The sequence below is a fragment of the Harpia harpyja genome, chromosome 4 (assembly GCF_026419915.1).
Source record: "Harpia harpyja isolate bHarHar1 chromosome 4, bHarHar1 primary haplotype, whole genome shotgun sequence".
Classification (NCBI taxonomy): Eukaryota; Metazoa; Chordata; class Aves; order Accipitriformes; family Accipitridae; genus Harpia; species Harpia harpyja.
Genome location: NC_068943.1, coordinates 63,762,505 through 63,834,593, shown reverse-complemented (window position 1 = coordinate 63,834,593; position 72,089 = coordinate 63,762,505). Strand labels below are relative to the sequence as shown.

General features: G+C 41.5%; 2 long non-coding RNA genes across 2 annotated transcripts; one reads left to right on the top strand and one right to left on the bottom strand.

Moving 5' to 3' along the window:
• Positions 1-21,729: 21,729 nt before the first annotated feature.
• On the bottom strand, positions 21,730-45,711 carry LOC128140521 (uncharacterized). Its single transcript, XR_008234764.1, has 3 exons — positions 45,421-45,711; positions 35,109-35,292; positions 21,730-21,951 (listed from the first exon to the last, which is right to left on the bottom strand). It is a non-coding gene; the product is annotated as an uncharacterized LOC128140521 (long non-coding RNA).
• Positions 31,360-39,457, top strand: LOC128140522 (uncharacterized). The gene is made up of 3 exons (XR_008234765.1): positions 31,360-31,490; positions 31,581-31,667; positions 39,351-39,457. It is a non-coding gene; the product is annotated as an uncharacterized LOC128140522 (long non-coding RNA).
• Positions 45,712-72,089: the final 26,378 nt, after the last annotated feature.

The following is a 72,089-nucleotide window of genomic DNA, read 5'->3' as shown; positions in this document are numbered from 1 at the left end:
TCCATGGCAACTGTAAATGGGTCAAGCACCAGTGCAGCCTGGCACACAGCAACTATGGGAAGGCAGCTGCAGGAGTCTGCCCATGCAGTGCCCTATGTTATCCTCACCTGGAGCTCCCACGGCTGATGCTTCCTAGGACAGCACTGAGTGCTGCAGCCAAGAGGTATCATAGAAAATTTTTTTGGTGGTGTCCTGGTTTCAGCTGGGATAGAGTCAATTTTCTTCCTAGGAGCTGGTATAGTGTTGCATTTTGGATTTAGTATGAGAACAATGTTGGTAACACACTGATGTTTTTAGTTGTTGCTAAGTAGTTCTTATCCTAAGTTAAGGATTTTTCAGTTTCCCGTGCTCTGTACAAGAAGCTGGGAGGGAGCGTGGCCAGGACAGCTGACCTGAACTAGCCAAAGGGATATTCCATACCACAGAACGTCATGCTCAGTATATAAACTGGGGGAGTTGGCCAGGAGGGGTGGATCGCTGCTTGGGGACTGGCTGAGCATCAGTCAGCAGGTGGTGAGCAATTGCATTGTGCATCATTTGCCTTTCTTGGGTTTTATTTTGCTCTCTTTTTGTTATCTTCCTTTTCATTACTATTATTATTATATTTTATTTTTTATTTCAATTATTAAACTGTTCTTATCTCAACTTGGAAGTTTTACTTGTTTTTGATTCTCCTCCCCATCCCACCAGAGGGTGATGGGGGAGGAGTGAGCGAGCAGCTGCGTGGTGCTAGTTGCTGGCTGGGCTTAAACCATGACAGGTGGTCACTAAACTTTGAGCATCCCCTGGTTCTGCTATAGGTTCTATTAGAGGTTATGTGTTCAGACATCTGATGCTGCACAGACCCATGCTTCAGGTCCCTGTGATTATTGCAGGTACGTTATGGTGCTTTCTCATACCAGTACAGAACTTGTTTCAAGCCGTGTTCCAGACTCACGACGAAGAGAGCCTGGGCTAAGGCAGTCTGAGGGAAGTGCTTGGGAGAAAGAGAGGATGGTGGTGAGACTGTCATGTTGTATGCAAGAGAGGAAGGAGAGCTACAGGTACAATGAATGCAGGCTCTGCTCAGTTGCAAAGTAAACTAATTTTCAGCACATTGGGATACAGGGAGAACTCACTGAGGATAGAGACATGCAGAGAAGCAGCAGCAGGGAGGGGTGTCCTGGTACCTTGGTGCAGGAGTACCTTGGCATTAGGCAACCCCGTTTGGATCCCACATTGTATGGCTTGTGAGGCTACTTACCTTCCATGTGGATAAGCAATTACATGGTCTGAAGTTAACATGATTCAGCGCTGCAACTGAAATGGACAAGATGAAACAAGAGTCGGAAATGACCCGACTTCACAATATTGCAAGAGTTAATTCTAGACTGACTGTTGAGGGAGAAAACCCAGACGTGTTTAGCCATAAAATTATAGTAGTGCTAGACAGATGAAATGGAGGCATGCATTAGGGTTTTGTAATAGGGACATTGAGGGCTATTCCCAAGGCCAAAATGCAATTTACATTTCCGAACATCTGCCTGTGGAAACTGGGGTGGGGAACTCTAAACCTAATCTCTGGTGCCTGTAAGTCTTGTTACAGGATCTTTTCATTCCCACAGCAGTCTTGATCATTCAGTGGTGGGAATCTTTCTACTCTGCTGATCTGTGACCTGATGCATTTTATCTTCTGAAGAGTATCTATTGTGCAATAGGATCATAAAATGCAAATAAATTCTTCTGAACAACCATTTCACTTGATGGAGTAAGAAGCAGCCTTGTCATGATGCTGTCTGTTAGTACTGGTGTCTGCTAGGGAAACTGATGTCCAGTCAATAGTCCACATTATTGAACCTTGGTCAGGTATACAACTGCTAGGAGGAAGAGACACTGATTATCACTTTGTTGAGGTACAAGTGAGTTTCTATTCACCACTGGGAAAAAAACCCCAAACCAATGGCAATCACAGACCTGATGGAGCTATTAACACACAACCTCCACCTGGAGAAATAATGTTTTTGTCTCTGTGGCCATTTTTACATAAGTAAGTAATTCTGTGCAAAAGGAGCAGATCAGTAGACTGGGGCAGATGGATCACCATCTAATATATCAAAATTGTTAATGGTTTGGATATTTGACTCTGGACTAGATTTAATCTGGTCCCCTGATATTCCCATCCCACATGTGATTTGAGGCTGTCTGAAGGTCAAGTCACTGATTTAGCCACTTATCGTCTCCATTATAGACTGGGGTGTGTTTGGTGCATAGGTGGATGGACGAGAGGTTTTGGATGAATTTCCTCCTCAGAGAATCTAGTTTGAATGTGCTAAAACCACTCTGAAAACCCGACTGGCAGGTGGTAAATTGGGACAGTCAGAGTTTCACTTCAACGCTGAACCAGAAGGGCAGTATGGGCACAACCTGGTGAACACAGCAAGAGTGGGTTGTTGGGGTCAAACGCTTCTGGTGTCTAAGTGGAGACTGTTTTGTTCTCAAGTCATTAAAAACTCAGCAGGGAACTAGTTCCTTTGTCTGCAATATTGTCTAAATGATCACTTAGCTCACCATGGCAGTTAATCTTTTTTTCTTTCTAAAATGCATGTCATGACACAATTGTTAGATCATTTGCCCTCAGGATGTTCTTCACACTGTTTTTCTAACCTGTTAGCACAAAACCCCTTCTCTTTTGAGTCTCTAAACACATAGGTGAACTTATCTGAGTCATACAGGCTCTCTTGTTCTTCATCATCGTGCAGTGATTAGAGTTATTCTTTAATTTAAGGACAGCTAATGACCATTATTTCAAATGCTTACATTCCCTTTGGGTGCAGAACCCAAGATACATGGAAGCTGATTTTGGAGGGTGTGGAGCAGTAGCAAAGCTATTCAAATCCCTGGGGCTGTACTGCTTTAGCCCTTCTGAATATTATTGACTACTCTAAATTGAGCATCTTTATTTTTTAAAAATTTAGATCTACAAATGAAGAAATGTCTCTTGATTTTATTCAGCAAATCTCATGATCACACACTCTGTGGCTGCCTGAGTTTAATTAAATTAACTTGTGTCATTGTTAGTGGTGGAAAAGGAGAAAAAAAATGAACAGCTGGTAAAGAGATCAACGTTAGTATTTTCAGTTCAGAGTGGTCACCCTAGCCCAAGAGCTTCTCAGATCACTCCCTCTCCACATACACAGCTATATATAGTTGAGAGTTGCCTTGAGATAGCAATTACTTCACTGCTTCCCCTTAACTAGCATGGCCTCTCCCAGTGTAGGACCAAACAACCTGGAACATGGTGACTTTTATCCTTTATATACTTAGTCTTGTCTCCAGTGTAATTCAGAGCATCTCAGAGGTGGCCCCTGTGCTGTAGTCCAGGACAGCATGTGAAGTAGAGACCTGACACAGACCACCATGTTGTAATTGTTTTCACAGACTGCTCAGCCTTCAGCTTAAGCCCAGCTAAATTTTTTCTCCTTAATTTCTGCTGAGTTATTTGAATTTTCCAGGACATCACTGGTCTGTTGGTTAGATATCTTCTGTTTTCCAGATTCAATTTATTCAAAGCCCTTTGTTCTTTGGCAACACAATTCATTAGTTTAATTTTTTTTTTTTCCCCTAGCCTTTATTTTGCTAGGCTAAAATAAACCTAAGTTCTCATTGTGTCCTTCCATGAAGAAGGTTTTTCCATTCACCCGATTAATTTAGTGCCCCCCCCCCCCCAATCCCTTTTGAAGCAGAGTGGATTTTCTTGAACATAGGCTGCTGGAATTGTATACAGCACTGTAGTATCTTGTGCAGTGGCAATAATATTAGTACATCTCTAGCTTTTGGGGGGCAAATATCTTTATTTATGTTACTCAGGAGTTCTTGGTTTTGGCATAGGTTTTATGGTTACCCTGAGGGTAAATGAAACATATAGGTCTTTTATTTTGTCAGTTGTTTCCAAATGTTGCTTCCCCACTGTGATAGCAAGACTGTGATTATTTTATTAGTTTCTACGTATTTGTTCTATTACTTACCCAATTTCTCTCTCTCCAATCTTCAAGAGCTTTCAATCTCTCTCTGATGATATTCTGGTCATTTCCCCCATTAGCAGTGATCCGCTGGTTTGTCAGCAGTGCTTCCCAGCTTTGTCAGCTGTGAATTTCATTACACCATTCCTATTTCTTGGTATCAAAATCAGTGATAAAAATAGTAAGGAAAGATTTGTTCAAAGACCATGGGCTGAGTTAGTAACTTTCCTCTGACTTAGCACATCTCATCTGTGCTGTCTATTGGCACATGCAAGTTCCTTATCAATGTATTAATTCTCCTCTTCTCCAGTTGAACCACTAGTCTCCTGTTCAGTACTGTATCAAATGCTTTGCTAAATTAGATCCAATGCACTTCCACAGAATTAGAGAGTTTCTGAGGTGGGAAGCACCTCTGAAGATTGTCTAGTCCAACCCCCTGCTCAGAGCAGGGTGCTCAGGGACTTGTCCTGTTTGGTTTTGTATATCTCCAAGGAGGGAGACTCCACAAGCTCTCCGGGCAACATCTTCCAGTCTTCAAACACCCCTGTGAAAAAAACCCGAAAAAAGCTTCTTATGTTTAAATGGGATTTCCTGTGTTCCAGTTTGTGCCCTTTGCCTCTTGTCCTGTCACTGGGCAGCACTGAAAGGACCCTGGTTCCTTCTTATTTACTTTCCCCATCAAGTATTCATACACACTGATACGATCCCCCCGAGCCTTCTCTTCTCCAGGCTGAACAGTCCCAGCTCTCCCAGGCTCTCCTCGTATGAAGAACACTCCAGTCCCTTAATTATCATTGTGGCCCTCCACTGGACTTGCTCCAGTATGGCCATGTCTCGTACTGGGGAGCCCAGTGCTGGACCCAGCACTCCAGGTGTGTCTCACCAGAGCTGAGTGGAGGGGAAGGATCACCTCCCTCAGCCTGCTGGTGACACTTCCTAAGGCAAGTTTGCTGCAAGGGCACGCTGCTGGCTCATGATCGACATACCATCACCCCTTTGTGTGCCCTTCCCTTTCTTTTTTCTTTTCTGCCAAGCTGCTTGCCAGCCAGCTCTTTGTTGGCCCATTTCTCCAGCCTGTTGAGGTCCCTCTGAATGATAGCATGACTCTCTGGCATATCAGCCGCTCTTCCCAGTTTGGTGTCATCAGCAAACTTGCTAGGAGTGCACTCAGTCCCATCATCCAGGTCATTAATGAAGATGTTAAACAGTGTTGGCCCTGGGATGGAACCCTGCGGTGCACCTCTAGTGAACAGCCTCCAGCTAGACTTTGTACTGCTTATTGCCACCCTTAATTACAATAACTTTTTTAGATAGTCAGAGAAAGCGATCAGGTTAGTCTAGTTTGATGTGTGCTTGCCAAATGCACGTTGCACTTCCTCCAGGTTTGGTTTCCCCTCTCCATCTTTAAGAGGTTTCCAACTGGAAACGGATTCTGGGACATGTACCTTGAAAAGACAAATGTGGTGAGGTTCATAGGTGTGCTAGAGGAAGAGATCTGTACTTGTGGGTAGGAGGGAACTCTAGGATGCTACTGTTACATCAGATCTGTGGCATATGGCTCAGCTGATAATCTGTAGGGCCTTTCTGGAAATTTTTTTTGGCCAATATTATCAGCAATAATAAAATTTCAAATAAAAATATTTTCTCAGCCTGCAGCTTAGCCTGCTAATCCTTACCTTTTGGAACTGGGATTGCTTCTGAGAAGAAGAGTGTAGTTTTCATTTAGAAGGAATCTGCAGTGTAGAATATATATATAGTTGGAGTGCACGAGGATACAAAACCTTCCTCTAGCTTTTCTACACTTATTTTCATTCCACATAAAAGGCTTTGCAGTAGATACCAAACAAACATAATATTGCTTGTCTGCTTGGGGGATTTAACATAAAAGCATCTGTAAGAAGGAAATTACATAAAAATGAGATGATAGAAGTAATGGAGATTTAGATGAGGAGAAATCAGTTCTCATTATGAGGTAATAAGATTGCTATCTGGCTGTGTATTAGAATAGAGTTCATCAATGAGATTTCTGTTGGGGAAGCTAAATAATGGAATGAACATAATTTTCTTGCCTTTGGAGCTGGTAATTTCTATCCTTAGTGAGTGTATTGCTTATGTGTTTCCAAACATTATGCGTATCACAAATAATACACGTACGGAATTCAGCAAAGCAAGCATGATTGATGTGAATATAAAGAAAATGAAAGTCCCTTCAGTTTAATGAATCACATATTGACCAAAAAAGAAAGCAGATGATCAGGACAACTGAGGATCAGAAAAGCAAATCTTCATCAATAGTTTGTGGCAGCTATATATTTTGAGGTGCAGGAGTTACCAGCTAAATAGATTGGACATACTGCAGTACAGTCTTAAATATGATTCTCTGGCAGTATTGTGAACTGTATTGGAAAAAGCTAACTATGGGGACACAGTCTCTGATCCTGCAGATGCTTATGGATGAGTTTTGCTTCAAGCATTGATTCCTACTGAAGTCAGGGCTAAGAGCTGCCTGCTTAACTAGGCCAAAATACACCTAAGTATTTGTGGGATGGGGGGCCAGCTTTTCTTCAGTATTTGTTTGAGGATAACAAACCCTCATATTGTCCATTAGTGGTCAATGGAAAAAAAAAATATATATTTTTGATGACTGCTGTTCGCTGGCATCATTTCCAGTATACACCTTTGTTGTTCTTTTAATTTCATTTTTACTGCAAATGACAGCTCTGCATTTATAGACCTGGAAGCTACCCCACCGTACTCTCTTGGCAGTCCAGTCTCAATGTAAAAGCATCATGTCAGTAAACAACATACCTGAGCGGGAGCATGGGATGGATACCCTGTTCTTGGAGCTGCTCTGGCTCCCACTGTTCCCACGGGTGCACTTTAGGGTGTTGGTTCTGACACTATATGGGTTGGGAGCGGAGCTACATTTCCAAAGCTGAGCCCTTCTCTTGATTCCTCTTCCCACAAAAGAAAAGGGAGGGGAGAGTGGGCAGGGAGTTGTCTGCCATAATCCCTTTGTTCTGAAATTCACTTTCTACTCTGTTTGACCCAGGCTGAACTTGATGGAAATGGGGTTTCCAGGCTTGGTTGTTGGGAAACCACTACTCACGGCAGCAGCAGCTGCTAGCTTTCAGGGCAGGTTGCACGTCTCTGCTTGCTTCCCAAACCAGGACTCCACTCCCACCCATCTTCCCTTCCCAACTTAAGCTCCTTGCTTCCTTCTACACACTCTTAAGCAACATTTCACTCCCTGGCTCCTCTTTCCTCGCCTTCCTTTCCTATCTGCCAAAATTAGGACTCTAATCCTACTCCTCTTCCTTCTTAATTGCTCTTCTCCTTTCACCTCAGGGCTAAACATGATCTAGCCTTTCTTCCATCCTAATCCAATGCTCTCTACCTCATTCTGCCAAGTTCCTGCTGTTTGCATTGGAATTACAGGCATGGTTGTGCTGGGTGTTAATTGTACCAACTCCTGATTGCCCTCTGGGAACTACGAGGGAATTATCCAGCAGCTCCTGTGGAAACCTCCATGCAGTCATTGTCAAGAGTTGCAGCTGCCACCTGCCCCACACATTCACCTGGAAGAATTTTCCATACCCCTCATGGCATGCAGACCATGGATTGGGAACCTTAGATCTTGACATCTGTTATGTGGGGCTGCCAAGAAAGCTGAAGGACTGGGGTTTTGGTGTGACAGGTATATGTTGTGGAGTGTCTGCATATGCTCAGAAAGAATATACACTTGGCTAGAGAGAAGGGAGGGAGGGTTTGTACATAAGTTGCAGGAATGTGAACTGAGCATTCATAGTATTTTAGTTTTGTCACATAATTTCCAACATTATATCTGTTTTATCCATGAAGCACTAACTTCCACTTAAAACTAACTGCCTGGAGCACAAAAGAACTTGTCACTAAAGCCAATTTAATCTTTTACAGGTGTATGAACCAGTAGCTTGAAGTTATCACTTTCTGTCAGCATCAACCTTTACAATAGCTACTCTCCAATTTTCACAATACAGGTTTTTTTTTCCTTTCTGAAACAGTTGAAGAAGAATGGTTTTTTAAAGATACCAAGTATCTGGCTTCTAATTTCAGTGGCGATTTCGCATCTAACTAACTTCAACTGGTTTGAGAAAGTCAACCCCATTGAATTAAAAAAACCCCAAGAATAAAGTGTCTAGATGTTCAGTATAGTCTCATCCACATTTGAAAAACTCAACATGCTTTGTTTTTAGGCTATGCTTAGAATGGGTCAATTAAACAACCAGTGGACATTTAAATAAGCAGTTAATTGATTGTGAGATCCCTATTGATTCTCTTATGTTAGTATGCTCCTTATAGCTATTGCCTATGCCCACATGTAAAGCTTACTGCTCGTGTGCTTCCAGTGCTCAGGAGGCACACTTCTCTGATCAGTCAATCTTTTATAGAGAAAGCAGTGTGTGTCATGCAGAAAACTGGCTGAAACCTGTGGCCTGTTGTGGCATAAGATTTAATGCAAAAGCTTTCAGATGCACTAGTAAAGCATGCCCAAATATCAGGGAAACATGATTTTTCAGATCAATCTTTGTAAAAGCTCCATCAGTATGTGTTCACAGAACTATTCATAAAGAGGATGAGTCTGTGCCTTGAATGCTTATTTATAGCCATATTTTAGGGGTAAGCAGCATCAGTTTAAACAGCTTTGAAAGAAAGAAGGTTTGGGAGAGGGTCTCTAAGGGTTCAAGCTGGGTGATCCAGGCACCTGGGGTCATGTACAAGGCATTGAACTGGGAGCAAGTTACCTGAAGCTCATCTCTTCTCTGTGCCATTGTCCTCCCTAAAGATGGGAGAGACATCTCTTCCTGCTCTTGGCTTTCCTTTTTTATCTTCATTAGCTTTGCCTATTTACACTGTAGCATCTTGGGACAGAGAGGTTCAGATCTAATCCATCAGTATTACCAAAGGTCTCAGGTGACTTTCAGAAGGGCAGGTCTTCTTTTCATCAGTTGTATCTTTCTAGACTGAATATAAAGGGAATCTAACTTAGGTGACAGTCAATAACAGTCAATATTCAAATTTGCTTGAACTGGATAGTTGGTTGCTATGTGTGGACTACACTGCAGCTGGACTCTCCAAGGACATCTGTAACGTAAAGTGATCACTATGCCTAGAAGTGTCACTATTTTACCTCCTAGGATATATGCTGGTTTTACTTTGTTTTAGATATTACTGCTGATTAAAGGTCTTAGACAATATAAATATATTTATTCAAAAGCCATCTGGATGCAGTCTTGGGCAACCGGCTCTAGATGACCCTTCTTGAGCAGGGTGTTTGGACAAGATAACCTCCAGAGTTCCCATCAAACCTCAACCATCCTGGTGAATAAAACAGGAAATTAGAGAAGAGCATGCAGAAGGGGAAAAGAAAACCTGTAATAGCATGGTAGGATAGATAGAAGCACTTGCTGCTTGCTCATGAAGATGTATGCTTCAATGTGAATGCAAAAGCCTTTGGGGTTTGTGCAGACTGAGCTGTGATGTAGCTCTGTGAAATGTGGTGAAGTGGCAATGGGGCTGAACGCAGTCCCTTTTGCCTTAGGGTGCAAAAGATGTGTGCAGCAGCTTGGGCCTTTAATAATTGAGTATATTGGTCCAGAAGTGGAATCCTTCCCTCCCTCTCTGCCATACACTTGCCCTTTATTTATGCTCTTTGTGAGCATGACACTGAAACACAGACAACGTTATCTTACTCTAGTGACACATGCCTTAATAGTAGCTGTAGGTGAAAACAGGGCTTTTTGCAATTTTTAATCTCTATTTTAGTCTAGTATAAAAATCGATGATACTTAACCACCATATGGGACTATTTCCAATCCTTTGCATTAACCTAACCAGTTAATTTCCTTACTCAATTTTTATGCCTTCCAAATTATTTAATGCTTACAGCCACCTCCCATTTTAGAAGTTGTTTGGCCAAGCTAAACACATTTAATGATTTTAATCTTTCTGCAGAAATCAGACTCTCATACTGTATGCTCTGTGGTTATATCAGTTGGAGGAGGTGAAGGAAGCTAATGTCATGGATTAACATTCCCACCCCATGTGTACATGCTCACCTTGTTGCCAGATGGTTGAGAGAAGAGATTTTGAATATATTCCTGCATAAAACAGTCCTGGTTGGCCAGGACAGGAATGCTTCTTATCTCCTTTCAAAAATCTATATGGCCCAGCAGTGAGGATAGTCCAGGAGCTGGAACACAAGAATTTATGAGCAAATTCAGGAATGCCTGAATTTATGTCCCTGCTTCAGCTTCACCCACCTTTTTCCTATTACTGTCGGCAAACAGCTCAGGGCCGGACCCTCAGAGGTGCTTGCACTCAGGTTTTCCCCTCAGCACTCCAAGACCTGACTCCTTCATGGCCACTCCAAGCACTGAATTGAACGTGCATGTTTCCTATGCTGTGTGCAGGGAGAAGCAGCCACCTGCGGAGAGGCAACCATGAGCAAAATGCACAGGAAAGTTTTAGACACCAGCTTAACGGGCCTCATCAGAGGTGGATACTTACTTTACAGGATTCCTATCTGTCGACACTTTTTCCTGAAGTGGGTTAATTGCTCAAACGCACAGGTGCAGTATTGAACCATGTGCATGAGTAACTGCTGAGATGCACTGAAAATGTCCAGGATGACTAAGAGAGGAATTCAGTTCTTTCCTTTGCTTAATTGGGAGCAAAGACTCAAGGTCTTCCTCATCCTAGGCAGGTACTGCAGCCATGGATAATGTCTCCCTGCCCCTTTGCTGGGAGGATATCACTCTGCCCTTGGACTTGTCGCTGCTCAGGACTTAGCTCTGGTGTAATTGCCGGGAACTGCCATGGCAAGAATTGTGCCTTAGGAGCGTCCCCAGAAACCCAAAGCCTCAGCGGTTTGGTGAAAGCTTGAGTGAGTGCCAGTGATACCTGGGGCCCATACAGGGTTAGGTGGCTGCTGAGCAGCAATCTCCAGCCTTTCCCTGTTGCCTGTGCTGGGGGGCTCGGGTGCACAACTCAGCAAAGGGCGCGAGCGGGCGAGGGACTGGCTTCCCTGCATCACCTGGCAGATGGGGATAACAGTGCTTTGCTGTCTCCCAGGGGTGCTGTAAGGATAAATAGATTAAAAGATTGTGTGGTGCTTGGAGGGGTGCGGTGAGGGCTTTAGAAGAAGTTAAGATCAATAAACTGGCAGCAGTACAACAAAAGGTGTCCTCCAGTTTAAGAACTGCAATATTAATGCTGTCTTGAAAATAGCATCTACCTCTTTCTAATGGAAATTATCAAAATAATTTTCATTTTGCAGTTTTTGGAAAGGAAGCCTTTCTGTCTAGCTAAACCTGCTTATAATTTTTTTTATTTTTTATTTTCAATAGTGATCTTGTGTTCAAATGCTGGGATTTTAAAACCTTAATTTCCCTCTTTTCTGGGGGGGGTGGGCAAGGAGGACAACACAAAGAGAAGTCAGAATTGGCCAGTTTTTGAAAAAAATTCCAATGTGGATTTTTTTCCACACTGATATTGCTTTATAATATGAGAAATTCATGAGAAGTGTTCATTGTTTATTTGATGCCACATGACAAATCAGTAGGAGTCGGCTTAAGAGCTTTGGTTTGTGTCTTTCAGCTTCACATCTTAACAACTAATGTGAGGAGAACTGCTACAATCCTCAAGACTTACCAAGAGGCTTGTGGTCACTCTGTTCTATATAGTGATGCTGTTATTAAGCAAATGATTTTTATTGTGTCATAGTTGTATGTGTAGTAAAGTGTAGTAACAAATAAAATCCTTTCTTGATTCCAGAATGGTAACTTTTATTTCCTATTCTTCTCTTTCAGTTTTATATCAACACCTGAGAACAAGAATTAAAGTAGTAGTAATAATAACAACAACAACAATAATAATAATAGTGCAAAGTGTGTAGTTGGGTAAAGTTGCCAACTTTTGATTAAGTTCAAAATCTGGACTTCTCTTTTTCCCTGGTGTAATCTAAAAGCAATTAAGAATGCTGAAGCCCTCCTTGTTTTTCCCTTTGTGACATTTATTTTTTCTAATTCTCAGGGCCTCAAAGACTTGTGTTTGTTCTCTGTCACTCATTAGCATGTGTGGGATTGGAATCTGTGGGATTTCTCTGTTTAAAACCACAATGTTTTCTTCTCCAAAGATGTCAAGCTCATGAAAGTGTTGATTTATTTTAATGGCATACATTGAAGTAGATGAATGATGAACATTACTCCTTTCTTTTCAGATTAATGATCAATTACATGGATGTCATTTATGTGCTGTACGTTTGCTCTGTTTCTCTTGTGGTGCCCAAGCATAGTACAGCTTTCATTTACTGGCACTCTGCTGGTAGGGCACTAGGTAGTGTACTTTTCATGGCACAAGTCAAATTCAATTTAACTTATTCTTTTTAACCCTGAGGGGATGTCTTCAAACACTTCTAATTCTCATTCCGGTCCTTTCAACAGCATGTCTAACAAACAGATCTCGTTTGCCTTAAGAGTGCATAACATGACTGTGCGGTTTTATTTTGCCCAGCATATTGCCCATTGCATTTTAATTTTCATCTAGAGAAGCAGAAATTGTCTCCTCAGATATTTGCAACAAAGATTACACTGGCGTAAGGCAAAATGAGAAGCTTGCTCATTTTTTGTCCTGTGCTGTCTTGGGAGGTAACTTGCTCCCAAGTAGAAAGCTTCTTGCTTTATACATATTGTAATGTCTCTGTTATTTTTAGCAACACAAGTTGTTCTTAAAACTAAAATGCAGACCTGAAAAAGTGAAATGTAATGTAAAATAAGTTGAGCTGATCATCTGGGCTACCTTTGTATAGGACTGTATGAGGAAAATGGACAGAGAAGGGAAAAAATGATAGAGAACTGGTAGCTGAGGCTCTCCCTTAGGCTCCAAAATCAATGGCAAGGGGCCTGAAAGCTTGAGACCTGGTGGGTGAGTTAGTGCTGGTTATGGCAAAATGCCCCAGAAGCTGAGATGCTTGAATCGTTGATACCTTTAGATGCCCCAAAGGAAAAGTGGCAGGACAAATTCCGGACAAACTCCTGTCTTTCAGTACAATTTGGCCAAAACTTCTTGGTTTTGACCAGTCAATAGTTTCCAATAAAAATCTGTTTTGTTGGGAAATTCCCCAGCAAGTGTAATAAGTTCCAGATTGAATTGTTGACATGATTAACATATGAATGAGTAATAGCTCATTGCTCAAGTGGATAAAAGTACTGAGAAAATCTAGAAAAGGCTACACTGAACTCTGCCATTCATTTGATGTACGGCCTGAAGAATGCCAATGTTGTTATTAAAGACTTGCTGACTCCATCAAATGCAGTTCTGTTGAATGATTCTGCCCAAATGTCTTCACAGTCCTTCCTGTTGCTTTTTGTTTGTTTTTAATTACACAGACTTTTACATGAAGACAGAATGGATATTGCGAATGAGTTCATCTGCTTCTCCGTTTGGTTGCTGGCTGAACTCCTAGTCCCCGGTGACCTCATTGTATTCTTCTTTTCGGCTGCCACCCACCAGCATCAGAGCGTCTTTTATTTGTCCTTTCTGGATCGGACAGGTGGAAGAGTGCTACAGTCCCCCTGCAGAGCCTGCTTTCTAACTGAAGTGGCATCCTCTCTCATGCCCAGCTCTGGAGCCCCTGGAAATAAATGCCAGCTGGGGTGCCAGTCACAGCAGTAGCTGTAATCGCTGGCGATTCATAACCCATCAATTAATAAGACGAGGGGCTAAACAAGTTTCATCTGTCTTTGCATAAATATCCTTCACAAAATAATGGGCTGGGTGAAGAGAAACTACACAATAGGCAGGCAGGATTAACTCTGAAACAAATGTCCTGAAAATTAGGGCAGTGGGAGCGTAAAGCCAATGAGGGCTCCTCAGGAACAGGAATGAAAGGACAGGATATGCTTTTTCTCACAAAGCTGAAACTAATTTCATGTACATGAAATGACCTTGACTTCCATACCCCTACATATATATATATATGTATATTATGTATATAATATGGGTATGTACGTAGTAGAGGTTCACATTCAAATATTACAGGTACTGTTAGTAGAGTCTAACTGTTAAAAAGAAGGAGATTCAAAGGATTTAATAATCAGATTATTTCTTTTGAGTTTCCTCCTTCCCTGACCAGGCAGGAAGTAAGAAGTGTCAGTTTAAGGAATATTAAAAAGATTATATAAGCCATCTTTCTCATAATATCTTAATTTTCGTAGTGAAGCACCTGGGACTTGCAGAGTCCTGTAAGACACGCTAAGAAGCTCCTTAGTTCCTGTGTAGCAGAGCCATGGAACTGCCTAAGGAACTCTCCAGTAAGCTGCTTGTGTAAAAAACTCAGAGAAGAATCTAATACAGGATTAAGTTGGCTTATTGCAGCCCTTTATTTTTTTTTTTTCTTTTTCTTCTGGTGACTCCCCTGGGTGCATAAGAGATTGAGAAAGAAGCATGAACTTAAGCCTTGACTAGATCTGTATCTTTCCAAGGAGTAGATGGCCACAGCTTTGCCTCCTCTTTCCTCTGCACCAAATGGAGTTTGGGACCTGGGCAATGTTTGAGGATGCTGCAGTTTAGAGCACAACACTGTTATTTCAGACCTGTAATGTGATTTTCAGTTGTGTAACTGAAAGAGGAGAGATTTTAGGGTATCACAGATGTCAAATGAAATTTCCAAGACACAGATAACAAGGCAGGAGCTGTGTTACCACAACTACAGAACAACTGCTGACTTGAAAGTCACTGGTATGAAAGAACCTGGAGGTTTTAAAACTCACCTCTTGAGTCACACAACATATGGTGCTCAGAAGAGCTTACGAGGCTAAGAGCTGCCCAAATAAAATATTCACTGTCCAGTAGCCCTGGAGCTCATTACCCATAAATACTACAGGGTTTATAGATATGCCAAGGAGGCAAAGGAGATGAAATGTACTTCTACCTTCAGAAGGGGAATTAATGTAATAGCATTCATTCCTTTTATAGATAATACTGCTATTTAGGAAGTCCTGAAGTACATGATGTCTTTGCTGATTAAATTTCCTGTGTAAGCAAAAGGTTCATAAAGTTACATAACTGCATTTTTCTTCCTACCTCATTGCTGGCAGCTGCAGTACAGGCTTCTGGAGCACTGCAAGCCTTGCTTCGCCTCCATTTCTAGGTGACCTAATAGTGAGGAGAAAAGAGTGGAGGGAGAGCAGGGGAACTGAGAGAGAAAGAGTGATGCTGTTGCAATAAATCCTTCATTCAGTCTGTATAACTCATATGCACCTCCTGCCTTCCTCTTGCATCCCTCAACAAAACTAGGCTCCCTGTGGCCTGATGTTTCCCACCTGAGGTCATTAATGCAATCCTGATGCAACGAAGTGGCTGAAGTAATTTCCCTTTTTATCCCTGGTGAACTGAGTTGAGACCACTTCTCCCACTGGGCTCGAGGCTGCTAGACAGCTCTTTCCCTCCCACTTATGCCACTGTCTCTTTTCCCATACTGTGGGGCCACTTTCCCACAATGTGACTTTTAGTAGATTGGTGAATAAAAAGTGTCAAGTTGCAAGACAGACGTTTGGCCAGAGGATGTCAGACAGGCATCCTCTGCATCATCTTCTGCAAGCAGTTTAACAGAAACAATTGTGGTGGGGAGCGTTTTGGGCATGTCCTCTAAGGGAAAAATTATAGGGGGTAATTTTGCTGCCTCTGGACTGGCTTATCTGACTTTTGTATCCCTTTGTGGTAGAGCAGGCCCTTGCCCTGTTTTTTTAGTCAATTTAAAGAGTGAGTCAGGGCAAGAGGAGTCTATTTCAAAGTTTCCATATTAATTACTATGAGTCAAAGTAAAAATGAATATCAGATTAGCTGTTTTGCTTAAGTAGCACTGTCCAATCTGATTAATAAGTACCCTTCTACTGACCTCAAAATATGTTGTAAAACTTCTTCAAGATAAGGACCAAAAAATGTACCAAGACACTTCTGCTGCTCTTGTATTTGTTTATTGTACTTCTGCTCCAGTTTCTTTTGCTGCCAAGAGCTCTTAAATACAAATGAGCAAACTGTGGGCCAAATTAAAGAAAAAAGATTTTTAAAGAAAAAGGTGGGAGATCAGCAGTGGAGTGTATATGAAATCAAAGTTTTATTGTGTACAGTTTTGTAATACCGAGATTCCCTCTCAACAGATGGATCGTTGCCCTGCTGTGCATAGAAAGGTGATGTCCTCATGGCTGAACCCCTTAAGGGATCTAGTGCACTTAGATGGGAGAGCTTAAAACATCCTGTGCAGAGTTTAAAAAGTCAAGCCCAAAAGCTGTTAGCACCAGGGAACATTCAATCTGGAAATTAAGAAAGGGAAAAGAAGATACATGAGGAGAGGAGACACTTCTTAAAAAGACTCTAAAACTACCTTTGGTTTCATCAGTATTCTGTTAACTATTTTATTGCATTTTTGAGTTGCTTAACATGGGGTGATGTGAATCTGCTGCATGGCTCTGGGATCAGGAAGCAGCACGCTCTGGCCGTTCACTCTGAGTGAAAGGTAGAAATACAAGCTGTGCTGCAAGCCCTTTGCCCCAAGAATCAAGAAAAGCTGCTTTTTTGTCCTGTTCTGCTGCTTCTGGAATCAGCAGCAGCCCTCTTTCAGATGATGTATGATGGAAGGGTCAATCTCCTCCTCTTCAGTCTAAACCTTTCTCTGTAGTGCCGTTTGTCTCATTTTTGGCAGCGATCAGCAGTTTTGCTCAGTGTACGTGGGACACTTGCTGCAGACAATTTACAAACATCAGGAGAAAGAAGGGAGTTGGTGGTGTTTTTTAATTCCTATCAATTCTTCTTTTTTTGTTGTTTCTAATGAGTAGATGAAAAACAAAACAGGTGTTTTATTTCCTGATGAGCACAAATATTTGTCCAAAATAACTTAAATTGTTTATTAACGTGACTCTGAAATTTGAACATTTCTTTTTTAGGCACCATGTGAAAGGTCTTATTTTTTCCATGATGGATATTTATCATCAGCTCATGTGAATGTTTTGGCGAACCAAAGGATGGATTGTTCTGTTTTGCTTGCTTGGATTGTGAAATAGGAATACCCATAACATGACAGGGCATGAAAGAGCCTGAAATGAATTAAAGCTGTACTTTAATGAATGGGCTTTTCATTTAGCGGATTCTTTATAAACAACTGTGGTAAATCCACTTTCGGTAAATCCAAAGGATGGTTGACACATACATTTCATATGGGTGGGTACTGGCAGAGTAGAACTGATGATACATCATTCCAGATGGACCATTTTTCGGCAGATGAGTGTTCTAGCTATCGTATTTCAGCTGGAAGAACTGCTCTGTTGTAGAGCCAATACAATATGTACTATGTTTAATCTGATTATCTCAGCTCAAAACCTGGACTGATGAGAACATTTGCAGGCTGGATACTCCAGGAATCATCCAACCAATGTGGATCTCTGAGCCTTCACTGTAAAGGGGGCAGGTTTCTACCTGGTGAATTATTTGCTAAGTTGGGCTGAAGGTAGCTGAGCCAATGGATATTCCATTGAGCAGGCATGTACAAGTAAAACATGTGATAATGCCTAGTACTTCATTCAAAGCTGTGTATTTATTCAGATGCGGAGTCCCTCTAGGCAAATGTTGCACCTGACTGTTTTTCAAGTTTTAAACCATAAACAAAGATAACACCTACAATCCATCCTTAAGAGAAAATTAAAGAGATTTGTATCCAAATGTGACTATGATGGAAAATGTTGTGACTGTGCATCTGTTGTATTTGAAAACACTGAATTTTGCCAAGACAACTGTGCCAAAAAATGTAGGTCATTAGAAAGCAAGATCTGTAAGGAAGCACAGGCAATAAGTTGGATCATTTTGCTTTGCTGATCTTTTCAGGAAGTACAGCAGTTGAGGGTAAACGTACTATTTGTTCCTTAAGGGCTTACTAACCCACTTGAAGCAGAACCTGATGTACATCTAGCCATCTAATTTCTCATGATGATGTAGGCTTATGCCACTTTTGGCTTTCAGATGCATCTCAAAGAGTATCACCAGTGTCCATATGCCAATTTGCATGGGAAGAGTTCAAGGCGACTGATGCTGTGTGCTCCTGTTCACATCAGAGAATACTGGAGCTGAGCCCTATAATCACAACCCCAAATAAACATCTGGGATTCCTGATCGTCAACAGGTTCCTCAGAAAGTCACGTACGTCCAGTACTAGTTTGGAGAAATGTTTTTGTGGGATATGTGGCAAGAACACTCCTAATGATATCTGCGCCCTTTGGCTGTGGCCCCTTTTTATTGTTGAAAGTACTAGTGTGATTTTCAGTCCTTGGTGACCTCTTTGTGTTAGATTTTGTATTAACCTGCTGTTAGGCATCTAGTTCCAGCTACAGACACTGACTCACACCATAGAAACACCTCCTACTGCTCAGTGAGGCAATGGACTGTGAACAAACTTACTGTCATCAATCAAAATGATTTCACAAATTTGTTCCTGACCTTTGTTGACCCTACGTTTTCAGAACTGAGAATGCAAAACACAAGCTCTGTAGCTCAGGGCTGAAAGTTTGGATCAGATAAGAGATACTGCTCCTTTGCACTCAAGTATAAGAGTATAATTACAACCAGATTGCTGGTGTGACTACTGAGAGAGGGAAAATGTAAAATCCTTGCATGTGTAAGCATAAACTCCATCTTTGCAGATCTTTTAACCTAATTAAAGAGGTGGTTGAATGTTTCCAGGAAGAGTGCATGAGAAGATGTGAACACAGCAGAAGACTACTTCTCTTGTCTTTTTTAAAAGCTGCTCAGATTTGTCACCCTAGCATTTGCACAGTTCTTGCTGGGCAAAATAGCAGATATACCTGATGTGACTCTAGGTTTATCATGCATTAAAAGACACCATTCAGTAAGTACATTATATACATTAGAGTCCGTTAGTGCATCAGTGACCCAATTAGTGTGCAGTAGACAGATGCATACCCTGGAAACATTCCCATCTCCCTAACTATGTTAAGTCTGACTCTTTCCATATTTAATAACAAGTCATTACGATAGATAAGTGATGGATACAGAACTCAGTCAAATGAGTATTTAAGGCATCATTTAACTATGGTAAGCAAGGGGTTAACATGGAAATTAGATGCCAGAGTAGACCTGATAAAGCAATTTATCAAATTTAGCAAGACTGTCCATTCTAGTCTGACCATGATGTAGACTGGCACTGAACTGAAGGTTATTGACCTGACCTGGTTTGCATGTGACGGTGCTGATTTTGAGAGCAAATGAGTTCTGGTGCCTACAAGTTCACAGAGCTTCCAGTTTCTCAGCAGATAAGCATTGGCTGGCCTTCTCTTTCAGATTGGCTTGTGCAAACAGCCCCCTAATGATTCCCACAGGCCACGTAACTGGAGTGAAATGGGCTGCTGGAAGGAGCAGTTACTGAAATCTGGCACTGGTCCCCTCTGATTGAGCTGTACACGATGAGTACTTGTATGTGCATTAGTTACGCACATGCCTGCTCCCAACCAGCCTATGAGAGAGGAAGGTTCACGCAGCAGTGCTGTATGGCACAGGGCGTTAAAAGGCTAGTGCACACACCTGACTCCCTCTGACTTTAAATTTTAGATGCCTAGATATTACCAAGGAGTCTTTCTCCTTAAGCAGCGTCCTGTACGGATGCTAAGAGCCATGTAAAGTCAATCCATTCTGTAATACCCTGTGTGGCACTTCCAGTTTTTCTCCTGCCGTGTTGCTGGGGCTGCTGCAGCCAGCAGCGGGCGAGGAGGATGAAAACATGGCTCCTTTCCACAGCCACTGTTGACCCATTGTGTTCTGAGCTGAGCTGCCCTGCACAGCTGAATGGCAACTATCTCAAAATATAGGATTTCTGCTTAGGAACAGAGCCAACCGAGCTTTGGTTTTTCTAAGACCTTGGTCTGCTTTACACCTGATGTAATCAGGGTAACCTGATATAACCAAGGTAACATTGACTGTAATTGGAAGACAACCAATCACGTTGAAAATGGCCTCTTGTAATGTTGCAATAATCTGTGGTGGTTTACTTGGGGTCGCTATGGACTAGCTGCTTTGCCTGAACTGACACGTGATCCTAACTGAAACCAAAACTTTCTGAAGTACTATAATTCTTCATAGTCTATGCATATTTTTTCTGTAAATGGAATTGAAAACATGTCTTCATAGCATTTCAGCTAAATTTTTACAAATATTTAGCTGATTTAAAATTATTTTTGAGAGTATTTCCAAAATATTCAGAAGAAAAACTAGCCCTTTGTTTAAACCAATATTCTGAATTTTCTAAGGTTTCCAGTGCATCTTAAGTAATGGAGGTAAAAATATTCTGCATAATAAGAGTTTTGAGACAAACTTGTATGTATGATGCTGCAAGAATTTTTTTTTTTTTTTTAATTAAAGTAGAGATTAATCTCAGCTATGTATCATTCACACTGGCTTCTTGTGTGGGTTGTGAACTGGAAATAAATCTGCAGGAATAAAGGGCATGCTCTTCTGCTCCATTTGGTCTTGTGAAGGATGTGCTTGATGACTATTGTCTCGGGCCCCTGCTCTTGCTGCGCCAGTATCAGTCACAAGGACAGGCAGACAGATGAGTAAAACTGTTCTTGAAAGGCACAGAGCTGCATCAGTAACAAAATGATCCATTGTGCCCAGAGAGTACCACACCCAATCACCTGGGCAGTCAGAAGACTGAGACCACCTTTGCTGGTGGAAAGCTTCTTTCTGATTGTTTCTATGGACCTGAGAACTGGGTTGGCCTTTTGCTTACCTCTGTCTCCTCTAACCCTAATGAGCTTCTGTCCTTGTGCTGTTTAGTACTTTTCAGGAACCCAAGGTGGTGGGTTACTACAGTGTCTCTAAACAGCATTTTCAAGACACAGTTAAAAAAATTGTTTTGGAATGATTTATTTGCAACCAGATGGCTGCCCACAGAGGTGCAGGTCAGTATGTTGTCCATGATCTTTCTCAATGGTTAGCATAATGGCTTAGGGTTTTGCATGGTGTAAAGCAGGGTGTAAATTATGTGTCTGTCAGCTTACTCACATTCAGGCCCTGCCTGATATACACCAGAGCAAATATAGTTGGATCTTCTTGGGCTATCCCATTTTGGGGCACCTACTGAGGTCTTGGAACATCCTTTGGTTCCATATAGAAACAAAACCAAGCTCTTTCAAACATGTTCACCAGACCGAGTTGTGTCAAAATGTCACTTTTCATCAAAATCTGAACCGTTTGGGAAATGTTACATATGTCTGTTCTCATGTGCTTTGTCCTCCTCTTTTCTTTACTTTTTTCCCTACCCCACCCTCTTCCCTCCTTCCTGTCAAAACAGCGACAGCTTATGTTTTGCAAAATGGGCAAGTTTTGATTTTAGCAAAATTTAATATAGTAAAAAATTTTGGCTATCTCTAAATGTGTGCTTTCCTGTGCTGCGTAGCTCAGGGGTAAAAAGTACCCCTGCCTCGCCTCCCCCCCCCCCCCCCCCCCAAGCAATTAATACAAGACAATATAATACAAGATGATATATTCCTGTTAATTGAAACACCTCTTTATTTTTTAGACGTACAATCAGTGTCCTTTCCTCGCCCTCCGGCCTGCCCTGTACCAAAACAAAGCAAAGGCCAGCGGCTGGAGCGTGTGAATTCCAGCCTCTCTCCTCAGCCACGCACCCCCTTCCCTCCTGCAGGGAGGTGAACACCGTCCACACATCGTTTGAGACAGGAACAATATAACACAATCTGTTTTCAAATTTTCTAAATATTTCCCAACTTGCATTGCAGGCTGTTGTCTTCATGCTGTAAATTCGTGCCAAGAACTCCCCAACAGCATTCTTCTCTGCCTTCCCAAATCACTCAGAGAGCGAACAAACCTTTCCTCGAGTCACTGATTTCTGCAAGAAAGCATTTGTGTTTATTACATATGAAGGAAAAATGGCTAGACTGCACATTTTAGAGCTCGCAGCTCTCCAATGAAAGCCATAAGTAAGAGCTTTGACAGCACAGAGGTGCTTTCTCCTCTGTGTATTTCAATCTGTTAACAGGACTTCTCCCGTCCCAGATCAGCCAGGGTACTGCCATGCTGAGTAGGAAACAACTACCTGGCGGTTTTCTATCCCCTCCGAGCCCATAAGGCTCTGGGACATGTTGTGCTGTCTATAACTAGTTTTACTGCCTGAGTGAAAAGCTTTTGATGTAATAAACAGTGTACACAGTACAGTTTCACAGGATAATATGATCATCTGTATTGCAGTGAGCTATACTGAATGGCTCAGTCTAGACAGGAATGTGTTAAATTAGTACCAGAACAATTTAGCAGGCACTAGAATTAATTAGGAGAGGATTTTTTTTTCTATAGTAAAAAAATCTAAGATATCTAGCACCAAATAATTAAGTTGGACCACAGAAATTTTCAGTACTCATCATCAGAAGTACTTAAAGTGATCTCGATATGTGCTAATACTTGTCTGTGAGGTCCTATACTTGTGACAGTAGCAAAAGTTTGCCCTGCCCTATACGAGTGCCTTTGTGCCTGGCCATGACTGCATTTTGAGCAGGCATAATCCTTGATTGCCTCCATTTATTTCCTCACTGGTCTAGCAATGTAGCACGCTCGTATTTATCTATATTTTTTTCCTCTAGGTCAAATCACCATCACTTTCTAGTTCTGTAAATTGCTATTGGAACAAGTGTCCTACCATTTGGTGTTTGTGTTTCAGCTCTCCCACTCTTCATTGAACTGTTCCAATACAGAAAGCATAATTCAGTGATTAAAGCAAAGAAGGGAGGTTAACAGACCGTGGTTCTGTTTCTCAATAGGGCATCAGTAACTGTCACGTAAAACTGGCAAACAACTTTTTAAGTTCCTTGAGCCACGCTGTAAAACAATACTCTGCACTGGAATGTGACTCAGTCTGCAGGTGCTCAGCATCAGGCAAATAGAGTGAGTTTCCTTTCCATTCAAAAAGCTTGTGTACCTGAAATATTGTCTGATCTTTTGTCCCTAGCTGTATCACCTGGTTTAAAACACATACTACCTTACTTGTATTTTTGTGCTAGTTCATAGTGCAGTCAACATAAAGAGGTCAGTGTACATTCTGAGGTGTGGAGAGCTCATATTATCCACAGGTCTGAAACCACATTGCCACAGCCTGGTGCTTGAAGTCTGAAATTCTGGGTGAATATGTCCTAATTTTGGCACCCAGATTCTGAAGAGCCCATGTTAAATGGCATCTGATAATAATGTTAGTTGGTCCAATTGCCTAATACAAATGGGCTATCACAAAGCTTAATTTTTCATGCTTACAAAATGTGTCAAGGTACCTATATATAGCTGATATATTGATATGAAACATCATCCCTATTGCTGTGGAATAGTTGTTTTGCAAAACTATCTTTTCCAAAATGAAATGGCTGAATTTGGCTTAATGTTTGTTGGCTTGATCCAGGTAGAAGTAGAAGAATAGTATTTCTGCCTGCTTTACACTGAGCTTGGAGGAAAGGTTGACAGAGCCTGCATTTCGGTCTGCTTTGACAAGATCTAGTTTGAGCTGGGGATGCTGCTTCACCAGTTCCCCTGAAGTTCCCAGTCACTGTTCATGACATATGTCTCAATGAGATCAGTCACTCCTGCAAAGCCTATTTCTAATGTCCATTAACAGGAATATTTTGCTGTCAATACTTGCAAAGCTGTGCGAAGAGTGATAGGAAATGCTGTTACTTTACTTCAGGGGACTCTGAAGACCAACAAGCAGGCAAGCAAAACAAGACATGGCAAGACAAGCAGAACATGTTTATGCTAACTTCTGAGTGTGTGACCAAGGACGGGATCCAGCCACTACCTGTGCACAACTTCACATGTATGTCAGGCTCTGGAGATCCAGAGCATCAAGCATACTGAAGATATATTGCAGACGCAAGACTGTTTGTTTAGGTAGTCTGGGTGGATCAAACAGAGGCAGGTCCGGGTCTCACCACAGGTCTCCCAGAAGGCACGGCAATCATTTCCAGATGCAATTTGCCTTCTTGGAGGCAGGGGATGCTGCCATCTCTTTAGTGTTTGAACTCAGGCTGTGAATGGTGGCTGCCTGACGGAGAGATTTGGGCCAAGCAAAGCCTGCAATGTGGGCAAAAATGTGGGTTGTGAGGAGCAGAAAGTTTATGTCTGCACTTGAATCTGCTCCCATCTCCACTTACCAGTGTGTGATGGCCTTTCAACAGCATGCATTTCAGGTTTCTCCCCCAGTATGAGCTAATATGGGTCTGTGGGCTCTGCAGGCCATGAAGGCAATTCCTTTTGAGGCACTCTACTGCTAAACCTGCTCAACAGCTCTCCAGAGGAGTGTGAAGACTGTTTTTACAGCTGAATACGGTGCAAGGGTTGAACTATGGGCCTTTCATCTTAGAGATGGCTCCCTACCATATGTTTCTGTTATGAAGAACAAGGTCAAATCTTTCAAAGTTTAGTGTTACATAGCTAAAAGTTTGCATAGGGCTTTAGAAAAACAAAAGCATCTACATTATTATAAAAACAGAGCTCGCTCATATATAATGAGCTAAAGTAAATATGTTACAGTTTAACAGCTGATTTGGAAAGTCCTTTTCACTGTTCCCATAGTTTCAAAGCCCGGGAACACGCAGACTTTTTGAAGAAACTAAACAACTGTAACCACGATGGACAATTTCATGCAGGTGATGAATTGGCTGTTCAGAAAAATAGTTCCTGTGTTGCAGGAGAACTTCCTTCTCTGGTTTCTGCCTCCTTCAAGCAAAGCCCGTGCAGAGCTGAGGCAGTCCTGTTGGGGAGCGGTCAATATGCTGCCACATGCCATCTGTAATTTTGGAATTTGCTTCTCCCACCCACACCATGGTGGTTTCACAATGTGCTTTCTTGTGCTGTAGCAGGGACGGCCTCCTCAGGACATGTTTTTCTTAGTCATGTGGATTTGCCAGATCCAGCCTTTTTTCCTAATCAAATGAGCTTTTCAATGTGTACTCAGCATTGGATAAGCACAAAGGCTCACATAATCAGTCCAGATGACTCTTTAAGGAGGCTTTTAATGTCCAATTTACTGCCCGTGTTTTCTTTTCTTTGAAGAATACCTTACTTCCCCACTTGGACTAAGCAGTACCATGGCACCTGTTCTGAGTAAAAACGACGGTATTGTCCTTTTTTCAGCAGCGAGCAATATTTCATTTGAATGTTTGTGCTGCAAAACCGCACTGACAAAGGACCGTGCAGGGGTGGATAGATTGGGAAAACCTGTGGGACAGCCCAAGGAATTAGCGTGTGGGCAGCGTGGGTCACTGGTTAGGCGTGGAGACCTGACAGATCTGGCCCTGTCAGACAGAGCCTGAGCTTATGTGGACCAGTAGAGCTCTGCTACATTCAGTGGCACTACAACAGTTTACAAAACTTGAGGTTTTTTTTTTTATTTTTTTAATATCCTGCGCTCTGGTGACCACCCTGACTCACCAAATTCCTTTTTCTGAGGGCACATTTCCTAGCTGTTAAATGTCAAATTATCCAGATTAAAAAACCTGCCAATAAGGTTTTGGTTTGCTTCCTGTGTTGCTGTTGGTAGTTAATGAGCAACAGTATGCGGCTGCGTCATCCTCTGGGGCTTAATCTGCCCATCATGTTAGTAGTTAGTTACACCACAGAGGCCCACTGAATGGAGACTATTCCCTCTTGAAAAATTGCTCTCTCCTCTAAAGTAGAGGATCTGTGTGACAAGAGAGACATCTTGCAACGCTGGTTTAATTCTTCAAAAGATCTTGAATTTTGAAAGGACTAGAACACAGTTTGTCTACTTTGTTAGTCCCATGTAGGGACAGGACCCTTGTCCTGCGGACTGCCAGACATGTAGCATTGCTGTGGACAGCTTCAGTCTCACAACAGGGAGTCCTGTGAGCAACCACCTTACTGCTGGTATTGTGACCCATTGCTGGCAAGGCTGACATCTCCGGTGTGGGAGCATGGAGTGCAGCACAACCTGCTCAGTATGCTGTCTGGGGAAACTTGTTCAAAGTTAGTCTGGAGGCATTCACTGCTACGCTATGCTCTGCAGTCTGGGCATGTGTTAAATATAGGAGTAGCAGCTGGAAGAGCAGAGGCAGAAGAGGGAACCCGAGGTAACAAGAAGACAATACTGGTCAGATACACTGTTTTTTATTGGTTTCAGTCAGTTTTCCCCACTTCTCCACTAAAATTCTGTTTGGAAAAGAACCCCCCCTTTTTTTTTCTTCTCCTGCTGGGCTTGTGATTACAAATGAAAATGTAAGCATGTATGTGACCCTCTTGAATCACATTTTCTACATAGCTGTATTGAATTGGGATCTTCCAAACATGGCAAGGTCTTTTCAGAAATCTCCTTTTTCTCTAATGTCTACCATCAGGCTGCTGCAGGCATTCAAAGAGTAAGTTTTTTAATAAATGGAGAGAAATGCCCATGCCAAACAGAATGCTGAATTCCTGGAGGCCACAGGTTAAAAAGAGAAGGTTTTTGGCAGCTAATTGAAATCTAAGCGGGATTTTTCCGGTGTGCTATTTCCCCATTTGCTCTCTCTTCACTAATATTTAACAGGCTGTTATTGATTACAGTGGCAGATTTGTACTGTAAATGGAAACTGAAGGTTACTATTTTGTCCCATAATCAGTGGCTATATACATTTCATATATATGTGTATCTTATATATGTCACAAATCAATGCTTGGAGAAATCACGTCCTAGCACAGTTGACTGTAAAGTCAAAATAGCATTAGTAATTTTTTAAATAATAAATCTGAATATCTGAGTAAATTCTCCACTGAGATATGTAGAAAGTCTCTATTACTGCTGCATTACCAGCATGTCTGAATCTAGCAATGAACTCAGCTTCACGAGTGTTGTTAAGTTCCCTCTGAGTCTGCAGTCAGGTCAGTTGTCTCTTCCCTGCTGAAGTGGGAGTACTTCAAATCCTGTCTGTGGTAAGTCTCTTTCAGAATCAGCTGGCAGCTGCAGATCTCTTTTGGCTTGGGTTTTTCAGATTCCCTCCTGGAGGGAGCACCATAATATCCCATGTGTCCTCCTGCTTCCCTGTCCCAGTCCCACATGGGGCCATTCCCCTCTGGTGTTGGATTGCCTGTGCATTGAAAAGCTCATTTCCCGGCTGTGCAGGCACCTCTAGGATTTTTGCTTATTAGCCAAGATTTTTAGTCACATGGGGAGGATTTATGAAGCTGATTGATATAAATTTTTCAATGTGTAAAACTTCCACACAGTTCACTTCTTATCAACCAGCCCATTCCTATAAAAAACTGTTAATTTGCAGTTTTCAACATATTTCCCTCCTCCTTTTTTTGTTCTTCTGCTGTTGCCATAGCTTGTGTCCATCTGAACTTTGTCAGCAAAACCCATTTCCATACTCCATGATACTCTTACTCCTACAACTTTGTGAAAGCACATCACACCCATGCCATGAAGGGTGGCAGACACTGCCACACTGGTCTTCAGTGCCTGACTGAATTTGCAACACAATTCTACAGTGCATTTAAAACCAAATCTGTGTCACTCCCTCTCTGACAGGCATGCTGTTGCCTGTGGGTTTGGAGGGCTGTAGGTGCATTTTCTTCAGCACAAGTTTGTACCACTACTTGTCTTGATTTTGCCAGAGTTTTGTAAACCAGTGCTGGTAAGTTTACCAAACAAATGTGAAATCTCACTGAAACATGGGGTCAGGTTTGTCTGGCAAGACTTGTTTTCCCTTTGCACTCCAATCTTGGTGTTAGTCATAAGCTCCTGTTCCAGCTTTGCCATAACTCTGCCTGAAACTGATGTCAGCTAAAGTTAAAGAGATTACCTCACTTTTTATTTTAGTACTAGTACAACACTGACATGCTTCTGAAATTTTCACTTCTAACTGAAAATTTATCAACAGCTAACACCTCACACATCGCTTTTGATGCTCCTTGGTATGAATTATCTTGATCTACTGATCCAAAAATACTTCTCTCCAGTTAAAATTGTTTAATATTCTTCCTGCTTGGTTGCAAATTGACTGGAAGTATTTCATCATTATCAGTCAGCTTGTTCTTGATTTTCCTCAATGCTGGGAAATTAGCTCTTTGGAAACAAAAGTGTAAACACTATCGATTGGGACTTTCTCTGATTTCCTATAATGTGGTCATGACTCCTGTTTATGAAGCAATGACAAGTGGTACAGGGGGAAATGAACCATTCACCCATAGTGTACCTAGGAAATTGTTAGTCTCTAGATTCAGTACTCATCCATATTGCTGTAATAAGGTCAATAACAGGCTGTGTTCAGATTGTGTTAGAAAGCTGTCATCTAAAGTTTTAGAAAAATATACTCATATTTCACTAATGGCTGTATGTTATTCAATAACATACTTCATTTCATTACAGACAGGCACATAAGGAGTAACTTCTCCTTTTGGCCTGTCTCAGCAGACTTTAACAGGACCCTGCTCAGACTGTGTACATCGGAGTGTTGTTCAACATTAATAACTCACGGATTGAGACCCACCTGAAATGGTTCTGGGGTGGTTTGTGCTTTAGAGCAACACCAGTACTACGAGGAGCAACCAGTACCAAAAAAAATAAGGAATATGGTACCACAGGAGGTGATGCTTCCCAGCTGATATTCTTCAGCTCTTCATTTTACCCCTCATCTCTGAACATCTTTTTCCCAGACTCTCCCTCAGCCTCCCTTATACACACTCCCTTTGGTTTTTCTACTCCTCCAGTCTCATTAGTAGGTCAGTGCTAGGCACTGTAGGGTGGGCTGACGGTGCACGCCTCTGCCAGCAGTACTTGCTGCCCAGGTCTGTATGAGCCCCCTGAGCTTTTGGGAAATACCACACTGCACTTCCCTGCAGCCCAGGGCCACAGGTGGGGCTGCAGTGGGCAACGCGGACCTTTAACGCAGGGCATCAAATGACATCTGCAAGCGGGAAATGTAAAACATGTTGGTGTTCATTCCTTAGCTATAAATAATAATGAATTCCTTCAAAAACTGTCTATATCCTCCCTTTCATTGTTCTTTATTTCCGCTGCAAATAACTTGCAACAATAAAAATGAAGGGATGCTAAATTTGTGTGGCTCTTCAAAGTAAATTCTTTCCTTGAAATGAAGTTCAGTTGAAGAGTCTGACCCTCCTTCCCAGCGTTTGTGCAGGCCAGATGGGCTAGTGCTGTCCTTCAGTGTGAGGCTGTCCTTAGGGTACGCTGTTCCTCTTTCCTTGGGAGTCTGAAAGAAAGGGATCAGAAACTTTATGTCTCCCTCTTGTCTTGCAGAAATTTTCTCTGCTGTGTCCTCTGGGTGGAGTCCCTTAAGGCCATATGCATAATGATCTATTCACTGGTATCGGCTAATGTCTTACTCTCCAGAGCCATTCAGTCACTGCTGACTTCCCTTACAGTTCTGTCTTCAGGTTCCTTGAAGTTTTCTTCCCTTCTCACTAACAAGTGTTCATTATTTCTCTCCTAAACTCCATAGGATCCCATGGTGGGTTTTTGCATCTTTTAATTTCCCAGGAGGGATATGAAGGGACTACAAGTAAAATGCTTTGCTTGCTCTTATCTGGGAGATTACAGAGGGGAATCGGATAAAAGCAGGGGTTGAATACTCAATGCTTTGCCGTTGTCAGCAGCAATGCGCTTTTGGTAGAAAATAGCATTATCCTTATGCAGTAGGGTTTTAAAAACTTTTCCCAGGCATAAAAAAAGGAGGAATCAAGTTCTTTGGACATTACTCTCTGCTGCCCTGAAGTTCCTTTTCATTGCACTGGAGACAGAAAAGGGAAATAGAGTGGCTGGATACCCCAGCTGACATGTAATCAACAGAGACTGCCCTTATCACATACCTGTTTCCCCAACATTGTTCAGACTTTATCTGTACGCTGGCCATCCTAAAGCCCACCAGCAGAAGCTGCAGAAGATCTAGTTTTGTCATCAATATGTAGAGGTGAAAACTTTCTGTGAGTACTTTGGTATCTGAACTTCTCATACGCTTGAGCTGGTGTCCTTTGCCTGCCATGATAAGAAAAACCTGATGTCTTTGGAAGAGTGAGAAAGAACTGCAGGTCAGGCCCTTCATTAACCTGTAGTGGAATTGCCAGAAGAAGCGTGGTACTGGGGAGAGATTTCCAGGCCCACCAAGGGTCTCGTGAGGCACTGTGAACCTCTCTCAGTCCCCTGGCAGATTGGAGCCAGACTCAAAGTAAGTATTTAAACTTCCAGCAGCCACTGAGGTCCGCTTGAAAGGAGCCGAACAGAAACCAGTGTCAGCAGCAGTGGTGTGAGCAGCTACCTTGCAGGGGGTTTGCGCAGTTTGGCCACAGCACCAGTTGCAGGGTGTGAGCCGGGAGGGGGATGTGGAGGGCACGACTGCCCATCAGCTCTGCGACGAAGAGGCAGCTGTAGCCTGCCCAGTGATGGGGCTGATTTGGCCCACTGCACCGTCAGGATGCTGTGTGGTAGGAAGCTGGGCTTCACGCTGGCATCTCAGTTCCTCTGGCCTTTTTAAAACTGATCATTGTGAACATCATCCATGCTAATTATTTTTGAGAAGTTGCAGTGAGCAGCCTTATAAGACTGTCGGACTGTGTTCACAATTCAGAAGGACTGCCTAAAGGATAAAGATGGCTTTTTCTTCTTCCATAACACTGATTGAACTCTGATAAAATGCATTTTTCCTTGTTTCTCTCGATGTACCCTTATGCTATGGGATGACTAAATTACACAGTGGGAAGTAGATGAGAAGATTTCATACTGATAACCATGCGCGTGCTTTAGTTTTCCCTGTTGTTTTGCTTCACCGTATTCCCTGCTCTAAAATGAAAGTGTACAGTTACACACCTCTGCTTTCTCACAGTATAAACCAGCCCTTCTTTTCCAGATGAAATTTTCTTGCTATGCAAAGTTAATCTTCATTCTCCTTTTTGGAAATGCCTTGAAAAATGCAAAATTGTGCTAAGAAATCTAGAGATGGTAGATGAAATAATGTTAAATGTCTGTCTCTGCTTGTCTTAAGTTCTTATACTTGTACCTGTAGCTGGAAAAGCTCAGAATTTCACTGCCAGCCCCTCTACTTACTTTTACACTTTCTCCTATTAAATGTTATTGATTTCAGGTTGCATCTCATAATGACCATTATGCCAGGGGCTGAATTGAGTGACTGTGGAAACCAGCACTATGCTTCTGCTAGTAACAAGAATGTGCTGGTAGCAGGCCAGATTGCTCAAACTGCCGCTAGGATTCTGAACATACTCCTCATGAGCCACAGGGCAGCCAGACCGTCCTCAGTAATGGACTGACTCTGTGCCTGGTGTGCTCCTGCTGCCACCATATAGCCACAGCTGAGCTTTGCCATTTGTTTCCAGCTGGGGAGGGAAGGAAAAGCCAGACCAACTTTGAAGATCCAAAAGAAGGTGAATATTGCTATTTGAGAGGCTAGTATATTTGTACGGGACATAGTTTTAAGCTCTATAGTATTTACATTTTATTTCTGCTCATGTTAGGTGGGGAGAGAAGACTCAGATTCGACCTCTGCACCTAACATGCATGCCAAGGAGTCTGGTTACCTTGGTCCTATTTCTAGCCTGATGGTAAGTTTCTCTGCCACTGTTGTAAGGTCCTGTTATCCCTCTGTGCTGGTGTACAAGAGCACAACATGGTGTCTTCAGCAGTGAAGTGGGAATAATGACTACAAGTGTATGGCAAGGTTTCAGTCACTCATATTTGCAAACGGCTTTGATTATTTCTCAAGGAAAATAATGACATAAAGCCAAATACTATTAATAGTCTAAACATGTGCTCACTTTATAACCCAATTAATAAGCAAATATTTTAGCTTAATTACCCTATACTGCATGTTAGAGGCGTAAATGCCTTACTGATAGTTTAATCAGGATTCCCCAAAACAACCTTCAGTGAGCGTAGTTAATTGCATAAAAATTTAAAATTTGCAAAATCAGGTTTTGGGGTTAAAAGGCAGAAGTGTCAGTCATGTCCCTGAGGACTGCCTTATTTCTGTAAATCTGACTTGAAGGATTTCAAAAGCTTCTTTTCTTACTTAGTGTGACTGGTGAACCTAACGATCATTTTGATTTTTTTTGTCTTATGCTTGATTTTCTAACTCCCAGACAGTTCCAGGAAAGCAAATTTCTTTAAAACAACATGCCTCAGTAATAATAATTTATAATAGGAAAGTATAGAAAGCTTGTGGGTCTGAAGCAGAACTGGTTTTCTTTTCAGTACTCTCTTGCAGTCAAATATTACACATAAAAAATGAGTCCATGCAATTTCAGTTGTTCCTGTGGGACTGGAATTTTAACTAAAGGAAAAACATTTCTGTAATACCTACTCAATCATAACACAGTTCAACGACCTTCGCTTATGATCAAATTAATTATCTTTATGCTTCCTAATCTTCGGTGAAAGTCAGCCCTGGACTGAAAGCTGATGGCTTTCTCTCTCCTGGGAGGAGGAGCCAGGCTGTGACAGCCACTGCCTGCCAGCTGTCAGCCAGAGGCACGGCATCCCATACAGCATCACCTACAGAAATCTACATACATGTGCACAGGCACATATATATATATGCATATATACATATATAGCGTAGGATTCCATTTGTAATGTCTCTGAGGTTGTTGTCCTTTGAGAGAAATTCAGCCACTCTTAAGTTTGGTTGCAGGTATTTGAATCAGTGTGATCAGAGCAGAGTGATGCTGTGGGTGGCATTGCTGTGTGAGCATCGCTTTGCTTTCTCCATGAGATGCTTGTCAGGCAGTGAAGGTGCAATGCTCTGGAAGATCCCTGCAATTGCAAGTCTGATATGGATGTAGATTCCTTTTCACCGCTGTTTGACATTAAATGGATAAGGCAGTGTGAAAATACGATAAAAAATTATCTTCTTTTTCTGAATGAATGAGTCTTATTGCTATACTAAATGGAATTTTCCTCCTGGAAGTGACCAGCAGTTTTATTTCTTTTCTCATTACAAATTAAATTTATTTTAAATGTTTTTTTTTTTTTACTGATGCAATATGAAAAGACATGAGTATGCGTCACCATCCCTGGAGGTATTCAAAAAGCGAGTGGACAGGGTACTCCAGGGCATGGTTTAGGGGGCGTGGTTAATGGTTGGACTTGATGATCTTGAAGGTCTTTTCCAACTGAAATGATTCTATGATTCTATGATTCTATGATTCTATAAGGTACCAGCTATTGGATGTCATTCATTGATTCTCTGCCAGCAGTTTGGTTTTTTGGTTTTTTTTTTGTTTGTTTTGTAAATGTACAATAATTTTGAAAAAGTGTCTCAAGACTGTTGTGAGAGAAAATATGGTCAGAATCAGACAACTTTATCTATGTAAGTCCTTTAAAAAAGATGAATGGACAATTTCTCCCCATCTGCGAAGCAGACACTGCAAGACTGAACATCATACATCTCAGCCACCATGGAAAGCCAAGGAGAGGTGGAAGCATTTCTTTCACTGCGATACATATTTTTTAAATTTTATTTATATCCTTGGTCATAAAATAATGATAAAGAAGGAATAAACTGAAGTCAGTTTAGGGAAATGAATTCTGTTAAAAGCCAACTTTAGAATCGTAGATGTAATGTGAGAAGCTGTTTCAGACCTTTCCAAAAGGATTAGCAAAACATATTCAGAAAGTGAGATGATTTTGGAAGTCAATATTGAATAATGTTCAGCAAATGGTGGACCAACAAAAATGATTCTCAGCAGTGTCTGTAGAGGCTCACCATAGCCAGGGGAGGCTAATCTCCTTGCTGTCTCTGGTCGTCAGTGGAGAGCAGATGAGTCAGAGAGGGTGAGAGTCCTGCTCTGAATTGTCCTCTGGATGAAGTGTTTATCTCTGGAGGCAACAGGACCCTGGAGAAGGAGCCGAGTCCTAGCTTGGCACAGCTAGGCCCATGGTCCAGGGACGTGCAGTCATGAGCACTGTAACCGTGTATTAACAACTGCACTGACAGACAATCAGGCTCTGGTGGCTAGGAATTTCCACTGATTAAATTGCTAGCATAGGTTTAAGAAATATGTTTTAAAAAAATTCAGGCGACCTGCTTGCATTTGCCAGACCACAGTGTCACTGAAATGTTAAAATGGGAGCTCTGGGAGAATTTTCCATTTCTCCTGTGGAAATGTCTCACGCAGCAGAGACAGCTGTGGAAAGCTGGAGCTTTAAGAGCTGTGGTGTACTTCCACTAAAGAAATAGTACCACTTCTGTACTGGTATAACTGGGGAAAGAGGAGGGGCCAAGGAAATGGGAGGTCTCTGAATCTGGTTTGAGGTATTTCTGGTCTTTTGACCGGGTTCATTTAGCACTCATCTTAAAAACAAAACCAACACTACAAGTATGTTTGATTTTCAAGAGAATGATTTCACGTATTCCAAAACAGTTTCTTGCGAGGCCTCCCACAGAGAAACAATATCTCGGTTACCTCATTGCTGGGGATTGCACTTGGAATAATAACCTCAAAATGAGAATCAGAAGCAGCACAGAGACTGAATTTCTCCTCACAGGGTGTGCTCAGGAGGTGGCTTTTAAATGCATGGGTAGAGAAATGCTGCAGTGTTAGACTTTATTGCACACCTTTGTTTTACAAGCTCACTAGGAGAGCTGTTCCATGGCATAGTTCTAAAGAATTTCTGTTGTCTTCATTATGACAAATTTGCTGCTTACATCAATATTATTCTATGAAATAAAGAGAGGAAGATGTATATGATACACATACCTGTACTGGGCTTTAAGAATGCAGTAGGAACTAATCCTATCAGGCAGGATTCCCAACCTTGTAGCTGGTGATGGAAAAACTGGAGGGTATCATGCCTCAACCCTTCTTAATCATACAACCAGAAGTCTGACCATCATAAATTATGTCATCGTCCTATGCCTGGACAGTCATACCCTGCCTTTCTTCCACCTTAGTAGGTATGTGAAAATCCTGTCATTTGTCATCGCTGACATGTGCCATACAATGATGTAGTATATCCACAAGAAAACCAGCGTCTGGACTTACGTCTCTTCTCCTTCGATGAGACACGTGCTTGTGTTTCAAGGGGCTCTGCCATAGTGCTGGTGGGTCATGCCTTCCCCAAAGGCTGAAGACCCATGAGTCCTAATGCAAAGGCTGAACACTGAGAGCTGCAGAGTTTTTCTGACTCCAGATGACTTCGTGAGAAGCTGGAGAGATGTGGCATCTCCTGGGAAAAGACAGAGGCATTTCACAATTTGCAATACAGGTGTATTTTACCAACCAAAGAAGCTTGGTGGGGTATACCCTGGCTCTGTTCTGCCCTGCAGAGGGACTCTGAGGTGTAAGGGAAAGGAGTCACAACCATGTCTCTTTCTAGCATAGAGATAGGACATAGCTGGGGAAAGGACATGGCACCCAGCCTGGGAAGTGCTCGTTCATCCCACACATTATACATAGACTTTGGCCCTAAAAACCTTCCTCTGAGTTATATTATTTACTTTCATGCTCATGATAAATTATACCTAGACTGCATCCTGACACAGCTTGTGTAAACATACTGTCATTCATTCATCAGTCTGGCTGACGTGCCTAGCTGTAAGTAAAATAGAGGTGACCCCATTGTAACTTAGGTAAAACCAGCAGTAGCCAAGGCTAATAAAAAAGACACACGGTGTAAAGTTAAAGCTGTTGTAGAAGACTATGTTGTAGATGTGTTTTTCAGAAGGTTCTCTTCAGTCTTATGAGCACTGCTATCAGTTGCAGTCAAAGCAGGTGGGAAACGAAACTCAGTTCAGCCTCTAGAGAGTGGAGAGTTCTCAAAGTTTTAAACATCTGATTCACATTTTGGTAAAGCAGCTATTTTTGGAGACATCTCTTCTCACTTGAAATGATGTGGACTGAGTCTTTTTCTCTCATTATTGGCAGAACTCTCTCCTTAGATCTATCTGCTCTTTCATAATTTCCTGGTAGCTCTGGGGGCTGCCACTGTAGGGGAAAAACAATGATCAGGATGGTTACGGTGTTCTTCAGAGAACATGTGCTTTTTAGGCAGGGAGTACTACATGGGTGGTAAGACACTATCTGCTGTTCTATTATTTGGTGGGTTTACGTAGCATATAGGGAGGTTCAGCAAGATCCTTGGAGGACAGATGCTGCAGAAATTACTAGTGTGTGGAATTAGAAACAATTGGACTTTGAATCCTGCCTAATACTGCCTTGTGCCTAGCAGATTGTGTAAGAACATGAAAGGCTTTTTGTCCATGTATAACTGTAGTTATTAACAAAGGGATGGGCAATTATGATAAGTGATATAATAATATCAAATTCCAGACATGATTGCATAAGGCACTAGAGAAGTAGTGGATTATCCAGTATTTGTCTAGAGGAAAACAGACCACTGAGAAATAAGCTAGCAGTGAAATGCAAAGAGTAACCTTTATGCAGAAATGGCTGTAATGTTTCATGCAAACCTAGACAACAGTGGCCCTCCTACCTGTGTTTCTCATCGCTGCTGTTGGTTTCATATATTCCTAAGGCTGGCTGCACACAGTGGAATTGACGGATTTTCCCTTAGGCATACCTGTCTGCTTTCCGTCATTAAAAACTCTTACTTTTTAAGACAAGAGATCAGAAGCTGTTCTGATTTTTCCTTACAATTAACACTCTTTCATGAAAGCTGCTTTATAGCAGCCCAGATAGCAAGCCAGAAGTGGATGCCTCTGTAAAGTGCTTATATAAAGTGCTTATACCAGTGCAGCGCTCTGTTAAGAAGGCAGACTCCGAAGGAGGATCGTAACACAGGAGGATCAGAGCAAAGAACAGTGATGTAGATGTTTCTTAATTGAATTTAGTTTCTCACTGAATCATTGTCACTGTAATCATTTGTCTGTTATTTACGAAAGGAAGAATTGTACTTCCATACTATTTGCATATACATTTGGCCATCCTTTCTCCTGGAATAGGGAAGTATTTCCATGCATCTCTCTCCTTTATTAAGGGGTGACATCTGCTACACAGTCATCTAGACCCGCTAAGCGGTCTCAACACTGGTATCAGGGAATGACAGTGCTGACAGCGACTGCTGAGCATTAGGGTAAGAAGTGAAGCTGGCTCAGGATGAAGAGGTTGCAATATGTGAGTGGGTGTCACAGGATTCAAGCAAGGGAACATCTGGACCTGGATTAAAGGAACATTATAATTACTCAGCAGAATTTATGCGAACCATTACAAGCCAGACAGCACTGAAATAAAAGGAAAAATTGCTTTGTGGAAAAATTAAGCTTTCATACCACTAGTCTGGTTGGTCTTCAACAATGCTGCTTAGTTCATCAGAGGAATTTGTCAGCCAGGGTTGTACTACTTGTCAGTCATATTAGCTAGCTTAGGTGGCTGTTGGGATATGGGCAGACAAGGCAGCATGGAGCTCTCTCATTTGCTCTTTGAGAAGCAAGGTTAGTGACTGCAGTGTAGGCATACCCTTGTTTTGATTCTCAGAGGTGGGTGATGTTCAAAAATGCTCTCCAAAACCTGCAATCAACTTTGGTATACAAAATGATTCCCCTTCACTCTACACTTCAGTGAAAGGCTTGCCTCCAGTTTAAACTTTCCTGCACCAAACTGTGAGCTTGCACTTCAACTCATGGACCAAAGTGGGTATTTTCCATTTGTAATGTATGGACCAACAGAAGTCAGCTGATGAATTTTAAGGCAAGCGAATGGTATGTTAGCTGAAGTAGCTTTGCTTTTGTTAATAGAGAGGACTACATCTTAACAGGATGAATAATAGAATGAATCTCTTGGCTTGTTACCGATCAGAACAGTAATATTTCATAATCTTTACACTATTTTGGGCGGTGAATGACAGCACCAGATGTACAATATCGGTGAATCAGATCTTAGGAAAGTAGTTAATAATGTTAGCTGAACAATTTAAAACCTGGTGTTAGATGCTGAAAAGACAACAGCACAATTCCTCACAATAGAGGCTCAAAGAACTGCAATAGCTGTTGACAGATGAGCTTTGCTCCAGGGTCTTCTTGAACATCTCTGTAACAAATGGTGGGCCCAGTAGCAAAGCTTTTAGAAAATAAAAGACTATGCTAGACAGATAACATTGTCCAAGACTTTGGCTCAATTACAAGTACAGGAGCATTGCAAATAATAGCCAGAGGTCAGATTCATTCCTTTTTTCATGAAGCATGTAGCTCAGGAAATTCAGCAGTATGGAACTCAACACTTCTATTGATAGACCTGACTGAATAAAACTTATGGTAAATGTGAACTTGTTTCTTCTTCAATACAATAAAACACAGGTTATCAATCAGTTATGCCTACCATGTATTTGCCCCTTAAAATTACCCTTTAGCTGCTCCTCTGAAATATAATATGAATATCAACTTTGTACTGTCAGAAGAGAATTGCTGGGCTATAGATTCAGATGTGAAGAAAGCAGACAACCCAGAAATGCTATGTTTGTGGAGGAGTGGCATTTTTCTCACTGTGTAGGACCAACAGCTGAAAATGTTGGGGTCCACCTTCAGGAGGGGTGTCTATAAACTCCCATGTCTGTTAAGAGGTAAGTCTTCAAAGTCAGTGGCATTGACCAGCAAGGCTAGAGGATGCACTTATTGAGCTGATACTTCAGCTGAGACAGGTAGTGCTGTCAGCTTCAGAATGTAGGTGCAACTAATGTCAGAAGCCTTCCCATTGAAGACACCAGAATCCAGATACCTCTGAAATCTTGGGAAATTAAAGTTTCTGGCAACTTCTCAACTTTGCATCTCTAGAAAAGAGAAGCCAGCCTCAGTATTCGGCAGCTTTCAGTTGAAGGAAACCTTTATGGACTGGGCTGGTTTGTATACCCAGGAGCAGAGCTGGATATACATACAGAGCTGTATCCAGGGCAGGGCTGAGCCTGAGCACAGATAAAGGATTGACGTAAGTCCTCAGATGAATGAAAGCATGCAGAGCTTTCTGAATAAAAAAAAAAAAAAAAAAAAATGGGTCAATGAAAAAAAAAAGTTATCCAGGCTGGAAGAAGGGATAAACATGGGGAATTAGGCAAGCTGAGGAGGCTATGCATGTGTGACCCAGTCATGTGCGACAGTCCCTGCAGCCACTATTACTGGAAATGAGCTATCAGAGTACCAAATGCCATGAGCAAGGCGAGGAAGAGAGGTTCCTGAAAAAATTTACTCAGCGACAGCTTGCACAGATTTTTTGTTGGCTGTAATTTTTTTATGTGCCCATTTGCTGTTTTTAAGTTAACCCCTCCCTTGCATTTAGGAGTTCAGCAAGGGTCTGAAGGCTGAAGCCCTGGCACCTGCAGCCTGTCACCACACTGTCAAGCAGATGTTGAGAGGTGGTGGTATGTGAAGTATGCAACACAAAGGTGAACAGAGATAAAACCTTGGTAAATTGCTCTAAAATGCAGTTAGATCTGTGAGGAACAGCATTATGTGAAAAAGTAGAGTATATATAAAAAAAATCTCCAATATCCTTAAAAAATGGTTTTACTTTGCTTCTCTACTGCCTACCTATCAGGTGTTGTCTTGCTTGAAAGATATTTATAGTACCATTAAATACATCTAACTGGTGGTCTTATGTCCTATAATTGTCTCCTGACAGAAAGTGGTTGCACAGGTTTCCTGATAGTAGTTGAAGGTAAAACCAAAGTAGGTTTTGTGACTTGTTTTTTAGTTTTCTCTTTTTTGGGGTGGGGGTGGGTGTAATCTAATGAGTGTCTAATGAGAAATATGTAATAATTTCTGAGTTCAAGGACCACAACACAAATCTCCCCATGCTCTCTGGCCTATTGTCTCTGGCTTTCAACTACCTGCTCACCTTCTCACTCAAGGGCTTTACGCTCCCAGCTGCAGAGTGGTTCAGCTTCTAGGTGATGTGTAATCATCTTTATTTCACCTTGCATCACTTGCAGCCTGAGATGGGAACCGGATCCCCACTCCCCGTGTGCCCGCGAGCAGAGCAATTTTCAGTTGGGCCTTTTGGAGTCTCATACAGAGTATTGGCATTTCCCTGCCTCAAGTGCGAGTCATGACAAAATTTAGATGGGCACAAAATGCCTGGCTTCCCAGATCAGGGCATTTATCTGCATATGTCTGGGCTCAGAGGGTCACTCGGGGAGCAAGCTGTGCTCTTTTAAAGAGAGAGTTAGGTTGAGTTGGATGGCGGGTTTGCTCAGGCTCTCTTTTCAGCTAACTTCCAGCCAATTCCCACCTTAAGTGCATAAGGCAACAGTCTATGTCATACTGTGTTTATTTAGAGGTTGTATGTACAGTTTGTATAAGGAAATCCAATTAATTTGTCTGGTTGGCAGAAAGTATCTGGCAAATATAAGGTTAATGTAAAGACATAAAGACATTCCTTTGAACAGTCTCCAGAAATGTTTAAGGAATTTACACAATTAATTGCAGAGGCGTTACCTTATACCTGCTGAGTTATGTCAAACAGGTGTAATAGCAAGGACATTTTAATGAACAATAACTGCTGCTTAGGAAAATAATATTTGCTCTTAAGCTAAAATGGGTTGGGTATGTCCTGAGTGCCTGGTGACAAGCCCTTGTAAGTATGTATAATAATGGCCAAAGGCAGAACTTCCAGAAGGTGGTAATGTGTGCTAAAAGGCTGTCATATTTCTTAATCTTTCCTGATTTTGCCGTGGTTTTTCTTATATACATATTATTATATTGAACTTCCTGATAAATACTATTTGTGGACAGAAACACTTAAGCTAATCATAGCAATCAGTGGTCACAGTAGCTTAGCACTGTTACAGACCTTGAGGCAGTACAGTAAAAGAGGAACAACTTGAATAATGTGAGAGCACACAGGCTAAATTTGGTTTCATAGTGTCCACATGGAAAGAAGGAAACTGCAGATAAAATTTCAAATTAGAGGGTTCAGTGGAGGAAAAGAGGATCAGTGTTAGCAATGCTATGGCCCAGGAGAAGTTTGAAGGAGAGGCTGTGAGACAGCTAATCTGTCAAACTGCTCAATAAACGGGGCTGATGAGTTTTGAAAGGTCTCACCATAATTAGAGCTAGTTTGAAACCTTCTGGCAAAGCACTTTAACCAAAACACATCTTGTCTCTGAAACTACAGTGTCTTGTTTAAAAGTTCTTGGATTCAACAAATTTCCACAGCAGCAGGGCAAAGCTCTGAGTCCTCTCAGGTCTTCCTGGAGACGTGGGAGGCAGGAAGAAGCCCTGTCCTTGCTGTGTACGGTGGGACGTCTTCTGATGCAAGGAGCTGAGAAGAGATCTCAGGCAGCAGGCACCTTCCCTTCCACCGCTCCCACCTTTAAATTCCAGTGTCAGAGGTCTAGCTGGTCTCACAGAGGGCACCATGGCAGCTGCCAGGCTGGTCTGGTGGCAGCTCGGCCACCACCTGCAAGTCTGCAGTTCTGAGAGCCAGCCCTCAGCTCCAGGCGTCCACCACTGGAGGCGTCCACCCGTCCAACTGGGGAGGTCCAGCTGTGTTCACACTCCCATGATATGTCCTTTGGGAGTTTGGCTCAAGGCAGGGGCATTGTTTCTTTCATAGGGGAAGCAAAGCAGTACATTAATGAAGGATTTTGAAACAATGAACATTTCATACATTTACTCAAAGATGTGAGTTTACGTAAAGGCTTTCCAATCCTACTCATGGCAGCCCTAATTTGTGCTGGTCACTTCTTTTTTTCAGATGGGAAGGTACATACCTCATTTTAGGTCATGCACATCTTTAGCAAGAGAAAGGGTGGGAAGGGATGTCCTTGTGTCTGATAGGGCTCATCCTTCACCTCTGATGCTTTGGAAACAGACCTCGACAAGGCTCATGCTTACCGTTAGGTATAAAAAGGCTTCTTAAAAGCACTGTCATGGCCTTTGGCTAGTACAGACTTTTTGCTGCAGCCAAACCCCTTCCCTAGAGCAGACCCTCCAGCCCTTATGCAAACATTCTCTCACCCATCTTGAGTGTGGGCTAAGGCAGGGTTGGGTCCGAAGTCAACGGGAGCTTTTCCATTGCCTCATGTGGCCTCTGGAAGAGGCTCAAGGGTAGGTTTGATTATGTTTCTTCTTGTTTCACAGCCCCAAGAAGACCAACAACGTCTATTGAAGTAAGCATGAGGCATCTGTATCCCATGAGAGCACTATGGGTGTTGCATGGAAGGGAGAGCTCTGTTGATAAAGTGGCAGGCTACAAGATATAGGAATAGTCACAGGAAAAACATTCCTGAAACAGCTCTTCCCCTGCCACCTCCTTCCTCAGACTGACATTCTGAATATCCAGCGGTACCAATTAAATGCTTACAGGTTATTAATTAATGAAACAGCCTGTGAGGATTTATGCTGCAAGGCTCCCTGGGCACTAAAGCAGCTGTTCTGGACACGCTGGCTCCTCTGAGACTTTTCTTTCATAAAACGCCTTCATGTTAGTGCTGAGATGGGTTTAGCATTGGTTATGTAGTTCAATAGAGCAGTGATAAATAAATGAAAATATTTTAAGAGGTGGATAACAGTAGGATCGATATTTGCAGGAGCAAGGAAAAGCCAGGGGGAAATCTGGAGTCTGGGAAGAGCCACCCTCACATGTAGTGGGTGAGCTTTCCACAGGCTGCAGCCAAGTGCTCATGCCTCGTGTGCAACTGCAGGAACAGCCAGCTTCCATGTGACCAGGGAGGAATGGTGAGCATGGCTTTCAGCATGCCTTAATGTGTGCCTGCAAAGTAAATTTCCACAGCTGTTATATAGTCAAGTGGATTTCTTTTATGAAATGATTATGAGATGTGATTTAACAGCATTGACATTGAAAAACAGCTCCCATACTTTCTCTTCTTTTACATAAGTGGGAGTTTTGAAGCAGGTAAGTTTTTGCAGGGTACAGCTTGTGGTTTTTTTAACTGGCCATTTCCTAACCAGGTCTCGTAAGAGGCCCAGAGTTCTGGAAAGCCCACGCTGCTTTGGAAGCTTTAAATTTCCATATTTTCATCAAAGGAACATAGGAAAAATCTGAAATCCCCCAGACAGAAAATATCCTATGTGTACACATTTGTCTGACTGCTCCTTGTCACCAGATACCTTTATCTTCAACTGCAGTCCTCTGAGAAATGCTGGAGTTAGCAAGTTGCAGAGGAAGGAGCTGGTTCCACTGCACAGTCTAGACATGTGAGGGTTTGAATTTCACTTCAAGGTCAAGTCTTCAGAAGCAAGCTTTCTAACAATTTAATTTTTATTTAAAAAAACCATCCCAGGAGAAATGCCAAGGGAATTTAAAATTGAATTTATAAATACATTTACAGTCATGATCAGAAGTTTCCTTTACAGTTGTATGTAGACATGGGATTTAATATTACATTTGGCACTGCAAACCTATCATCCTAGAATAATTACTTTATGAACTCTTACAGTGAAAACTTTGCAAAGGGACTGACAGAGGACATCCTACAGCCAGACATCAGGTGGTGGTGCCTGACAGCTGACAGGGCTTGGCAGTGCTCATGTAGTGTGACAGAGTCACAGCACAGGGTGGGTGAGCTCTCTATTTAACTGGGGCAGGAGCAGGTCAGGGCTCCTGCAGCCAGCTCAGGGCTTCTCCAAATAGAGGCAAAGCTCTTGCTTCCCCAAAGAAGGGATGGGGATGAGCTGAAGGTGTAGAAGGGGGATTTTAGATGGGAGATGAGGGGGGCATCTCTGAAGAAATGGACTTAGTATGTGTTGCTGCAGGGCAATGGGATGGGAGAGAGGGAGCGTAGATCATGACCCCCTTTACAGGAAAATAGAAGAAAAGCCTGATTTTCCTGGGCCCTCGTATAAGGAAACTAGAATACAATTTCTTGTCCTGACATTACAGTGCGTGGGTCAACTACTTAGGCCTATGGATAGTCCTGAAGCTCATCCATGCGACTCTGCCAGCATCTTGCAGTCGTGATTAGCAAATGCCACAGTTATGTCTGACAAGGGAGTTTCTTTGTCAAGTCCTTTCCAACCTTCTCTCTTTGGAGGCTTTCAATACAACAAACAAACAACCTGGCTGCAGCTGTGCAAGTGCATTCTGTATTGTGGCTGCTGGCAGCTGGAAACAAGGTTGAAACCACTGCCCTATTTTGCACATGACATTAAAACAGTAGGTAAAAAAGAATAGTCATTATTATCATGAGGCTGGTGTTTAATTAGTGACCTAGCAGCAAAAGGTTCCCAACTGATCATTCCAACAACTCTGAGAGCTGTCCTAGAGACTCAATCAGTGCAGGCACAGTTTGCTGTGTAAGACTATTGGTATGCAGACAGTGTGCACACTGACTGGGAAAAATGAAGTGGTGTCAAGAATGCCTTGGCTATATTAACTCTGAGTATGTCCTTGCTGCCCTGGGGTTTTGGTTTTAAACACAATATTGTTTGAAAGTGCTTTGTAGCTTTCAATATCGTATTCCAATAAGAGGAAAGGTATAGCCTGCTGACAACCTATGGTTGTACTTTGAAAGAAGATTGCCAAAAATGTATTATTTTGTCTGTTTGTTTTGAAGACATAATTCAAGGAATTTGAATTTTATTCTTGAATAGTGAAATAATCAGAAAAAACCATATATGCACTGACCGATTTATTAACAAATAAAATCAGCACGTTGCCCAATATCAGGATTTCGGACATGTTTTCATATTGATTAACCTGGTGAAGATCACAGATGTACCAAAGGGCACAGTCCATTCCAGCTGCCGAGTTTGTCTGGCCCTGACACAGAGCGAGTTCTTCACCTCTGCATCTTAAAGGAATGTTCTTTTTCTCCTCTAAAAATTACAAAGCTCCTCGTCCCTAGTGCCCAGAAGTAGAGGATTTAGGAGACTACCATTCAGTATACTGAGCTGCTTTGCGTTGTGATCTTTGTTGTAGGACTGACCCATCATCACAGCAACAAATTTGTCACTGTTTTATTTGACTCAGAGCTAGAGACCTTGCTTCAGAGATGGAGCTGAAGTCTTCTGAATAGCACTATCCAAAGAGAAAATACCCTTATATTGAAAGTATGGCCATTTATTTTACATGGACCATGTGAAACCTTTGTGCAATAAGAGAAGAAATATTTCACTGAAAGGCCTTTTTATTACCCACTGCTCCTCAGTTGTTTGCATGTATGCATATTCATTTTTAGCACATTCAAATTAGAAAAAAGCTTTTGGACAGTGAGTCCTTCTGCTTCAGGAGGGCTCTGCTTATATTTTTCCAAATTATAACAGAAGTAAAGCACAGAGAAATTTGGATGCCATCCTGAGCTGTCTTCAATAAATATGGCTTATAGTTAGCATTGCATGCCCTGTTTCTGAAAACCAGGACATGGATGGTCCAATAAAATGCTCACCTTTTGAAGACTAGGATGATTATTCCAGCTTCCAGTTCCTGAGAAACCTCAAGAGAACTGCTTTCCTTGAGCTCTCAGTTGTGTCTTCATTCCTCCTGAGTCAGGAATTGTGTGAATCTGACTGGAAAAGACATTTTCCACTTGTTTTGTCAATTCCATTAGAAGTATTATCCCCCTGGAGGGGATCTCTGGTCAAATTAACCAAAGATTTATGAATCCCCAAAGGGATAATTTAAGGCTGTATCATGGTCCAGTGGATTTTGAGTCCAGCTGAGAAAATTTGCTCCTATAAGTTTCATACTTGATTTTCTTCTTATCAAAATATAGAAGAACCCAGTGGTTTGTCATCCTTCTGTAAAATGTCTCCCCCCACCCGCAACTTCCTGCAGGGAGTGTAAAGAAAATTAAAAAACAAATGGATATGGATGATTTTATTTCAAAATCTGGATTAAAAGGGCAAGTGATGTTCTCTAATCTCTGGTTGTAAAGCCAGCAAACAGCCTGCTAGTACCAAGCATGAGTCTTTAATGAGTAGGACAGGTTCTCATCCAGCGTAAATCAGTACTACCCTACTGAAGGACACAAGCTCAGCAGAGCTGTAATTTTTGCACAGAATGAAAATCTAGCCTACTATTTCTCAGTGCATTTAAAGAGGGTTGAGGAATGACCAGGTAACCTCCAGGCTCAGAAGTCTTTGAATGATTCAACCTCCTCCTCCCATCCCATCCACTGGCTAGCTCCTCAGCCCTCTCTTGTTTTAATTTCTGTTTTCTTTTAAGAGCATGCTAGTCCTACTGTTATTGGTGCCTTTCTGCCTCTGCTGCTTTTCCATTCTTCGGGTAAGCTCTTGAGGACACAGTACTTTCGTTAAGTTTTCTTCATACAACAAACTCCCGCAGTAGCCTTTGTTTAGCAATTATTTGGTATTTTTTTACCTAATATGATTTTGATCACAAGGAATTTATTTAACATTTGATGAGAGTTCCACAGCTAATTACTAACACATGTTATAATTCATTGTCAAGTGAATGAGCCTTTCAAATAAAACAATGCAGAAATAACCAATGGGACCCTGCTGAGATTACTTTGTTTGGAAAAGCTGGAATTCAAAGACTTGAGAATCAGAAAATACTTTCCAGCCAATTAAAATGGTACATGAGATGCTGGCTCTCCTTGCATCAGGCTGTTAGGATGAGATGCTCTGCAGGATGACTGTTCCAGGAACAGAAAGGAAGGAGTGGCAAAGCATTGGAGTTTTGCTGCCCTGCACACTGCTCCCTGTTTTCAGTCTGGAAAAACGTCCCTGAAACTTTCTTCAGGTGAGAACTGTAAGACTGATATTTGCAATTAACTGGACAGGGGTGATGACTAGGATTATTATTACTATTATTAATAAGGCATTTTACAGAAAGTAATGAAATTATTAACTCAGAAACCTGATAGCACACACACATATTCAAAGAAAGGAGAGAACTGAACACTAGTTTCTTCTGCTCATCTATGTGCTCTGCTGACCCTGGTGTTGCCCCCAAGAAGGACTGTTCTCTCTAACTTTAACTTGTTTGATCAGTCAGCAGTTTTCTAGGGGAAAAGCTATGGTTTGTAGACTTCTTAGGAGAAGTGCACATTCAAGAGTGAATGACAGTGTGTCCATCAGGAAGGAATGTTAGTAGCAATTACGGACAGAGAAGAAAAAAACACAGGACAAAAGTATTGGGAAAAGCTCAGCAAAGTAGTTTGTTGGGATACATGGTTGGGAAGAAAGAGGCATAACAAAGGGGACAAAAGGCAGGGGACATGAGGAGGACCATGAAGACGAGCAGAAAGAAATATACAATGAAGAGAAGTCAGGTGAAGTATCTAGAGAGCTGAAGGGAAGACGACTGTCAAGGACTCCTATGTCTATGGATATTAGTATCAGTATGTGGACCATGTTAAAGGTTTGAATCTGAAAACCCCAGATGAAGAGGAGCTGGCAGTAGATTACCAGAGAAATAATCAGAATTTGGATATGTTGCTGGGATGGGACCATTGTGCAATATCAGTGTGTGGGGAGTCAGGGTCTTTATTTTTAGAGACTTATGAAACAAAGAGTTGAGTCTATCTTGGCATCTGCCAACCTTGGATGTACCTTGCTTTTTGAACTGTTATGACAGTGCTGTTGGAAGCTTTGAGAAATTTTTGGCAATAGTGTGGAAATGAGCACACCAAAAATGAACAGGAAATGCACAACAAGAGCAAAGATTTAAATGTTCTTGTTTTTTCCTGTTACGGTGTTGTAGTTATGGCTGCTTGGCTCCTTCAGCTGAAAAGAAGGAAAACAATGGCAAACTGACAGTTTCTGTTTAACAGTTGGATGCAAGTATGGGGCATATGTTTCCTAAAAGACATACACCTTGACCTTGATTCCTCCTAACCATATATGGGCAAATGCTCCAGGCTGCCCACTCACACTGGTGGCTCCATCCACAGTGAAGGGATATGGATACCTCCAGAGTCTGATTCAGATCTTACTTCAGGGATGAGCTGGATAAAAGCTGTTAGGTTATTTTAATTATAATTCTAAGAGAGGATCTTTTAATTATAATTCTAAGAGTAAGTTGAATGGGGATTTGGTAAGCTAACGAACTGTTGCTGCTTATGACAACATTCGTTTCTGCTTTCCTAAGGAAGAGTTTATGAGAATTTGCAGTGCAGGAAAACTCACTGTAGGTTTAAGCCTTCTTAAAAGTTGTCCCCATTTACTTCCAATCCAAGGAAATAAACAGGTGAAAAGTGATCGATTTGGGGTGCCTGTACACTTTCAGGCTTGGAATAACTGTGACACTCCACACCTGGGTAACTACCCTGAATTTCCTGAAGATTATTTTCATAGAAGGTAGACCTCACTGTGTATGCAAGTCCTGTCTCCTGTAACAGCAACAACATCTCTGCACAACAGTTGCACATAGTGGCCCATGATATATTGAACTTTGTTCTACTTGCAGACATTGTACTTTGATCTTTGTTAAATGTGTAAGTAAGTCATATCACATGGTGGGAGAGCTCCACTCAAGCTACTTCATGGAGCAAACATCTGACAGATGCCAGAGAGGCTGGGGACTCTTCGTCTTTGGAGATTGTGAAAAATGTGGCTTGAGAAGACCTTGAGTAAACTGACCCTTGCTTTGAGTGAGAGATTGGACAAGATGACCTCTAGAGGTTCCCTCCAACCCAAATTTTTCTATGATTTTAATAAAAATTTATTTGCCCAATAGTGCCACTAACTTCCATACCTATTTCTGATTTTGAAACAAACCTGCATGGAAATAACTAAAGCTTTTAATTAAAATTGATTTAATGTTATTTAGTCTAAATTCCTCAGGATAAAAATGTGCTGATTAAAAAAAAAAAAAAAAGAAAAAAAATAAAGCATCTGTGACTAAAAAAAGCAAAATGGAAAAATGAATTAAGTTTTTGTTGTTTGATTCAAAACAAAATGTTTTGATTTAAAACTAAATGCTTTTTTTCTTACTTTCATTTGAAGGAAATAAGAATAAATTTTGCAGAATTTTAATTTCTTTTGAAAAATTATTCTCAATCAAAAAAAATTCTGTTCCTTTTTTTGAGCATCAGTCTGGGAGAGCATTTCCTGTAAATGCCTCTCTAGAGATAAGATTTCATGAACTGTTCCAATTCCCTAAACCAGAACCCTGACGTGGGCTCTGAATAAGGCAACAGATTGTTGTTAATCACTGGGGCTTGTCCCAACAAGATTCTGAACCTCTCTGATACCAGAAACAAACAAGTGGTTTTTCTGGGAAATAAATCAGGAGAGTTCTGTCTGTAGTAACAGGTCGTGTGGTAGATTTTTTATTGGTTACATCATCAGCCTGAAAAGAGAGAAGACTCTCAAGACCCTTTTCCTCTCTATTGTGTGTGCCATCCTAATGCAGCCCATTTTGGCAGCAGCTGTCAAAGCATCCTTACTGCACCATACCCGATACTACACTGGGCAATTCAGTAGATGTTATATGGGCACGGGTCCTGTCCCAAGGAGCTTGACACTAGTGTGGTTCTGTTAGCCTTTTTCATGACCTCAACACTTCATTCAGGTGGGAACTCTCAGTGTTCAAAACGGATTCTTTCAATGCTGCCCCTGTTACATGCTTCCTGCCCACACTGCAGCCAGCAGTCACTAGATGACTTTCTGTGAGTCAGCAAGTCCCCTTGCATTCCTAGGGTTATTTTTCCATTCATTCTGTGCCATGGGAACTGCTGCGCTAGTCTTATTTGTGGAAACATCAGATTATTCTTCTTTCTTTGGTTTTCAAATACTCATTACATATGTTTGAAAGCATAAAAATACTGAATTCATTCATACGTCAATAGGGACTCTGTTCAGGAGTGTAGGTAACATTTCTTAACACTTAGCACATGCAGTATATCTCATAGTTGAGTCATGAGGAAAAAACTTTTGTCAGGTACCTAAAACAGGCCTTTAATCAACATAGAGTGTAAGAAAGGTGTCTTTTGTTAATAATAGTTGATATTACCAGTCACTAAAGTAGCTGCAGGAACTTAGCTACTGCCACAGAAGTGGATGGCCAAAGCAATTACAAATTTCAAGTTACAAGTTTTGTGTTGAGTCATTTATACTTGATTGTACAAACCTGTCAACCTATTGCCTTGTCAGCACGTCTGTGACTGGAGCCATATAACTGTTGCTGGGTTCCCATTTGACTGCTCAGCATGGACTGATTCTGACCTACATAAGTCAATCAAATAACCAGATAGGCTTACCACACAGCTGGGCTAGTGCCAAGTGAAGTATCTGATGTTCACTATCGGGTATGTCCTCTCTCTTGATTTGGGGGTGCTGAGCTTATGTCCGTTAAACCCTGTGTGAACTAAAAGCACCCAATAATTGGTGCTCTCCTTTCTGAACTGCTCCTCTGGCAGCTCTGTTCACTGTCATATTATATCCTTTTTGAAAAAGCAAAGCAGTTATACCAAACCAAACCAGAAGAAGTCAGCCCTAGGGCTATTTGATAGCCTGTGACAAGGGCTCCTCTGCAGCTTTCTACCACAAGAAGACACTCTGAGCTGATTTGTTCTCCAAGGAGAGACACAGTGTAACCAGGATCCCATTACACTGTCTGTATAACACCTTGAACAGTTTGTCAATAACTTTTTTCCTTCCCCTATAAATAAGAATGTCTGAACAAAACAATAAAAATTATAATTTGGGGAAGCTTGGGACAGTAAGATCAGACAGTTATTGCTTTGAAGCACATCTATATGAATTATGACCTAACCTAGATAAGTTTTATAGCAGAAAGGTGATTAGCAAGTTTATTAGCTATAGCTTTTCCAGCTGCATGTGTGAATATAGCAGAAAATATGTACAAAATGTTTTCAAAAGATGCTCATCGTTTTCCTCCTATTGATATAATTTTCTCAGCTTCTCGTGGAGCATGAGTCAGTCTTTTCTCTTTTGGAGGAAAAGGCCACTGATTGGTATGCTAAGCTAGCTTACACTTGTGACTGAAGTTGGAAATCACAGTTTGTGTACAGTGCCTTAATAACTGGCCTCAGTTTATTTTGTTAACACTAAGGCTTATCCCAGTTGCACCTGCCTAAAGTAAAAATTTGTCAAGAATGCTGCCATGTGCAGCAACACCTTTGAGTCACCCAAGACTGAGTGTGTGACGGGGGAGTACCAAATCAGGTCTGCTCAGCTTCTTGATAAGTATCTTTGAAAGTCTGTCCATGTCAATAGCTGCCCTGCATTGCACCATGATGCTGTTATGTCCTTCAGGGTGGGCCAGGATTAAAGGTTTCTCCCTCCTCATTCTCTATGTCCCATTTTCTTTGGTCCTCTTCCTTCATTGTTTTGGCGCCACTGTAGACTAGGGGGAGCTCAGAGCTGGGCAGATGTGAGCCTTGTGTAGAAACACCTGGATTTTGAAATCTGCTTCCTTAAAGAAAGGTACTCGTTGGCCACTGCCTTCTTAGTGACTAATGGTTCATACCGAATGCTAGCCCATGAAACTGGATTGGTGTCATTATTAAATCTGGACTGTGGTTCAATGGCAGAAAAATGTTACCTTGAAATCTGATTGAAGTAGATCTTAATCTGTTTTGGAGAACCTCCCCCAAAGTTGGTCAAGACACATGTGATCAGTGTACTGGGACTGGCTCACGGTGGCCGTGCACTTTTCACCTCCTGCATTCTTTCAAAGTTGTGATAAGCGAGTGTGAAATGCTACCAAATCAGATGATTGTCTCTTTCACTCACTTTGTGCTGATGCAAATGACTTCCTGAGGTGTATGGAAATGAGTTCCCATTCCTCCAAAATAAGGCCTTCATTTTTTGAAGATCTTCTGCTCCTGGGAAGAAGCATACTCACAGCCTGGGAAATGGAAATCTCTTGATTCACAGAATAGGGTCAAGAAAAGCAACGAATGCACAGCTCCTCCTCCCCATCCTGCTAGTGCTGCTCAGGACAGGGACTACCTGCAAGGGACATCTCAGGATGTGTCTGCTCAGGAATCGGCTTCTGGATTCTCTTTTCTTCCTATTGCTTTTTAGCAGCACTACTGATTGGTTTTGTGGACCTGACCCTTGAGAGTGATGATTTATTTCACATGAACCATTGAACTCCATTCATCTGCAAACAACTTTGGATTGCGGCTGACCTCAAGCTGAGTCAGTAACGGAGAACAAAATGTTCTGGTTCCCCTTCTCACCCTAGGACCCTTGCATTCCACTCTTCTTTGTGTAATGTGAAGCTAGGCATAGGAGTAAGTACTTTTACAAATAATAATTGCACATCAAATGGCAGTGAAAACAGGCCTATATATTCCTGTGCATAGTTGGGCTTAAAGGGAAAATGATAATCTGTGTAGTACACAGTGGCCTTAAGGCCACTGAATGTTAAAAATATCAATATGTGCGTTTAATACATGAAGCGCATTTGATAATATATAATTTAAATGTTATATGAACATTATTTCAATATGAGAGGGATTTTAAATGGTTCCTTTCACAAGAGCTTCTCATACACTCTCTTGTTTGTCCAGAAAAGTTTCTCTCCGGGGGTTTTACAGTATTTGAGGGGGTCTCATTTGATCTTAAAAATGTGCTTTGTTTCTATATTAGCCTCAGAGTAGGATCCAGTGGAAAATTAACCAGAGTTTTTGAGTGATGTGTCCATACAGAGGAACACTTTTTGGTTAGCTGAGCCCTAAAATCTGATATAGTACTTGGTGTAGGAACATGGCAGAAAAATCCTGGATACACGGAATAGAAATCAGCATGAGAAATGGGACAATTGTGTGTTCAGAGGTCTCTGACTTCTTCTTTGCTTCTACCCGCTAACTCATCTCCCAGAGTAGTCTCACTAAAAACTATCGTATACTTGAAAGGAAAGCAAAGGAAGCTCAGCCTATGGGAGAAGCATGACCCTTTTGCCTCCCGGTGTGCCATGCTTCCTCTCTCTGAAGGGCATCCACTCTTGACCTGAGGAGAGATGCTGAGCAGCCACCTAAAATCATTTGCTTCTGTTGGCTACTCAGCATCTGGCAACTAGGAGGGGTAGCTGGGACGCTTTTGTTAATATCTCTTCCATGTGTTTCCTGACTGTTTTTCCAAAGCAGCTTAGTTGTATGTGATGAGCTCTCATTTCCTAATGCCAGTGACTGTAAGTGTATGCCAGGGGATGATTGCAAAGCCATGTTACTTTGTCCAGTCACATCATCTGTGCCTGGTGCCTGTAATTCCTTGAGAATGACTGATGCAAAATGATGACACAGGAGCATTGCATGTTTCATAATGCGTGTCAAATAATACGGGGCGGGGGGAAGAGTCTACCCTTCTCTTTAAACAACTCTTTGCTTTTAGATAGTGAGTTTGCACAAGGCTATGGTTGGACTAGGCATTTCTACAAAGCTGAATAAAAGTCCAATTTGTAACAAGGCTAGGTGAACTCCTGTTGTCTTCGATTTAGCAACCGTGGGTAATGTTGAAAATTACTGGATAGATAAAAAGTGACTTCATCTCCTGTATCCCTGGCACAGTGTGCAACTGACTCTGAAATCCCTGCTGTCATATATTAACAGCTACTGTTCCCTGTGAATGAGAGATTAAAGCTAGTGGAATTATGTCTACCTGCACTCCTAGCACACCTACATTTGCTATGCAGGCATGATTTTGACTGTGTCTCAGGCGTTGAGAGACAGGTTAGTGATTTGTCTTCTGGGTTTACAAAGCACCTGCTTTGGGGAAGAGCTTATGGGCAGAACTGTAACAACATAATTCTGGCTAGAGCTGAGACATAAACAGCAAAGTCACATCCACACAGCCACTTTGGAGTGTGAAATGTAATTACTTTTGCCCTTTTAAAATGAAGACATTTTGCCTTCTGACTTCCCCTGAACTATCTTTGCTCAAAGCCGGCAAAAATAAAAGCATAACAATACATAAGGGCTTTAGGAGAGGAGAGAGGAGAAAAAAAAGAACCAGCAAAGATAAAGTCTGTTCTCAGAGGAGTCTTGTGATAACGCTGCTGGGAGGGGTCCACTTTGGACCACAGTACTGGCTATTTATGAAGAATGAAGCGAGAAGTAGACAAGGGATCACTCTTGCACCTGGCCTTTTTTTTTAGCTTGTCTCTTGCTCTCCCACATGTCAAATCTTTGTGTTTGGAATATGGAGTTTGCTCATCCTGGTGGGAGAGTAAGAGAGAGGGCTGGGGAGGAATTTATCATCCTTTTTAAATACTCCATTTCCTGATAGTGAAGGCAGGGGCAAACACCAAATGGAACAGAGACTTTTTCATGCATGATTAAGCCACCATGACAGATTTCTTCCAGAAGCCTGAAAAATGAATGTTAAAACTAGATTTGGTTCTGAGTCAAAACCTGACAAAATTAGAGGTGAAGGGAGAGGTTTGGCAGAGGAAACTGAAGAGTGGGTCAGGTATTTATGACTCTATCAGTAACTTCTGTTTTGTACAGATAAATCAGTATCAGACACTGATAAGCTGATAATTGACCTAGTAATAGTTTTACAAGATTTGCAATGTATCTTCTGCAATTCTCCCCCCAAGTTTGTTTTTTTTTTTCCTAAGTCGAAATTTGTCAAATACTCCCTTCTCCTTCACTGGATGGATTCACTCCCCCTTGATGGACTTCAGTGCTGAAAAACTTGCTTTGTTGGACACATTCTTTACACAGGGAAGAAAGTAACCTGGCCAAGTCTCTGTAAGCTGAATACTGGGCAAGAAACGGATTAGCTGCTGACTGCATGAACCTTGCTTGCTGTGGAAGTGCGTCCTCCCCAGTGCTTTCTCCTAACTTCTATTAGAAGTTGTCCAACTTCAAAACTGGGTTTCGTATTTCTTTCAGTGCATAAGCAAAGGCTTTGCTCTGCTGCCTATGAAATGACTTCTGAGCTGTACATGCTATTTTTCACCTCAGTTTCACAATTTATGGAGCTTAAAGGTTGGGTGGGTTTTTTTTTTCCTTTAAGCTCTCTGCTTGCATTAAAACACTTTGTTCAGCCTTGACTAGCATGGCTGTCCCTCTTGACCTTCTCACAGTCTCTGCACAGCAAACCTCGCTGCATTTGTTAGTTCCAAGTGACCACAGCTGGGATCGGGTGAAGTTGAGCTCTTTTTGCTACCACTGTTTACACTAATACAAATCAAACTTTGAAAGTGTATCTTTTTAATTTTCTTGTGGTTTCAATGCAGCCAAAAGACCTGAGTATTAAGAGTGCAAATGACCTCTTTGGGGAGGTGAATGACTTTGTAAGCAGGTATTTGGAGGTGCCTGGCTGCAAGGCAAGGGCATCTGTGCCCTTTAGAGGAGCAGGAGGAAAAAGGAAGGCCTTTAGTCTCCTGTCCTGTTGTCTTTTATCGTTCTGGGTGGGTCCGCTAACTGTAATCCCAAGGAACTGTGTGTGTTATATTCTGAACTAGGAAATTAGAAATTCATACAGTCATTGATGTTCTTACTTTTGTAACAGTGGTAAGACTATGTCAGTGACAGCGGGTCCCTTGTTTAAGACAGTACTACTTTCCATGTTCTCAGTACAGCTATATATCTTGCTAACTCTGTGAGGTAGTAGTGTACCAGACAGAAAGAAGAACACTTCATGGCTCAAAGATGAAGTGAAAAAAAAGAAGTGTTTTATATGTGTATATATATATATATACATATATAAAGCTAAAATATAAAATTATATAGTAATCAAAATAAATGGCAGGTTATGAAACAGCAAAAAATGATTAGGGAAACAATAGACAAAAGAAAAATCTAGATCCAGGAAAAAAAAGGATGAAGACCGTAAATACCCGAGCAATAAAGCAAATTTTGAAAATTAAGAGGCACATTACTAGCTGGAGATTCGGAAGAAGAAAAAAAACCATTAAATATAACTCTGTGTGCCTGTAAAGAAGTAGACGAATTCATCTGCACCCTATGGAGAATCTTACAGTCCTTTATTATCTGAGAAGGGTGATGGCAAATATCTATGGCAAATCTTTTAAAACCAGTAGGCATAGTTAACTTGTACTAACCTGGTGTAGAGAAGTTGGCTGAAGAGATGACTGGTGTACTTGAAACAGGCATCAGTGTAATCAATGACTGTCGAGGTGCTTTGTCAGCAGTGCTCACTGTTCTGATTTGCATATTAGTGCTGTTTTGTATCAAAGCAATGTTATAGGTCAAAATCAAGGTAAATGAAAGATCCTACAAGTGGTTGCAAGTGAGGAACCCTCATAGATTTCTATTTTATCTCTAAGCAAGATATTGTCAAGACAGTCACAAGTCTGAAACCAGTGCTTATTTTTAGTAACAGTCTAAGTTCATTACTGAGAAAATGTGAAGATAATGTAGTGATCAGCAGACTTAAATCGAGAGGATGAGGCAGCTGATGGAGTGATCATGATCATGTGGTAAGCAAGGCCATTCAGACGTTTTCAAACGAAAGCTTATAATCCGGAAACAAAGCAAGCTGGACATGGCTGCAGAACATGGGCTTCTGATCTGGAGAGGTACCTGTGCAGACACTGCAGCTGCAACTCTGCAGACAGCAGCAACTGAGGCAGTGCTGGGCTATACAAAACTGCAGGACCAGGCAGACAGCTTCTCCCTGTGTGACAGTGTTGCTGGGCCATGGTATTCAACCGTAGAGACTGTTTTGCAAAAGGAAGAATGAAAAACCGGAGACACAGCAGAAGAGACGCATAAAAGTGATTTGAAGGCTGAAGAATATTCCCTGCAGGTGAAAACAGAAGGGTGTCTAGGAGATGATTTCATTACAGTGCGTCTTCATAGGAAGGCCATGACAACTATAAAAAGGCACAGTCAAGGAAGGCAGCACAGCGAAGGCTTAGCAGCTGATCCTGTACAAATTTGAAGGAGGAACAACTCATTAATGAAGAACATAAACCTTCAGGACAAGCTAGGAAGTGGATTTGCTGCCCTTTAAATTCTTCAGATCAAAATCTAATGTCTTTCTGTTGGCAGGTTCATTAGTAGGGGGGCAATCGGGTGAAACTTAATCACATGTGATGTACTAGAGAGAACACGAAATAACCTAGCAGTTCCTTTAGGCCTTTAACTTTGTGAATAAAGTATGTGGATTTTTTCACTATCTGGCAGCAGTAGAAGAGAAATGATCAAATCTAATAATGTATTTTTAGAAGTTTTAACTTATTATTTCATACCACCTGAGAGCCTAATTTGACCAGTAACGGAAAACGGAGTCTGGGGGACCTGTGCTGCTTCCGGTTTCAAGTGTCATTTCTCATAGACTTATTTTCCATTGATTACACTAATGGACTTGTACAGCCAGCTCTCCTGCCACATATTTTTGAAAGAGCTCACAATTCATGACAACTTTTCAAATTTTAGAGAGCTGCTGTTGTTTGTTCTGTATGTTTGTATTCATTAGAGTAAAAAAATACTTTGCAAACCAGCAACCAGCTAGTACTGTATCTCATAATTTGTGGCCTCAAGTAGGAAAGCAACCAGCAGGAACAATGCTGAGGCAAATTAGGTCAACTGTGACAGAAGAATATTATTGGAGATTACTATATGGTGAGTTACTTTTTATGAATATAGTGAGCACTGTAATGATTGCTGGAATTGGTGATAATTAATAATCTCATTGCTGGAATTGTTGGTAATAAATCTTATTGACAATGTAAGAAGACAGGAAAGAAACTGAAAAGAAATTATATTTCTGCAGATAGCTACACCAAGTGGAGACTGAGGTCTATTAAGCAGTGCCTCTTCTGGAACATGTCAGACCTGGGACTCGGCTCTGGGGTTGTTGTATGGTAAATGTACCCTGCTGTCTCACAATTGTTTGGAAAAATGCAGCAAAGGTTGCATGCTTTAAGAGTGTTTCTTGGTGCATATACTTAAAAGACAGCTGAAGAAACAGATTAATGATCTTAAACATGGACCTGAGCCTGAAAAGTTCCTCATCTGCTTCCACTTAAGCATGCTACCATAAAATTTAACCTGTGCAAGACTTGCATGACTTGTTTTTATATATGTCTCTATATATACAGTACACCCCCTCCCCTGCAAGTATAGGTATGCATGCTCCAGCCAAAGCAGAAAATTTAATAAAAATTAAGTACCTGTCAAATTGTACAAAATAAAATTAATTTTCAGCATGGCACTGGATTTATGTAGATCATTTCTTGTACGTGGAATTTACCTGCAGTGCTGTTGTGGGTGTACATAAGACCTATAGCCAGTAAGGTGGGGTTTCCCTGCATTGTTTGGGGGAGTGTCTGTGTGGACAGATATGAAATAGTGATCTGAAAGCTTGACAGCAGCAGTATAAAAACATGTTTTTCAAAAATGTTAGGAATGTTTCTTGGTCTGATATTCTGGTACATTCCATGCTACTGATTCAAAGAAATATAAACAAACCCCCAGCATGCAATTACCTACCTAGATAAAGTTAAATGGTTTCTAAGTTACTTATGAGCTAAGACAGTGGAATTTGTAAGGGGCTTTTTGAAGATAAACAGTAAAATAAATGTACATATGTATGTCATATCTTCTAAGGTGTGGTTCTATATACCATAAGTGGGCGTTTCACTACTATACCACATGGCAGAACTATGGCTTCTCTGTGTTCTTTTTTTCATTTGGTTTTCAATACTGACTAGAAAAGTCAGGTCCTGGTTTATCTTTATTGTCTTTGGCAGCTTTTGCAGAAAATCTGCCAGATATCATCATTTATATCCAAAACTTGTGATGCACTTTTCTTATCATTCTCAAGGAATGACAAAAAGGGATGAAGAGTCAGACTCCCACTCAGTGAAGCCACTTGTGTTTCGCAGGCATGGGAAGTATGTCTATGTCAGGGGCTTAGGTGGGGCAGGGGTGCAAGGTATGTCTGCAAGCACTCCACAGCACTTCAGACATACAGACAGCTTTCATCTTGTGAATTTGGTTATTAACACCACTGTAATCTTGCCAGCACATGCTGCAAAAACTGCTGTGGACTACGTAGGGTCTGAAGCCCGTTTTGCCATAATCGTGTCAGTGGAATCCAAGTCTGTGATTTTAATGGGTTTCTTAGGTTTTGGTGTTGCAGCAGTATCGGTTTGAGGTTGTGAAAGATTCACCCCCAAGACCTTCACAAATCTGTATGGTCTTTTCAAGCAGTAAGAGGAAAGCAAATCCATATCTATGTTTAAGGTGGTTTACAACTGAGCATCCTACAGTCTTTCTACTGGGTGTTACCTACAGCATTGTGTAGATGGAGTGCTGTGCTGTCTGGAGACCAATGGTCCCCAAAGTTATTAAACAGATAACAGACACTCTCTTCTAGTAGCTTTAGGCATCTAGGTATGTTAAAGGGCATGCTCCAGAGAAAAAAGGCCATTGTTTGTAAAGATACTCAGGCACTGGTCTCTTCAGTGTTGGGATGCTTAATTGACTAATGCCTCTATTTTGTTTAAAAAATTACTTGCGAATCTATGGCTGAGAATTCAAAGGAATGGGGGTGCTAATGGTGGGTGGTCTTATTTCTGCTTGTTTATCCAATAACTTTCTAACGCAGAATGCAAAAAACCGTCATAGGTGCAAGGACTGAAACCTAAATTTTCTTCTTCCCAGATGAGTCTGGAAGAATACCGGTTCCAACTTCTTCCTTTGCTGTTTCTGCCTCAATGAATCTTGAATTTTTTGTCTTGTTGCAGAGCTTCTGTAGACAGTTGGAAAGGTTTTCCTCTTGGTGCCAGATGTGGGTTTGCATTCTGTTACGCACAAAAAAGGAACTAACCCTTCAAAACTGAATCAAATAATGCAGGACTGAGCAGACTCATGTCTCTAGAGACAATTCTAGATAGTTAGAAATAGGTAACTCTATCTCTAAAAGCTCCAGGCTTTCTTGATTTACCCTGCATAAATTTACTCAATAAGTGGGTAAAATGGTACCCAGTGGCAGAATAATGAATTCACTATGGATCTCCAAAGTTTCAAGTGAGTACTGTGAAAACTAGACCATTTTCTCTCAATTTGAGACAGGTTTTTAATGTGCTTGAGATCAGTGAAAAGTATTCATGGGCACAATAATGCTCCTCAGTATCTAAAACTTCATTAGTATTTGAAATATTAAGCTTGAGCTCCTCTCTTATTATATAATTTCCTAAGATTTATTAAATAGTATTGCAAGCTGAAAAATCTACATATGCATTTCTGAATACACTAGCTGTGTAATTAGGTAATTGAAACTTTGTTGCACATAGCATTTAATGTAATTCCCTCATCTCATAAGATTAAATATCAAGATCTCTCTGATGGAAACAATTATTAAAACCATCTATCTTTATGCTCACCTGAAAAAATGTTGAGAAAACACTGTTGTTTTTTTTGTTTTGATCATGTGGCAGCTTCTCAATTCTACTTCTCTACCACAAGAGCTTTTAAATCTGAATTATTTCTGGTAATATACTCCAAGGATAATAAAGCTCCTCAAGTTGTAGACTATACTAACTCTGTGAGAGAACTAAGAGAGTAATTTTAAGCCAACTAATTGCTGGTTAAATCACTTGTTACCGTCTTTGCTTTTCTCAAATCAAAACTTCTTCAAACACATTTAATTTTTAATATTTTACAGTGATGCAGAGAATATGCAGGGAAGCTTATGTTGGGACCTATACATGAAATATAGTCCAGATTTGGCTCCAAAGAGCTTTCAGCATCAATCAACAAGACAGATGAAGAAGAGGAAGAGAAAAGCAGCGTTGCTTGCCCAAATATGAAGTTAACAGGCCAGGGACAGAAAAGGGGGAAAAGGTCTTTTTATTTTCTTTGTTTCAGATTTGTATGCTGATGAATATGCTATATTTAAAATCAAGCTGGATTACTTTGTGATAATCAAATAAGTAACAGAGGTATGATGTTGAGTATTACGAACTTCATATAACAGCCATCTCTCATCACACTTTTAAAACAAGAACTAATTTGTCTCCAGCACACGCCTGGGTGAATAACTTCATCGTTGTGTAAGAGGTGGTAAGCGTGAAACAAAGTAAAGGTAAGGAAAAAAAACATATGTCCAAGATTGCATAGAAACAGTTTTCCTGCCTTCTGTTCCATTGTGGTTGACAACAGATCACATACCATCCACTGCCTGCAGCCTACCATGAAAGTATTTTTAAAAAAAGCTTCTTCTATTAATTTTTAAGGTTGAGAATGTCCATAGGAAAGCCAGTGTCATAGATTAAGATTGGACTAGATAAAATCACATGAAGCACTATATAATTTAGATTTTATACTGTTCAGCCAGTCATATCTTTCTTTCCCTTTGAGACAGTTGTATTTTGAAAGGGCTATTTTAAGTTCCAAAATCTGTGCCTTGCCTTTACTCTGGCTTTTATATCCTGTCCTTCTGTGTGTGTGTGTGAGATTATTAATTGTAAAGAAAACATCCTTTAAGTATTAGACTAAACCATTTTTTTGCAACCAGTGAGAGAAAGCATTTCAGATGACATCCAGTGACATTCATAATACAGCTCTTGCTGGTCTAAGATGTCATCTATTCTGCTCCCAAGCAAGAATAATATTCTGACAAAAGTAGACCACACTTGTGTCACAAGACAGATGATGGAATAAAGGGACTGTCTGGCTAAGCCCTGAAACTGCATGCAATATGGAAAGCTTTTGTATCAGCTCTAGTGGGGGGGGAAATCTTTTGCTGGTATATGTCTCATTTCTGCTAAAAGAGTTTGCCAGGATAGTTTAACTAGTAAATCTCCTCTAGGTTAGGCAAGGCCAGGAGGTTGGTCTCTGTACTCTTGCCTTGGCTTAAAGCATATTGAGACTAATTAGGGTTGCAAAGTGGTATTGCTACATTGGCACGGTGCTGCCTTCAGCTCAATAAAAGCTGTAACTCCAAAGGATTTACTAATGGGCACAAGACTGGTCTAATGTGCCGATACTGCTTCCAGTTTGTGTCTCTGCTTTGGCTCTCTGCAAGGTATTTCACTGCATGGTGTTAAGTTGTGGCAGTGACTGCTCTGGGCACATGTGATCACTTGCCACATCCATGTGATTCCCTCTTAGACTTGTATCTGTTCTCGCCTGAGTTACCTCATTTGACATATCGATGTTTCAGCAGTGTAGTGGGTTCCCTGGCTTGGAAAACAGAATTTTCAATTGTCAAACAGCATGATCGGTCTCATTTTGCTTGAGCTGACTTGCCATTAAAAGCTTAATGGAGAGCACTCGGTTTCTCAGCAAAGGTTGACTTCTCTTTTGGATGTGGATGGGGAAATGGATTATATATTAATATAAGGAATAGGTGTTGTGACAACTTGCATGCCAGCCCTATAAATGTTGTTGAATAGATCACAGGAGGTCTTTGCTTCACTTGGCATGGTTTGGCTGTCCTTTCCTGCACACAGGAGCACATGAAGGACTGTGTTGGGTGTACTAGTTCCAGTTACAGCTGCACTGGATTGATGGAAAGACAAAGAGGAGGAGAAAAACTAACTCACTCTGACTGTAGTTACTTCTGTTCATATGGATATCCGTAAGGAAAGAGTAAAATGAAAAATTATGTGGAGTTTGAAATCAAGGTAGAACTGTTGCATGGAAATTCAAGATCATTGTGCAGTTGATTTAAATGGGATTAGCTTTTTACCCTTTGTATATGGGTTACAGTAAGCCCCACTGCCAAGACATGTGCTCAGCTTTAAGGTCCTAAGTTATCCTACTGACATGGAGTATATGTGCAGCTGAAGCTGAGCATATTCCTAAGGCTTTGCCAGACCACAGCTTTACTAGGTGATCTGCCCACAGAGGAACAACATGGTTTTCCAGCTTAGGAATTAGATCCTTACCCAGAAGGTGGTTATTGAGGGTCCAAGTTCTGCTTAGTTTTATATACAATGGCATTGTGTTGGCTTAGGTAGCTCCTGTCATAGAATCATAGAATGGTTTAGGTTGGAAGGGACCTTAAAGATCATCTCATTCCAAGGCCCCTGCCATGGGCAGGGACACCTTCCACTAGACCAGGTCACTCAAAGCCCCATCCAACCTGGCCTTGAACACTTCCACAGAGGGGGCATCCAAAATCTCTCTGGGCAACCTCTTCCAGTGCCTCACCACCCTCATAGTGAAGAACTTTCTTACATCTCATCAAAATCTACCCTGTTTCAGTTTAACGCCATTACCCCTTGCCTTGTCCTTCTATCCAGCTATAGGGGTTCTTTTGTATCCTTCCACCAGAGCTTGCTGCTCCTTTAGTTGGGCTAATACAACCATTTGGGAAACTGTATCACTGAAATGACCCAGGAGAAAAATAACACTCCAGAATGACAGCTTCTTCACACCTCTATTTGGCAATTTGCCCTGTGAAGACAACATATCAATGCCCACATAGCTTCTTAAAAGCCACAGAGAAAATTGCAAAAATTATTTTAAAGATTTGTTTTAAAATTTAATTGTCAACAGAACTCTTGCTAAGGCTCCTCAGAGAGACTACACCTACACTGCAGTAAGGAGCATTTGTAATCATACTCCAAAGATGACAGCTCTATTCTTGCTATCCTGAGGATGAGTTTGACCCATTTCCTTTAACAGAGGGAAAGCTCTTGTACCCTTCCTTCTTCGAATTTAAGAATAGCTCAACTTGCACCCAAGAGAGATGGGCTTTAATTCTGTGGACTCAAGTTTTCAATGGCTTTTCTGCCTTGCATTTCTTTTATCTAAGCATAGAAGGCGCTCTTACACTGCCGTCTGCAATGCGAAAAGCTATTCCTAGAGCTAAACATTGTTTGAATTGTTGGTTCTGACTGAATAAAGCCATAAATGGTCCTACCCCAGGACACAGAGCAAAGCTGATAACAAATAAGCAAACACATTAATCTGTATTTCTGCAAAGGTAAATAAAGTTATTTACATTTAGGGAAAGAAAAAGTCCATTGAGACACACCATAGTAAAATACAGTGAGTAGCTATAAACCATGATGTCTTGTCCATGCAAGATCTCTTCCACAGATTGGTCTGCTACTTTAAGCTTTACACAAGTCTTTCTCAAAGGCAAACCCACCTTTCCTAAGCAGACTTCATAGGTACAGGTGTTTCGAAATAGATTTTGTATTGTATGAAATCCTGCCAATAATTCCAAACAGGCTATGTTTTGAACTGTCCAAATCAGCTACTTGCACTGGTTTGAATTGTGTCTGTAATTGTTTTGATAAGCAAATGAGAATGCAATGCGATATGTAGATATACATGTACATGTATATGCATATGCACATGCACACGTATGTACATATATACACCTATGTACAGGTATGTATACACTGAAATGTAACTCTTCCTTACACTCTTCATGAGAACAGTAAAAAAATACAAGTCAGTTAGAACTAGTTTTGACTTGTGACTAATCTTGATTTTCTCTTTACTTATGTGGTTTGGAAAAGCGGGTGATAAGGCACCCCCTGCTCTGCTTCCTGCTCACACCCTGCACATCTCCAGAGAGCAGGACAGATCCATCAGCGAGATCACACCACTGGAAGATATAGCTAGGGGCTGAATAACACCACCGATCCCTTTCTTGTTGCAGCAGAAAGACTTATGTTTTCTTTCTCCTCTTCTCTTCTCTTCTCTTCTCTTCTCTTCTCTTCTCTTCTCTTCTCTTCTCTTCTCTTCTCTTCTCTTCTCTTCTCTTCTCTTCTCTTCTCTTCTCTTCTCTTCTCTTCTCTTCTCTTCTCTTCTCTTCTCTTCTTCCCTTCCCTTCTCCTCTCTTCTCCTTTCTTCTCCTCTCTTCTCCTCTCTTCTCTCTTTCCTTTTCTCTCAGGATATTTGACCAGTGACTCCCTTCATCCCCACGCTTTACTACTTTGATGCAGGTCTAGGTAATTTTCTTTTACTATTCTTATTTCAAACAATTTTAACTTGGGTGTGTAGTACTTACTTATTTGGACTCCAGTTTTCCCCTCTGTTACTGGGATGCTCCTTGTCCTTGCATGCTGTGAGCTAACTAGATAGATTTTTAACTTGATTTGCTTTCCAAGATCTTTTGCTGCTAAGTCACACAGAGTCTCCACAGGAGAAAGGCAGGCACCATTCTATGTGCAGAAATGTCTCTAAAAGATCAGTGAAAAATCATTTTACTCCCAGGTTCTCATTTCTGAGTGGGAGCTCTAGGCCTGAGTCTGACTCTCTCCCTACCTCATTGATGCCTTATTCCCAGCTCTTCAAAAAGGAGGTTGCCATTTTGCTCTGTAGGCTTCACCTCTTGTTTCTCTCAGGACTATATATGAAGGTAAGATCGTATCTAGTATCCCATCCACATGGGGGAAAAATCTGAACATCTGTGGGACTTGGCACAGAGAACTGCTATAAACAAGAGTAATTTGACACACTAGCGGGCTATATCATTGAACACCATCAAAAGCTGGCAGAGGAGTAATGGAAAATGAGTTAAATGTCATTCTGCCTTTCCATAGCTTGTCATTATGTTTTCTCATCAGAGACATTAGGCAAGTTTAGCGTATTTTGGCATTACTCAACAGTCACTTGATAATTACAGGGGCATGCTCAGGTATATTGATCTTTTCTGGTTCGCTGTCCTTATTTTTGAAGAAAATAAGAATCTAACATACAGATGAGAATTTTGGAATATATTGAGTATATGCACCTCTTTGGACCATCAAATCTTTTTACATGTATTGGGAGCCTTTGAAAAAAAAGTGGCACATAAGATAATTAACAGTTGAACAAAAGATTCAGAGGGAAACTACTTGTGAAATGAATACAGATCTATCTAAATGAGGAGGGGAACAATACAAGAGAACAAAACAAATGAGTCTACCACAGAAACCCAGTGTTGTGATTATGCCAATGAGAAACACCACAAAGGAGCTCTTCTGATAAGATATTGAACAAAATCAAAATGGACCTTACTCCTTCAGCACTACTGAAGTGAGGCAGTTTTCTTGTACAGTGAAATTTTTTCACTGTCATAAGGTGGGGAAATGATAAACATAGGTATAATCTCTTGCACTGTAACAAAGCTATGGAGTACAACAAGAAGCAAAACCTAAGCATACCTGGGGGGGGGTGTTAAATATTAGGATCTTGTTGTGTGTTTTCTAATGTTTTCAGATTTTTCACCTTCATCTTCCCAAAATGTGGGATGAAAGCACACTTCTTTATAAAGCAAGGAACCCAGACACATTCATACTTGTTCATATGACTCCAAGAGCTGGTTTTATCACAGAAAAAGCACAGCATCATGAGATTCATAACAACATTTGCAAAGCTTGGTCACACTGGGTCATGTGAAGCTGTGATCTTGTCACATAGATCAGTGGCTGTTGAGTGCAGAGGATGCTGCCTGTATGTCAGAATCATCAACTTTTTATTGCAGTAAAAGGTTTTTAAAAGCTTACAGTGGAATCTAAAAAACCATAATGATTAGATCAGCCTTTTTTTCTAAGAATATGCATTTGTGCCATGTGCTTAACTTCAATCTACGTGCCAACAGTGCTTTGATGATATATTCATTTTGCTCAATTGTCCTTAACAAATACTTTTAACTTGAGATGTTGATTTTTCTCATGCATCACATTTTTTTGACATTATTGTAAAGACCAGGAAGGAAATTTTTAAAAGGCATGAGTGGTAGTTAAGGACCTCACTACCAACGTGAAACTTGTGAACACTAGGTGTGTAAGTGCCATTTAGGTTTTTGGAAACCTCTGCAGAGGTTGTAAACCGTACAGTAGTTTCTGGCAGAGGTCAGGTCAGCCTCACTCATTGTTATTTTCATTTGTTGCACCCCATCACCCAGCCTAAAAAGGAAGCTAAACACAGTGTATGTTCTCTGAGTATCTTTATAAATAGCAAAATGAGGCAAGGTAGCACAGGAACAACTGTGAACACTGTTACCAGTCTGTGTTGTAAAACAGATTGTGTGAGCTTGTTGTTAAAGGAGATATTTACATACTCCTGCTGGACACATGCTGATGGACCCTTAGTTGTAATCCAGTAGGTTGTGGGCCATGGAAACAGATGCTAATGTCTTTCAACAACCTCTGACCAAAATATTCTGAATTTACTAATAATTCTTTGCTACTATGTGTTTGTAACCAGAAAAGGTGATCTGTACAAGTGCTGCAATCCTATTCCTATGGATTTCATAAAGCACAAAGCTTTAATGTTCATGAGAGGTCCTGGATTTATCCAACTTTGCCTGGCTGGCTTGGAAGGGAAGAACACTCTCCCAGTGCTGTGGGGATGTAGACACATTGCTTTACTGGCTCCATTTCAGCAGCTGGCTCTGTGCTCAACAGCTGATTTGCCTCTTCCTCCGTGTTGTGCCTCGTGCATCTTCGCATCACATGATGTTGCCGACCTGTTTTTCTTGCTGCGTCCTGCTGCCTAAAGAATTATTGTATTAATGACCTTGGACATTGCTAGATAAGGAAAATAAAAACCTGCATCCAACTAAGAGGTACCAGGGGTTTTTCTCCAAATTCAATGACTAGCAAGGATTCTGCCCACTGCAAGGCTTCACATGCTTGAGACTGAAGGGGTAGGAGAGTTTTTTCACTCTTCAGCTGTGTGTCTGTTTGTGCTCTTTGCAATGGATGGGACGTTGAATAGGACCCAGCTGTGTTTTCACACAAGGGACAGCTGAAGATGTTTGGGCCCCCCAGGAAGCAAAAGCTGAGTTTTGTTGAGGTGAATGCTGCCTGGAGCACTAGCATGGAGGGTAGACGTTTGGCTCCAGACAGGCGGCACAGGTTAATGTGACTAAAACATCCTGAAGTGCTATGGGAAGTTCTGCTCGGTAGCAGGGAGGCAATAGCGGTTGTCACTGACCTATAAACAGGATGAGGGAGCAGCAGCGGCAAAGTGGAGAGACAGTCGCTGGCGCTACATTGACAGGCAGACACATAAACAAAGCAAGGGAGGAAGCTCTGTTTACATCTGGGAAAGAAACCCCAAACTATAGGATGCAAATGATGGACTTATGTAGCTATAAATAGCTACAAATGCATAATGGGGCTTAGGAGATTTAGTTGTGCTGTAAAGACTCTGTGCAGAATGGACTGAATACACTCATTTTTTATTCAAGTGATGTGCTTGTGTTTCACATATTTAGTATTACTTATTATGCTTTAACTGGGCTTTTTAAACAGGGAGGAAGAAAACTGTATAAATCAAATAATAACTTTGTGTTCTTTTGTAAAAAACAAGAGGCTAAAAAAAGTTGGGAGGCTGCCAGACTTCAGGCAGTCGCCTAAGAGAGCCAGTCACCAGTAGTTTGGTGTTTAGGTATGAAATTGTGTTTTATTAGATTATTAATAATACTTTGGAAGCCAAAGGGTAAGGAGAATATAGGCAATATTTTGTTGAGTTTTTGATTGTATTCTCAGGGTTTGTGGATATTAATCAGAAGGCAAGTGAGACTGTCATTCACCAAACATTATTCTGCCAGAGGAAATGTGGATGAGAAACAATCTGTATGCAACCATGCCCAGGTGCAGGTAGAGATCTTCTTTCTACCTTTACACATAGGTAGTTAGGAACCTTCACCTCCAGCTTTTGCTGGACCACCAGATAGAGCTCAGTATGTTTTTTGGATTCAGTTCAATGGGTTTTTGCATCAGTTGTGGTAGTTAAGAAGGTTGTGAACAAGACTAGGTCAAGATACTTTTATTACAAATAGGTTTTTTGCTGAACTGGAAGTGGTCATGTAATGCTGACAAGGTACATATACTTAAAGCATTTGTGGATGTGGCCATGTGTTTCTTAGCAGAATTATTTATGTAGTATAAAAGAAGAATCGTGTTTAAAAAACAAAGAGTCACTGGGAATAAGATGCGTGCTGGCACTTTTTTACCAGATAAGAGTTCTGTGACCTTTGAGGAATTTTGTGTAGCAGTCCTACTATGGGTTGCTCTGCATGTAGTTTTTAATTTTCCATTTTCATTTGTAACACTCAAACTGCTTTCACAATGGCCTTTCTGGCTTTTCTAAAAAAACTAACAAGTATCATTGTTTATACACACAACATAAACCCCTGTCTTTGGTACTTTCTGGTATTGTGTGCAGACATGAATACTTGATTTAAGGAACAAATGATTAGCAGCTGTTCTGTGTTACAGTAACACGCTTAGGTACAGTAACAGTTACTCGTCTCACAAAGTCGAGGAGAGGTAAAGCTTTTCATGCCCTCAAGTCACCTGGCCTAATGGATATTGCATAACAACTTCAGTTTCATTCGGGGTGGCATTGTAACTTCCAACTTGACTGTCAGACTCATTTCTTTCACAGCAGGGCATGCTGTGCTTTCTGCACTGTGCAACTTCCACAACTGAGTTTCTTTACTAAGGTTCAGAGAGGAAATGTCACAACCCCTGAAGCAATGTGGTTCTCCACCTTACAAACATCCTCAGCCTGTCAAATCTTTCTGTCATGGCTGCAGGATCAGCCTAGGAAGAAGTAAGGCTTTCTTTGTTTGATCTCTACAGGAGTTGTTTAAACACGAAAAAATTAATGTTAAATTAATGTGCTTGCTTTACAACTGTCTTCTTTCTAACTGGAGGGGAGAGTTTTGCTCTGTCCTGGCAGAGCCTTTGGAACAGGATCTGCCCAGAAGGCAGGAACTCCCACAGCCTACCCACAGCTTGGTCTTCAGGACAAAGGCAAATGCCTTCTTTTCCTTCTCTGAAGGAAAAGGAAAAACCAAACAAACAATCGAGGAGCAGTCTTGATGGGAAGGAACACAGTTTCTCTTTTCCTGTCTGGGATAGCAGGACTGACATGATACATCAAAATATGGCCTACAATAATATATATAATTCCTTCTAGCAATACAGCACCAGTGCTGATGGCAGTGACTATTTCAGCTCTTATCTTCTAGGGAGTTTCACTTTGAAAGTTTCTTTTTCCTCACTGTTTTCAAAAGCATAGGCTATGAGAGCTCCATAAAAACCTGCCTATCATACCCAACTCCAGCTTCTGCATAGGTGTCAGAAGGACCTGTTTTTGTTGAGTCCTCATACTTGCTTGAATTCAAGAGGTTTAATCCAGTATTCCTGAAAAGCAGGGAACACACAGAAACTGAGGGGAAAGTTCAGTTTCCCCAGGATGAACACATCTTGGAAGCAGCGTACTGGTGATCAGTATGCTGAGGACACGCTGCATACCTATCGTACAGTGAAGGAAAACTCTAATCAAAGCAGGCATTGAAACAAAAGCAAAACCTGCTCTGGCCAAGTGAGGTGTCTTTGTTAACTATCAACAGTAAAAAAGTGTGTTCTTTTATTCAGATGGAATTTCATGTGCTTCAGTGCCCATTGCCTCTTGTCATGTCACTGAGCACCACTGAAAAGAGCCAGGCTCCATCCTCTTTGTATGCTCCTTCAGGTATTTATACCCATTGATAAGATCCCCTCGAGCCTGCTCTTCTGTAGGCTGAACAGTCCCAGCTCTCTTTGCCTTTCCTCATATGAAAGGTGCTCCGTTCCCCTGTCTTTGTGGTTCTGTACTGGACTTGCTCCAGTAAGTCCATGCTTTTCTTGTACCAGGGAGCCCAGCACTGGACCTAGCACTCCAGGTGTGGTCTCACCAGTGCTGAGTAGAGGGGAAGGGTCACCTCTCTTGACCTGCTGGTGACACTCCTCCTGATGCAGCTTGGGGTACCATTGGCCTCCTTTGTCACCAGGGCACATTGCTGGCTCATTTCAGCTTGGTGTCCACCAAGACCCCCAGATCCTTCTCTGGAGAGAACATGTGGCTTTCCAGCTGTGTGATCCCCAGCAGGTAGTGGTGCCCAGAGTTATTCCTCCCCAGGTGCAGGATTTTGCATTTTACTTTGTTGAACTTCATGAGTTTCCAGTAGGCCCATTTCTCCAGCCTGTCGAGGTTGCTCTGAATGGTAGTGCAGCCCTCTGGCATACCAGCCACTCCTCCCAGTTTTGTATCATCTTTGGGGTGCACCGCTAGTGTCTTGCCTCCAACTGGACTTTCTGCTGCTGATCAATACCCTCTGGGCCTGGCTGTTCATCCAGTTTTCAGTCCACCTCACCTTGCACTTTTCTAACCTTTACTTTATCACCTCGACTATAAGGATGTTGTGGGAGACAGTGTCGTGGTTTAACCCCAGCCAGCAACTAAACACCACGCAGCCACTCACTCACTCCCCCCCACCCAGTGGGATGGGGGAGAAAATCGGGAAAAAAAAGCAAAACCCGTGGGTTGAGATAAGAACGGTTTAATAGAACAGAAAAGAAGAAACTAATAATGATAATGATAACACTAATAAAATGACAACAGTAATAATGAAAGGATTGGAATGTACAAATGATGCGCAGTGCAATTGCTCACCACCCACCGACTGACACCCAGCCAGTCCCCGAGTGGTGATTCCCTGCCCCCACTTCCCAGTTCCTATACTAGATGGGACGTCCCATGGTATGGAATACCCTGTTGGCCAGTTTGGGTCAGGTGCCCTGGCTGTGTCCTGTGCCAACTTCTTGTGCCCCTCCAGCTTTTCTCGCTGGCTGGGCATGAGAAGCTGAAAAATCCTTGACTTTAGTCTAAACACGACTGAGCAACAACTGAAAACATCAGTGTTATCAACATTCTTTGCATACTGAACTCAAAACATAGCACTGTACCAGCTACTAGGAAGACAGTTAACTCTATCCCAGCTGAAACCAGGACAACAGTGTCAAAAGGATCCCTCTCTTAAAATCTGCCTTGCTTTCTTCTTGGCAGTAGTCCTGACATTTTTGTTTTGGCTTGCTTTGTTTGTTTTTAACAGTTTACTTCAGTGGTTTGCTCTAATAGGGAGATTTCTGTTCTCTTTTCTGATGATCAAAGTGTGATTTCACGTGTTAAAACCCTTTTGCAGTTATGTGCTCTGCAATGCAGTCACTGCGGTCTAAGCCCCATTCCTTAGCTCAGGCGTGTTTGCACCCAAGTGTTATTTTCCTCACAGTATTCAAGGGACAGAGGTTTATTCCGGGAAGTGGAAGACCACTGCCACAGGCAGCGGTGCTCCCCACCAACCAAACACAGCTTGCAGAAGTGTTTACACGACATCTAAGACTTTCAGCTGCCATTTCCAACTCTAACATCCCTCTGATGCTTTCTGCATTTTACCCAGCATGTTAGTA